Here is a 58,376-nt window from a genome sequence, read left to right as displayed (position 1 = left end):
ACCAAGATAGATGGCAGATGTGCTACCACCAGCCAGTAAAATTGGTGAAGTAGTCCACGGCTTAATGTTTTATTCAATTTAGGGTGATTTAGGGCAAATAATATAAGCTTGAATAGCCGAAAGAGATGCACCAGTGTCTAAGATGGCTTCTAACACTTGGCCATTAAGATGAATCACTCTTAATGGAGTGTTCCAAAAACAAGGAGACGCAGTATCTTCAACATGACTCAGAACATGTAAAAGGGAATCGTCTTCATCAGAAAAAAGAGGCAAAGTCATTTCTTGGAGAGAGGATTGCCTCTGCGAATCGTCCTCCCTCCTCTGGACTTTACTGAGTGCCTGCCAGAGGAGTTTCCATCACTTGTTCTGCCATGTTCCGGTAAGGCGTCACCTGAGCATCCGTAGGTTCAACATGTCGTGAGTCTGTCTCAAAAAATGAATTACATTTCGGACAAGTGCGTGAAGTGAAGCCAGGAAGTAAGCATTTGAAGCAGTGAATTTCCCTGTTCCCTGTTCATCTTTGTTTTGTCTCTCACTGTGGCAGGAAGACATGCACCTCAGCCCAAAACAACATGAAGCTCATGAGCTCTAAGAAGGAGAACTCACTCACTTAACATGTCATGAGGTGGCAGTACCAGCCGCCTGTCAGGAGGGGCGCTGTGTCCTTCCCCGGTCTCGTTTCTCCTCCTCGTGTGTTTTCATTCCCTCTACTTCCGTGTCTGTCTGTCTGTCTGTCAATTGTCCAGAGGTGCAGCAGGAGTAAGGGGGCGTTCCAGAGATCAACCGCCCCATAAGGCTCCCGGCTTCTCTCAGCCAGTTGCTAGATCGTCTAGTCTACTTACCTGGTAGTGTCTAGTCCCTAGCTCTTTTCAAACTTAAATCATCAGTGTAACGAACCAGTGTCTCTTCGCAGGTGGTGCATGTCTGGTCTTCTTCCGACCCGCTCCTACTTCACCTGCGATCCCCGAGTTTGTATTGGTTCAGCGCTTCTTGGAGACAACCCGAGTCACTCCAAGGATTCCGCTCCGTCGACGGCCCATTTTCCTTGAAGCATCCAGGACGGGTCCAGCAGTGAGGCTGGCCCCGGACTCCTCCCTGCACCTGTTGTTGACTGTTATTAACAATAAAAGACTAACTGACTCTGATCTGCGTTTGGGCCTTTCAGTCCCCAACACATAACATAACATATGAGCCACAAAAGTAGGGAAAGGCTCACCAGGGGTTTGAAAACGGTCCAAGATACCTCTCATGATCTGTTCTTGGTTATCAGACGGAAGAAAAACCATTTTCCGTGTCCATGAAGTAACATGCAAACTGAGAACAGAAAACCACTGTTGGCCAGATAGCCAAGGGAAAAAAAGAGCTCAAGACTAAAATGGCGTTCAGCACAAAACCTTTATGATTGGCCTCTTTCAGCATCAAAAAAATATAATACAAAACATAAAGTAATAGTATAAGAAAAAGGGGGTAAAAGAATAGAGCGTTCCGGGAGGGGGGGCAGCACATCTGAGCTCCTACCCTGTTCTCTCCTCCTCACACACACCCCCGCAGCGCACACACTGGGGAATTGGCAGCAGCTCTTAAAGGGCAACATACAGTATCTCACAGAAGTGAGTACACCCCTCACATTTTTGTAAATAATTTATTATATCTTTTCATGTGACAACACTGAAGAAGAGCTTCACAGGTTGCCACTGGAATCCTCTTCCACTCCTCCGTGATGACATCACAGAGCTGGTGGATGTTAGAGACCTTGCCCTCCTCCACCTTCCGTTTGAGGATGCCCCACAGATGCTCAATAGGGTTTAGGTCTGGAGACATGCTTGGCCAGTCCATCACCTTCTTCTACATGACACCAGTAAATGGCTGGCTAACAACTGTCTCAGATTGAATCTGCACCTCACTCCTTCAGCTTCAACTTCAGGTTATTCAGAATTATTATCTACACACATTATTATCATATGTTTCTATCCATGTCTTACTGATTGTGTATTATCTGTGATTCATTTATTGTGTTTTGAATGGCGATCTACATAAAATGTAGTATTATTAGATATGTTTTAGGCCCCACCTTCACTTAGCATTCACCTGTAGGCTCTGAATCTATGTTCCTGTTAGCATCACTCCCTGCCATGGTGGGCTTTTCCTGTGGAGGGTGATGAACCAAGATGCCAAATATTATCACTACACATATTCTAGATTCCATGCTGCCCTTTCACAAACCATATGAATCAAATGTCTCGGGTAGATTAAAATCAGCAACAACAAAATTTCTCTGGATGAATTTTTATTTATTCTCTTATAAACCACACTTGTGAATTGAAATGGAATGGTTACATACAGTATGTTAAAATTACATCAATTTCTCCATTCTTACATAATTAAGGCACTATTGGGATTTAAACTCCTTCATATGTAATAATCCACCCACTTCTCTATTTATACCAAATGTTGGTGCAGACTTATGAATTGGCACTTGGCAGTTGGCAAAAAATATAAATTCAAAGATCATTTGGTCTATTTTAAGTTATTTTATTCCTGAAATATTATATATATTTATACTGATCTGACATTTTGTTGTAAAAAAAAAAAAAACGGGACAAAAAACGGAACAAAAAACGTTGTTCATGTGCTCAACTCACTGTAATCGTCTTATTAACTTGCTGATGTATTTGCTTTCAGACCTCCAACTTGATTGTATAATCACAAGTTTCTATAAAATTTCAAATACTGCAATAAGGAGAACTAAATTATATCTTTCCTTGTGCACAGTTTTAAACAACATCATCTTATCTATACTTGTAAATTTTACAGCTTGCGTTCTCCAGCAAGGATGCTCTGGTAGATAATGTCTGTTAGAGGAATATAGCCATTTTGCTGGTAGTCCAACACATAGAGAGGAGCAGTGATTGTTGAGGGGTTGAAGCCACTCTGTACTAGTTGGAACTTCTGCTGCTTGAAGGTGCTTGTCATTTTCATCACCTCCTAAGGGGGGAAAAAATCAACAATCAGTGTAAGTTCATGGCATCAATAACATGGCATCATTTTTGAAAGACTGAATCTAGAAAGATGCGTTGATACATCATTATTTACACACAAGAACAACTGTTATCTTTTCAGGGCACAGGTCTGCTACCTGGCAAGAGACTAGAAATTCCCTAGAAGGTGGCACTCCTCACAACTCTCTTGTGTCTTAGAAATGTTTCCCGCTGTTAAAGGAGGGAAAGATAAGCAAAAGAGTGTAGCAAGAAGAAAGAATGGGTCTTGAATGTTAAGTGGTATAAGCCTTGGCACATCACAAATAAATTACCGCTCTGCATAAAGGATATTGAACCCAACCAGGTCTTGAACAGGTTTGACAGTGTAGCAAATGTACTTTCTGTCTCAACCTGTCCATCCATACTGTCTCCTCAATGTCTCCTCCTTGTAGTCCTGAAACCTGGCTGCATCTCCATCACTGCAGCTACGGCCCCTCTCTCACCTGAGCACATTCTATTATCTGTCACAATAACAAGGGTGAGGTTAAAGAAGTTGTGGATTGGGAAGGCAGCTGACCCAGATGGTGTTTGTCCAAGGCTGCTTAAGGACTGTGCTGCCCAGTTATGTGAACCCCTACAGAGGATCTTTAACCCACATTCTATGTCACTACAGTCCAGAAGATGATTCCCTATGTGTACTTAAACTCAAGGTCAAACACGCGATAGATCCCCTTCAGTTTGCTTACATAGAACATGTTGATGTGAATGATGCTATCCTCCATGGCGAACCATGGAGGATAGCATCTTGTTGTTTGTATTTAATACCATCCACCCAATCATCCTTAGAGACATGCTCAAATATATAGGGGTGGACCCAAACTTCCTGTAATTAGTATAAATTTAGATAAGATAGAATTTTGATAACTTTATTTTAAATTGAAATTGTGAGTTAAAATAGTCTGGTGTTCTTCATTAGTTTGACATGATGCAGCAAGTTCTCTCATAAGGATAACGCACTATAGTAAGTTGTTTTAACTCACAGCATCAAGTTTAAAGAAACAATGATCATTGTTTACCAACATGTACAATTTTCTGTTCTGAGTTGAAACCAAGCTTATCTCAACGCTGAGTTTACTCACATATTTAGGGCAGCTTTTGAACTTTCATTTCTAAGTTTAACACACTTAAAATTTATTAGTGACTTAATCTATGTTATCTGACAACAGAACACTGTGAACAACCCCCAGTGCAATATCTGTCCAAATGCTATTGTAATTGTGAATAACAACTGTAAATACTGTTACTACAACAACTGGAAATATAAATAAATATAAATATACAGCAATCTTCTACTCTTTGGACTTGACCTAGTCCTAATTCTATTCTATTTGTATTCCTTTTCTATTTCCCCCACTTGTATATAAATAATCTATATACATATTCTGTGAACTGTCCCTGTGACCCTGCTTAAGGAATAAGCGGGTATAAAAAATTGATAGATGGATGGATGGATGGATTCTGTGAACCGTTGTGACAAGCATACTGAGAGTCACTGTACCAGAGTTAAATTTCTTGTGTGTCTAACATCTTTGGCAAATAAATTCTGAATACAGAATCAGCAGGTGGGGTCAGGGCAAGTTTCAGGACTGACCAATCATGAATATCACATAAGTACAGAGGCTGCTTGTCAAAACAGCCTAAATATTAATATATTTAGGGTGTACTGTGCAAAAACTTTTGGGGGCACTTTCAAACCTTTTAGGTACCCTGCCCCTTTTTCGGCACACGGCCGAACAACACATACCCAAATTAAACTAGCTGTTACTGGCCTGGCCCTTTAAGAAGGTGAAATTGTGGGTAGTTTTTTGTTGTTGTTAGCGGGCGCAGGGGAAGCTATCTCTCTCTTTCTCTCTCTCCCGCAGCCGCCGAAATGAGCCACGCCACCGGGGCCGCTCTGAGTTACTTAAAGCCGCGGCCATTACATCCAGGTTAAATCACAACTGTTGTGTTTGTGGTGTATGTCGTTGCCAGGGAAGAGGCAAATAAAGCTGAATGTAGCTGGACCTCGCATCGCCTTCCGTGTCCACTTCATCTCCGGCCGATAGCCCGGCCTTAGAATTAATATTAGTAGCGTGTTACCAGCTACCACGAGCTGCAACAGTTAGAAGACAACTGAGAGGGGAAGACAGGTAACATAGCTGTTGTCTTTACATTTTAAGAGTTATATTGATGACCTTGGTGTCGTTTGAAGGAAAAGCTTCCCAGTTTACTATCAGCGCGCTGTAAAATGTGAACTATGACTCCTCCCCCCTCTAGCGTCGAGCGCTGCGTGCCCAGCGTTGTCAAGGCAACATTTACAGTAGCGGTGGGGGCCGTTTTAAAGCCCACTGTTGCGTCATCAAACATAGTTATTCCGTAAAACGTAACAAACCAGTTTGATTGAGGCCTCATGTGATTCACAGAAGCTTGCTATGTCAAACTATTGAATAAACGGCGAAATCAACCGTAAAAAGAACCGGATTACAGCTTTTCATGAGGAGGACGATGGTTTGTGGATTTACTGTATAATAATACGTCTTTTGGACTAAAACATGGGTGCACTTTGTTCTATGGATTCTAAGAACAGAACGATATGCGACATTCCATGTTTGAGTACACGTATGAAGTAACACGACAGAGAGGTAAGAGCCAGCGTACTGTACTGTATTTGTACTGTTGTTAAATATTAAGAAACTGTAGTCGCTGTGATTATTCAATTGCTTTATACCATTCGAATCGCGAGACTTTAAGCTTTTATTAGATATAAAATTTGTTAGACTGTATCCAAATTAGTTTGAGGATCTTTGGTGAACTATCTGGACATACAACTTTGGGAGCAGATCCGCTGCGGGGTCGATCTAATGGGCTAAAAATTACTTCACAATTAATGTTACAGTCTAAATTTAGTAATTATGTTCATGAATCAATTATCTATATCTATCTTCCTAACTAGGGTCACAGGGATCTGTTGGATAGTAATTATGTGTGCAGTAAAAAAAATTTTTTTTTCTTCTGGCTGCTCCCATTAGGGGTCAGCGCAGCCGATCAACTGATCCGCATGATTTGTTTGGCACAATTTTACACTGGACGCACTTGCTGATGCAACCTAGTCCTGTTGGTAATTTGGACTCTGTTGCGGTAAATAAGTTACACTATAATCAATATTTGGTGTGACTTTTAAAAAAATCAGTTTCTTCATGTACACCTGCTCACAGATAATAGATTGGTATTATTCTGGCTGTATATTTCTGGGCCAAACATTGGCCATGTTTTTTTTTGTTTTTGATAATCACCTTGCTATTATTGTTTCTTACATTTATTCTGTGTGATTCGTGATCACTTTTAGGACACCAAGGCACCAGTACTATATGGACATTAGATGGTATATTATACATACTGAGCAAGCATATAAATTGTTGCTGCAGTTGTATTGTTGCTACGGTATAAAGTAACAAGTACTGTCTCATCTGGAATGTGCTTTTATACATGCAGGTGATATCAGTTAATCAATATATACATATATATATATATATATATATAGATATATACACAGTATCTCACAGAAGTGAGTCCACCCCTCACATTTTTTTAAATAGTTTATCATATCTTTTCATGTGACAACACTGAAAAAAAATGACACTTTGCTACAATGTAAAGTAGTGAGTGTACAGCTTCTATAACAGTATAAATTTGCTGTCCCCTCAAAATAACTCAACACACAGCCATTAATGTCTAAACCACTGGCAACAAAAGTGAGTACACCCCTAAGTGAAAATGTCCAAATTGGGCCCAATTAGCCATTTTCCCTCCCCGGTGTCATGTGACTCATTAGTGTTACAAGGTCTCAGGTGTGAATGGGGAGCAGGTGTGTTAAATTTGGTGTTATTGCTCTCAGTCTCTCATACTGGTCACTGGAAGTTCAACATGGCACCTCATGGCAGAGAACTCTCAGAGGAAACAAACTGAGCTGCAGCACAGTGGCCAAGATCATATAGCGGTTTAACAGGACAGGTTCCACTCAGAACAGGCCTCGCCATGGTCGACTAAAGAAGTTGAGTGCACTTGCTCAGCGTCATATCCAGAGGTTGTCTTTGGGAAATAGACATATGAGTGCTGCCAGCATTGCTGCAGAGGTTCAAGGGGTGGGGGGGTCAGCCTGTCAGTGCTCAGACTATACGCCGCACACTGCATCAAATTGGTCTGCATGGCTGTCGTCCCAGAAGGAAGCCTCTTCTAAAGATGATGCACAAGAAAGCCCGCAAACAGTTTGCTGAAGACAAGCAGACTAAGGACATGGATTACTGGAACCATGTCCTGTGGTCTGATGAGACCAAGATAAATTTATATGGTTCAGATGGTGTCAAGCATTTTTGGCTCCGTTATTGCCAATAATATTAATGAATTTTCTCAGTACAATCTGTGGTCCAGCTGCTGCTGTGAAGGCTATTAGGTGACAGCAGCAGTGCTTCACAACTTAATAGTAGGGTCAGGAACAATTAGTGACACAAATAGGCTGTCTCATTTCAGTTCAACCCATAGTTCGGCTTCCGCGGTCTACAATGGCTATGAATGCTGCAGCTTTGTAGAACTTGTCCTTCAAAGGATGTGTCCCCAGAACTGGGACACAGCTACAGACTAACATTAGCACAATCCTCAGCTTATTTTATGCCTAAACTCTACCCCAGACTCAGCATTTACAATTTCATTGTACTGGAATGCAACACAACGCCCCATAAAGTAATTTTAATATTTACAAGAACAAAGAATCATGTTTTCTTTCATTACCACTAGCCACAGTTTTATTGTAAGATAGGCTGATCTTGTTTGTATGGTAATTAGCTGTTGGAACTGGTTAATTTTTACTGTAACAACTAGTCTCAAAAGAAAAAAAAATATGACTGATAAGTTCTACATGCAACTTCTAGTCTTTAAGTTTCTTGAACTTTTGGCGTATTTCCTCACTCTTTCCCCATGCACTAGGTATCTCTCTCACACATACATACATCTTTGTTTTTGTCCTTGCGGGCCTTTACAATGACTTCCATTAATTTCCTGGAGATCTACTCCAAATTTAACCATAACTGCAGGGTCAGTGCAATTACTTTTTTTGTATGTACATTTGGTGAATATGGTCTGTGACCCCACTTCTTTTAAAGAAAATGTTCGCCCAAGTTTTAGAATTTATGTTAGCTACTCAGCCTAATGTACATTCATGCATTAAGCTCTATTTTCACTGTTCTGTCATCTTAATAAAAAACATTCATCAGAACAAAACTGAGCTGCAGTATGTCAGCATCTCTCTTCTCATTACCTGAAGCCTTATGAACAGTGGACGAGCATAAGGCGGTAGATCCCTCATCACATGCTCGAACAGTTTCTTCCCATCAAATTTAAGGCCTGGTCTTACAATTATGGCAGCCATTCCTGCTCGGCCCTCATGCCCTGTGGACAACATGGAGCAATGTAACTAATGTCATCACTTTACAGCTGATAGGTTGTTCATTATCAAGAACAATACTGGAAATAACAATAGTAAGTGTGTATGTACACCATGGTGACTTAGTGGTTAGCACTATTACTTCACAGCAAGAAGATCCTGGGTTGGTAGCCCAGCAAGGGCCTTTCTGTGTGGGGTCTGCATGTTCTCCCTGTGCTCCGGTTTCCTCCCACATGTATGTCAGGTTGATTGGTGACTCTAAATTGCCCATAGGAGTGAGTGTGAGTGTGTGAGGTTGTTTGTTTCTATGTGGCCCTGTGATGGACTGGTGACCTGTCAAGGGTGTACCCCTGCCTTTCACCCAAAGAGAGCTGGGTTAGGCTCCAGCAGATTCCTGTGACCCTGGTTAGGAATAAGCTGGTATAGATAATGAATAAAAAAAAAATATATATATAGATAGATAGATACTTTATTCATCCACCATGAGGGAAATTCAGGCTGTCCTGCAGCTCTTATATTAACTTTAACATAGATATTTCATTATAAAATATAATAAACACATAAAGGCACCCAGTCAATAACATAAAACATAAATAGCACAAATAACATATCAACAATTACTATTAAAAAAAGTCTAATGTCTGTGGGGACGAAGGATCTCCTCAACCTCTCAGTTCTGCAGCGCAATGAGATGAGCCTCCTACTGCAGCTGCTACTCTGTTTAATCAGTATGTGGTGGAGGGGGTGTTTATTATTGTCCATTATAGAAAGCAGCTTCCTCCATATCTGCTGCTCCACCACAATTCTGAGAGAGTCCAGCCCCCTGCCTAGCACAGAACTGGCCTTTTTCACCAGTTTGTCCAAGTGCTTATAGTTCCTGTCCATAATGCCACTCCCCCAACAGACAGGAGCATAGAACAGTGTACTTGCCACGAACATTTATAGTATATCAATGCAGATGTATGAATTCAAGGAAAGGCGACTCCTGTACACTGCATCCACAGTGGCAGACCACTCCATTGTTTTGTCCAGTACCATACCCAGGTACTTGAAGGTCTGTACAGTCTCTTATATATATGATGATGTGACACATACAGTGGGTACGGAAAGTATTCAGACCCCTTTAAATTTTTCACTCTTTGTGTCATTGCTGCCATTTGCCAAAATCCAAAAAGTTCATTTTATTTCTCATTAATGTACACTCAGCACCCCATCTTGACAGAAAAAACCAGAAATGTAGAAATTTTTGCGAAGAGCCTTGGTGAGAGAGGTAAAGAAGAACCCAAAGATCACTGTGGCTGAGCTCCAGAGATGCTGTAGGGAGATGGGAGAAAGTTCCACAAAGTCAACTATCACTTCAGCCCTCCACCAGTCGGGGCATTATGGCAGAGTGGCCCGACGGAAGCCTCTCCTCAGTGCAAGACATATGAAAACCTGAATAGAGTTTGCCAAAAAACACATGAAGGACTCCCAGACTATGAGAAATAAGATTCTCTGGTCTGATGAGACCAAGATTGAACTTCTTGGCGTTAATTCTAAGCAGTATGTGTGGAGAAAACCAGGCACTGCTCATCACCTGCCCAATACAATCCCTACAGTGAAACATGGTGGTGGGAGCATCGTGTTGTGGGGGTGTTTTTCAGCTGCAGGGACAGGACGACTGGTTGCAATTGAAGGAAAGATGAATGCGGCCAAGTACAGAGATATCCTGGAAGAAAACCTCTTCCAGAGTGCTCAGGACCTCAGACTGGGCCGAAGGTTCACCTTTCAACAGGACAATGACCCTAAGAACACAGCTAAAATAACAAAGGAGTGGCTTCGGAACAACTCTGTGACCGTTCTTGACTGGCCCAGCCAGAGCCCTGACCTAAACCCAATTGAGCATCTCTGGAGAGACCTGAAAATGGCTGTCCACCAACGTTCACCATCCAACCTGACAGAACTGGAGAGGATCTGCAAGGAAGAATGGCAGAGGACCCCCAAATCCAGGTGTGAAAAACTTGTTGCATCATTCCCAAGAAGACTCATGGCTGTACTAGCTCAAAAGGGTGCTTCTACTCAATACTGAGCACAGGGTCTGAATACTTATGACCATGTGATATTTCAGTTTTTCTTTTTTAATAACTTTGCAAAAATTTCTACATTTCTGTTTTTTTCTGTCAAGATGGGGTGCTGAGTGTACATTAATGAGAAATAAAATGAACTTTTTGGATTTTGGCAAATGGCTGCAATGACACAAAGAGTGAAAAATTTAAAGGGGTCTGAATACTTTCCGTACCCACTGTGATATATATATAACTTCTTCTAACTGAGCTGACGTGATCAATTGCACTCCCCTCCAAAAGTATTAGAACAGTGAAGCCAATTTCTTTATTCTTGCTGTACACTGAAAACATTTGTGTTTGAAATAAAAAGATTAATAATGGCCTTAAAATAATGGCCTAAGTCATATTTTCAAGTTTTTCAAAAAACTGAATCAGATATACAGTATATTATATTTATTAATCATTTCGCACAAAAAGGTTATGGCAACACATGACTATTGACATGCAAATAATGCTGTCATTCACTTAAGTAACATAAGAGGATTTGATGACTTAGGCCAATTTATGAACCTGCCTTTGCAACTTACTCAATTTTGAACCTGACTTTGGCCAACTTATTTCTGGAATAAATGACTTTGGTAAAACAGTGCACTTCTTTTTTTCCCACTACTGTGACAGACCATGGGGAAGTGTAACACAAACATTTGAAAATACTAGTGGAGCACATAGAAACTCCTCTCGATGTGGCGGAGCAGCGGCTCTACTCCGAGCTCCTCCTGGGTGACTGAGCTCCTCACCCTATCTCTAAGGGAGTGCCCAGCCACCCTGCGGAGGAAGCTCATTTCAGCCGCTTGTATCTGCGATCTTGTCCTTTCGGGCATGACCCAAAGCTCAGGACCATAGGTGAGGGTAGGAACGTAAGATTGACCAGTAAATCGAGAGCTTCGCCTTCCGGCTTAGCTCCTTCTTCACCACAACGGACCGGTACACCGACTGCTGCTGCCGATGCTCCAATCCGTCTGTCAATCTCGCGCTCCGTCCTTCCCTCACTTGTGAACAAGACCCCGAGATACTTAAACTCCATAGGCCGAAACAACAGTGAGAGACCTATCCCGGACCCGGAGGCGCAGGGAAACGACCCTTTCACTCTGGGGGGAAAACTCCAGCACGTGGCGGCTAAGTTGGGGAGCTATGAGCAAGCCCACACTAGCTCGCCGCCTCTCACCGTGAGCAACGCCAGAGTAGAAGAGAGTCCAGCCCCTCTCAAGGAGCTGGGTTCCAGAGCCCAGGCTGTGCGTGAGCCCGACTATCTCTAGTCAGTACCACTCGACTTCCCGCACAAGCTCAGGCTCCTTTCCCCCCAGTGAGGTGACATTCCATGTCCCTAGAGCCAGTTTCAGCATCCAGGGATCGGGTCGCCAAGGTCCCCGTCCTCAACCACTGCCCGATCCACTAAGCACCGGCCCCTTATGTATCCTCCTGCGGGTGGTGGGTCCACAGAAGGGCGGCCCCACGTTGCTCTTTCGGGCTTTGCCCGGCTGGGCCCCATGAGGGGAGACCCAGCCACCAGGCACTCGCCAACGGGCCCCAACCCCAGGCCTGGCTCCAGGGTGGGGCTCCGGCTTTGCCATGCCGGGCGACGTCACGGTCCTCGGTTTTCGCTTCATAAGAGGTCAGTGAACCGCTCTTAGTCTGGTTCGTCACCTAGGACCTGTTTGCCTTGGGAGACCCTACCAGGGGCATATAGCCCCGGACAACATAGCTCCTAGGATCATACGGGCACTCAAACCCCTCCACCACGATAAGGTGGCGGTTCAAGGAGGGGCACAATAAAAAATAATATATAGTTTAATCAAGACTTTGTCATAATATAGTCACACAATTTTAGTTGGGCTGTCTTTTTCTATCCATGAGTAAAAATTTGGGGTGACATGGTTGTGAACATACCTGGTATTTCCACTCCATACACATTGACTTCTTGGATAAAATCCACCAGCCCAAGTGTCTCCATTACCTCTGTTGTAGCTGCATTTTCACCCTTCCACCTGAAATTGAAGGAAATACAAAGATGTAATACACAGTCAAAATGATTAACAGTACAGGTCTAGTAAGCTTTGCATAACATTCAGGACATAGTTTCAAACCACTAATCTTGTAATTTATTGTAACAGAGTTTGCATTAATACTTAGTTCTATTCCATTTTCATCAACTGTACAAATCACCATAAATGATCAGTTGCAACATGATTATTAGCCACTTTGAATTACACTAAACTGTACACATTTAGCCTAGACATATAGCATTGCATAATCTGTGTAACAGGTGTCTCAAACCCCAATCTGAAACATGTCTTTGGAAATGCGACTAGACATTCCAAATCCTGTATAAATCCCTTTAGGGAGCAGAACTATTCCCATAGTGCAAGGCATTTGGAACAAGCACATACAAGCTGTTAAGATTAAGATTGTGTGTCTTTGCCACAAAATTCTTGCCTGGTTTAGATTTGGAAACGGTTCAAAACTGCCTTGGCTCTGTCAAAGTAACTGCAGAGTGTAAGGAAGTGGATGAGATGTATGAGCCTTAGCTTTTACTAGAAGGGGCTTTCATACAGCATACAGTCTTATGCAAAAGTTTAGTCACCCCTTGATAAATAACAGATTTTGGTGATTTTTTAATTGAAAAGATGTTAACACAGTCTCTCTTGGAAATGGAAAAAATGCACAATATTTTCAGCAAACATTGATGCATAGTTACTTCTTATGCCATAAATTGAACAAAAATGAAAAATAAAAACATTATTATGGCACTGTGCAAAAGTTTGGGCACCCTACATAATCAGTATTTAGTAACACCTCCTCTGGCAGATATCACAGCTTGCAAACGCTTTTTATAGCCAGCTAAAAGTCTTTCAATTCTTGTACTTGGGATTTTCTCCCATTCTTCCTTGCAAAAGGCTTCTAGTTCTGTAATATTCTTTGGTCGTCTTGCATGCACAGCTCTTTTAAGATCTACCCACAAATTTGAGAGAGAGGGGGGGTGAAGAAGAGCAGCTCTGTGAAACAGGTAGTAAGCAGAGATGGAGGTTGGATAGAAAAAAAAAATCTGAAATATTGATTAAAAACATGAAAAAGTGAGGTTAATTATTAAAAAGCTAATCTGAATCAGTAAGAAGAGGAAATGATTGCATCTGTAACTATATCGCGATATTGTGACTATATATGTTGTAGTTGATTGTATAACATATAGTGATGAAAATGTGATTAAATACAATAATCTCTGTATGAAATAAGTTTATTAATGAAATAAAATAAAGTTGTGTGTCCCTACAGATTAGTAGGGACGTGAAGGCTGTTGGAAAATACCAAAAAGACTGAGTGAACAGATGGCTGAGAGAAAAAGGAAAGTATCTAAATTTAAATAGATTTGAAATTGGGAAATTAAAGTGATGGCCAGAGCACAGTGAGCACACCCAAAATGGTCACGTAGCTCCTTAACTTGCTGGCCATGCACTGATCTTGCCGTATGCCTTAGTATGTGCCATGTACTGATCACACCATCTGACTTCACAAAGTCTGCTTGGTAACTGACCAATAGGATAATAATGGGTAAATCAAGCATTACCTAATGAACGAAAAAGAGTATATAAACCCTAGAATTATGCTGGCTGGGATGACCTTTTCAGTTGCTGTGGGAAACTGTCAGTTTGCATCAAGATTTTTGCCACTATCCGGAGTGACCAGAAATCAACAGAAGACATCCAGGATCCTTGCCTTCAGCCTAACACAGAGGAGAAGAAAAGCTGATGATGGAATTAAGTTCCATCGAGAGACTTTCAACAATTACATTTTTTTTCATTTTTGATTTTTCTATTCTTCATCAGCCTTATTCTTTAAAGACCAAGGAGGTTGTGAGTAGAATAATAATTAAGATAGGGAAATAACAGAAATAACTTTATCATGTATTGTTGATTTTCATTGATTTTTAATACATTTACTGATTTAAACACATTTATTGATTGCTGTTAGCTTTTGCATCTGCTAAATAAAGTACATCTGCAGTTAAAGTAAAAGCTTCCTTGCTTTAACTGTAAGGAGGTAGCAGCCATGTCTGCCTCCCACCCCAAAGAGATGCTAGTGCTACCTTGGTTCAGCTTGTGGGCTGACCTACAACCAGAGGCTCGAGAGGTCCTGGAAAGATTACACATAACTCAGCAACAGTATGATGAAGAGATACCAGATGAGGAAACAGAAATTCGGGGGGGAGATCCAGATGGCAACTAGGAAGCCATCCTACTTCCAGGCCCAGAGGTGAACCTAAAGGGCTCAGCAGCAGAGAAGACCTATGTGTGGCCGAATTGGTGGCATGTAGTCCTGCAGAGAGAAGGGACAATGGGAAAGCTGGTGCTTGTTAGCCCAGGAACAGCCCATGATGCTAATATAAAATTAGCCACCAATCTGCACACCACAGAATTTTGAAAAATGGCTCGACCAGAAGCAGTAATGTACCCAGGGGACATGAGCTAGTCAAACAACTCAGGAGCTATGCTCCCCGGAGATCGGCAATCGAAATCTTCAGGCGTGGTAACTGTGTGTCATAGTGGGGCTGCAGCCCATAACCCTGAGCATGGAAACACAGAAACTGAATACCAAGATGATGAGACAGATGACAGGGACATCTGGGTCAGAAGGAGATGGGGATCATGATGAATCTCGTCCAGACGAAGTAAACAAACCAGAGCCCAGATTCAGAAAGCCATAGACAAGCCCTGGCCTGTCCAAGACTCGGCTGAAAGTCAGAGCCACAGAAAAGGAAAGACTATTGGGTCATGACCGGCAAAATAAGAAACAGCCAGAAGGCTCTGATAATCAGGATGAGGAGCTCAGCGAAAACGAATTATATGCTGAGGCAACTTATACTCCAATATCCTGGAAAAGACATCAACAACAGAAAGATCAGACCCGAATGACTAACAGCACCATCCTACAATGAGCCTACGGAGACCTGGGACAGACCAGAACAGACGTGGATATTGTCACCACAGACGCCATTGTGCACATGAGAGAATCACTGAGAAGTACATGGGCAAAGGTGGCGGGCAGTGCATATCAGAAGAAAGTCGCATCAGTCAGACATGAGCGAGCCCCGATCACACAATATGAGGCTGTGCTGGTCTCGATGAAACAGCAATGGGCAAGCAGTGTTATCCATGTGGCTGACCCAGGATATTAAGGGGGTCCCCAAGCATACGAGGCAAATGTAGCAGCGGCAGTAATAGTGGCACCGAACCTGGCCCATGAGAAAGAGGTGGAATCAGCACTCATCGCCTTGATCTCCTTTGAAAAGGACCTGTATGACCTGCAGATGTGCCCAGGGGGCCCAGATGATGCAGACCAAGGGAGAGAAGAGGTGGTGTTACCTATGCCATTTCAGCAGTTCAATGGGTTGAATGATGAACATGAAGCAGAGGGGTATTCACCAGTACAGAGATGAGGCTGAACCGGTCATGAGAGAAAGTGCAGAGCGAAACATGCAGAGAGGTCCTCGATCACAGAGTGGGCCAAGGGGCTCATTATTTACCTCACCTACGAGGCAAATGTCGAATTCGTCTAGACTAAGCCCCAGCACTAGGATGTCTGGGGGGATGCCCTTGGCAGCACGGCATTTTATAATGTGGGATGTGAGATCCACTGGCTTGTAATCGTTTAAGTTCAGCTGGACACTTTACTTTAGGTACTGTAACAATACAAGATAATTTCCACAGAGCCATGACCCTCCCCAACTGTAAACTCAGGTTGAAGATCCTCTGTAGAGGTTCACACAATTGGGCAGCACAGTCCTTAACCATCTGGGTCAGCTTCCTTCCTGTAGCACAGTCTTTGTAATTGCAGCCTCACCCCTGATACTGATGGTGGAGCATGCCTTGGAGAGGGAGAGCACATAGCTGCAGTGGTGGACATGCACACGGGTTGAGGACAAGGAGGAAGAGACACTGAGGAAGAGTGAGGGGGTATGGCTGGACAGGCTGGGGCATTTGTGGCATTGTCAAACTTGTTGAAGAACTTGTTCATTGACTCTGTCTACATCATCCACTGGTGCCGGGTAGTTCTTTATTTTTTTTTGTTGGAGCCGGTGAAGATGTTAACTCCCCTCCATAGCTGTCTGATGTTGCTGTGCTATAGATTTTTCTCTATAGCCTCCTTTACATTTGCATACAGCAGATCAAGTGTTTTACCTTTCTGGTAGGACAGTTGACAAACAAAGGAAATCCAGTCAGGTGTGAGGTGAGAGCCGCATGGTTAAAATCTCCAGTTATTATAATGAGGCCTCAGAAAGTTGAGTTTGTGTCCTGGCAACAGTCTCATGGATGACTTCACATGGCAGGCATTAGCACCACTGCAAAATGTATCTCTGTTTTACCCCAAAATAAAGGACATTAACAACAAACTAAAGGTGCAAGACCTAAAAAAATGTCATAAAACTAACATGAAGGGGGCAGGGTCGAGGGGGAATAAGTTCACCTCTGGGCCTCAGGTTAATTACAGTCAATCACAACACAAATTGCTCGCAAATAAAGAATGTCATAATTTTATATAATATTGTAAATAGCCTACATTATACTGTACTGTAATACTATATTTAAAACAAAATTAATCTGAAAACCAAGGTGAATTGGTGAAGTCTTGACCACTGGTTGACAGTGTTGTGGTATGAGTAGGCTAGAAGCAAAGAAACACAAATGAATAGGAAAAGGTCAAAGCCATCAGGTGTTGAATTTAGATAAAAAAGAAAAGAAGAAGAGGAGAAAAAAGCAATGGACCTATGTTATCTCCTTATGAATATAATATGGATGTAATGAATTATGCTAACATTAATTGATAACGGCTAACTTAGCTCTTGTTATGCTTGCAATGATTATAGGCTACATACAGTTGTGGTCAAAAGTTTACATACACTTGTAAAGAACATAATATCATGGCTCTCTTGAGTTTCCCGTTATTTCTACAACTGATTTTTCTCTGATAGAGTGATTGGAACAGATACTTCTTTCTCACAAAAAACATTCATGAAGTTTGGTTCTTTTATGACTTTATTATGGGTTAACAGAAAAAAGTAATCACATCTGCTGGGTCAAAAATATACATACAGCAACATGAATTAGCAATTTTGGTGACTTAGAAAGTTGTGTCAGTGAAATGAGTTTCATAGCATGGCCTCTTAACTTCTTGTGAGTGATTATGAGTGACTACAGCTGGTGACTTCTCTGAGGCCAGTTAAATAGGGCTCATTGGATACAAACGCCCACAAACTCTACAGTGGGAAAGTCAAAGGAGCTCAGCATGGATCTGAAAAAGCAAATTATTGACTTGAACAAGTCAGGAAAGTCACTTGGGGCCATTTCAAAGCAGCTGCAGGTCCCAAGAGCAACAGTGCAAACAATTGTTTGTAAGTGTAAAGTGCATGGCACTGTTTTGTCACTGCCACGATCAGGAAGAAAATGCAAGCTATCACCTGCTGCTGAGAGAAAATTGGTCAGGAGGGTGAAGAGTCAACCGAGAACCACCAAAAGCATATCTGCCAAGAATTAGAAGCTGCTGGAACACAGGTGTCATTGTCCACAGTCAAACGTGTTTTGCATCTCCATGGACTGAGAGGCTGCTGTGCAAGAAGGAGAGGCAGATGCCCGCCCAAACTGAGCCCGGTTCTGCTGGAGGTTTTTTCTTCCGTTAAAGGGAGTTTTTCCTCTCCATTGTCGCCAAGTGCTTGCTCATAAGGGAATTGTTGGGTTTTTAGTTTTAGTTTTTGTAAAGTGCCTTGAGATGATTTGTATTGTGATTTGGCACTATACAAAAAAAAAAAAAAAAAAAAAAAGCCCTTGCTCCAAAAGCGGCACCTTAAGGCTCTACTGAACTGAAGTTTGCTGCTGATCACATGGACAAAGATAAGACCTTCTGGAGGAAAGTTCTGTGGTCAGACGAAACAAAAATCGAGCTTTTTGGCCACAATGCCCAGCAATATGTTTGGTGGAGAAAAGGTGAGGCCTTTAACCCCAAGAATACCATGCCTACCATCAAGCATGGTGGTGGTAGTATTATGCTGTGGGGCTGTTTTGCTGCCAATGGAACTGGTGCTTTACAGAGAGTAAATGGGATAATGAAGAAGGAGGATTACCTTCAAATTCTTCAACATAACCTAAAATCATCAGCCCGAAGGTTGGGTCTTGGACGCAGTTGGGTCTTCCAACAGGACAATGACCCCAAACACACATCAAAAGTGGTAAGGGAATGGCTAAATCAGGCTAGAATAAGGGTTTTTGAATGGCCTTCCCAAAGTCCTGACTTAAACCCCATTGAAAACATGTGGACAATGCTGAAGAAACAAGTCCATGTCAGAAAGCCATCAAATTTAACTGAACTGCACCAATTCTGTCAAGAGGAGTGGTCAAAGAGTCAACCAGAAGCTTGTGGATGGCTACCAAAAGCGCCTATTGAAGTGAAAATGGCTAAGGGACATGTAACCAAATATTAGCACTGCTGTAGGTATATTTTTGACCCAGCAGATGTGATCACTTTTTTCTGTTAACCCATAATAAAGTCATAAAAGAACCAAACTTCATGAATGTTTTTTTGTGACAAAGAAGTATCTGTTCCAATTACTCTATCAGAGAAAAATCAGAGTGGTAGAAATAACGGGAAACTCAAGAGAGCCATGATATTCTGTTCTTTACAAGTGTATGTAAACTTTTGACCACAACTGTACATACGGCTTTTTTAGTGTTTTAGTGTGAATAAAGCCAATTATGTTCTTGGTTTGGACCGATTCTGTTCACCCTGTACATGCTTCCTTTAGGCAATGTTATTAGGAAGCACTCTATTAATTACCACTACTACGCAGATGACACTCAGCTGTATCTATTGATGAAACCTGATAACACAAACCAGTTAACCAGACTTCAAGCATGTCTAACTGACATAAAGGCCTGGATGACCAGTAACTTTCTACTTTAAATTCAGAGAAAACAGAAGTTATTTTATTTGGGCCTAAAAACCTCAGAAATAACTTTTCTAAAACTAAAGCTACTCTAGATGGCATAGCCCTGGCCTCCAGCACTACTGTGAAAAACCTTGGAGTTATTTTTGACCAGGACATGTCCTTTAACTCACACATAAAACAAATCTCTAGAACTGCCTTCTATCACCTACGCAACATTGCTAAAAATTAGGAACATCCTGTCTCAAAATGATGCAGAAAAACTAGTCCATGCATTTGTTACCTCAAGGCTAGATTACTGTAACTTATTACTATCTGGATGTCCCAGTAGCTCTAAAAAAAAGCCTCCAGTTAATCCAGAATGCTGCAGCCAGAGTCCTGACAGGAACTAGCAAGAGAGATCATATTTCTCATATATTAGCTTCTCTTCATTGGCTCCCTGTAAAATACAGAATAGAATTTAAAATCCTTCTTCTCACATACAAATCCCTTCATGATCAAGCTCCTTCATACCTTAAAGACCTCATAGTACCATATTATCCCAATCGAGCACTTCACTCTCAGAGTGCAGGCCTACTTGTGGTTCCCAGAGTTTCCAAAAGCAGAATGGGAGGCAGAGCCTTTAGCTATCAAGCTCCTCTCCTGTGGAACCAGCTCCCAGCCTGGGTTCAGGAGGCAGACACTCTGTACTTTTAAGGCTAGTTATGCTGCTATAGGTATAGACTGCCTGAGGACTCTCATATCAGTGCACTAAGGTCATTTATGACCTATATAAAGATTTTATTGTTTTCCAAGGATCATTTAGATTACTGGTGATTTTAGATAAATAAAAGACAGATTTAAGACCAAAGACTTTCTTAAGAGAAGTAAAATGATTTCAAAGCTGTCTAAAAGTAAGCCAATCCACTTGAGACTTAGATTTTCTAGACTTAGTCCAGGCAGCATCCCTGTCTTTCTGCAGACTGGATAGCTGCGGGGAAAACCAGGGATTGTTCCATCTTTTCACTCTAAACTTACAAAAAGGAGCATGCTTATTTATAATAATTATAAAAGCACCATGAAAATATTTCCAAGCTAATACCACATCATCTATGAGAGAAATCTATTTCCAGTCACAGATCATGAAGAAAAGTTTGCTCACAAAATGTTATGTGGTGGGGAAGAATTGGAGCTGGACCCAAGTGCAGGACACAGTTTTCTTTATTTAACCTGGACTCTCTCAGCTCTAACTCCACGACTTGGCGTAGACACAAAAATACAAGGCTCCATGACTCGGTGTCCAAACAAACACATTGACTCCGCCACTCGGCATAAAGACAAAAATATATTAACTCCGCCACTCGGCATACAAGCAACCAAGGAAACATGAAAAAACATTAATTCTCCACCGAGGAACAAAGGAAACCGGGACGTATTTATACACTGGCAACCAAGGCTAATCAAACTTAGGTCAAACTAATCCAGATAATAAAACATAAAGCTACTCATACCAAAACCAGGTGATATAGGAAAGATATAGGAGAGTTTAATCTCTTTCTGCTCAAGGGATATAAGTGAGAGGAAAACCATTCATATGGACAAAAAAGATGAATTAAATCTGATAAAATCATGGGATAAATTGTGAAAACAAACAATCCTATTTGTGGAGCTCTTTGAAGCACTAAATAAGTTAAAATCCCAGTTTGTGCCTTTAAAAGGAAATAAAAAATGAGGCACATTTTGTAACTCACAACGGTGTGAACACAATACAGTCAGTAACAGCAAGAGAGGTGTTAAAAAGAACATGCTGACCCTCCAATCAGGTGATAAAGTTCTGAGATGGAAATTTAAAAAAACCAGCCCAGCTTTAATTGAACAACATATCATTAAACTCAAATTCCGGAGGCAACCAAGAATTCACAGTTCAGATCATCCAGCCCTATGACAAATCTGAGCCAATGCGGTTGGCGTCAGATCAGACCGTAAAATGAACCAATCTTAGACTGGAAAGTCCACCCTCATGTCTAATGTAAAAGTACAACACATTAGTTGACACTCTAAGCAAATTGCAATCTCAGGATATAAAAGATGGCATCTCACAATCTGGCATGTTTGGACCCAGCAGACCGTAAAGCAGGACAATGAGCGCTAACAAGCCATGGGTCTTCCCCACAAGAGGTTCCAGTTTCCATTGGCTGCAAGTCAATGACCTCCATGACCGCAGACATTTGGGCCTACATAACTCCTTCTACCAGTACAGAATCAGTCTCTTCACTAGTTGTCACTTCAGTAATTATAAATAAATGTGTACCATTTTGAGTCTTCCAATGTGGGTCCTGCCTATACTTATTTTTCTAAAACATAACACCATGATGAAAATTAGTAACAGGACTGATTCAGGTAACCCTGAACCATACTTTGGTTATGGTGCTATAGACCTAGCAGGAACCTCTCATTATGCATCAAGCATTGCCCCTTTCTCTTCTCATACCCCTTGTTTTGTCTCTCCTCTCTTCCTTTCTCCTCTTTCTTCTTATCCCTGGTAATGGAGCTGTATATTGCTGATGTGCAGTTTCTGGCTGCACCAACTTTTCTACTCCCTTGAGCTCCCCTCTTGAGAAAAATAATGCATTCTGGTTTACCAGAACGGAAACCGTTGTTCTCCAATATTATGATATTGTGTATGTATGTATATAGTGGCAGCTATGCACTTGATAGTCATAGCAACTAGCAATCCAGTTGCCATGACTCAACCTCTAGACTAGTCTCTTATACATGTTGCCAGAAGTAAACCAGTGAAATTGTAAGCAACCCAAGAGCAGAGGTGGCAAAAGTACTCACATTCTGTATTTAAGTAGAAGTGCAGATACTTGTGTGAAAAAAGTAGAAGTACTGACTCAACTCCTTTACTTAATTAAGTAAAAGTAAGAAAGTACAGGGTCTGAAATGTACTTAAGTAAAAAAGTAAAAATGTATTTTTGCCATCAGTGATACAAAATAGATCTTTTGATAACTCAACAGAACTAAAAACGTTTGACACAAAAAAGGAAATTATTCTTCTTTTATTAACAACCTGCACAGGGAACAAAAGACAACACATTCACAGTGAATCATCCTTGAAACTGACATCAAACAGTTCTTTTAAATACGGCCATGGACGTCTGACTCGGCAATACTCCCTGGATCCCTTTCTACCTCCATGTCGCACTGCAGGTTTTCTCTATCATAACCTGTGCACTCACTCGATTTCACTCTCTAGCTAGTTATGTCTTTTACGTTGTGTCATGATTCATGTAGGTTGAAAAAGTAACAAGCCTGTTTTGATAATGTAAGGAGTAGAAAGTACAGAAAGTACTTTGTGTTTAAATGTAGGGTGTAAAAGTAAAAAGTCATCAGAAAAATAAATACTCAAGTAAAGTAGAGATACCTGAAAAATCTACTTAAATACAGTAACAAAATATTTGTACTTCGTTACTTCCCACCTCTGCCCAAGACTGATTTTTTGATCTGACAAACACATTCTGCAACACTGAGTGTTGCTCAGTCCAGGTAAACTTCGAATAGGGAGAAAAATTCTGACAAGTCATACTAAATCTCCTACCCAAATGCCTCAGCCAACAGGCTTTCTTTTAGAAATGTGAAATCTGTAAAAATCTGAGGACTTCAGCAGGTTGTGCATCAAGATTAGGATGGATACTTTAAAGTTTCTGGTGTATGCTTTGTGCCTGCAGCAAAGACATCTCAAAATTCTTATCCAACTTTACCTGAAGGTGTCTCCCACTCTGTCTTTGAAATAGATAAAGCCCTCTGGGTCTTCGGCCATGAGATCACCTGTGTTAAAGTAAGCATCTCCTTCCGAGAACACGTTTCTCATCAGCTTTTTCTCTGTCAGCTGCTTGCTTCCAGCATAGCCGAAGAAGGGGCTAATAGTGCTCACCTTGGACAGTAAAAGCCCTGTCTCACCTGCAAAGGAAAACAGGCTACAAATCAGTACAAATCATTGTAGATAGAAAATTAAACCTATTCTAAAAGTGTCCATGTTGTCTTACCCATTTTAACTCGCTGACAGAAACCATACTGATCTTTCACTGGCTCATCATTCTCCATGTTGTACTTTACCAGCTCATACTTGAACAGAAGCTACACCAAAAGGTAAAACAATATTTCATTTAAGGGGCAGAAGCATGAAAATCTTTGAAAAAATGTGATTGCATTTTGTTGTTGCAGTTGTAGCTGGCTCAAAATCAAACTATTGTCTACAACTCATGGTTTTCAGTGAATAGAATTAGAATGTGTGGTGTAGTTAAAAGCAGAGATGCTCACAAATCAGTTTTTGGAAGTCCAAGTCAAGTCTCAACTCTCATGGTTGCAATGAACACTGCTTGCTGCAGACTGCATTATTAGATATTAGCATTATTAGCGTTATTATTATTAGATAGCCGATGTTTAGCTAAACCAAGTGTTGTCTGACTAACCTGTCGGGGTACGTTTTGAGGTGGCTGATAAAATTAGATGTGGTTGAATCGAGCTTCTTTTATTTTTATACAGCATATCGTGCATGTTGCTTTGTATGAAATCATAATAACCCAAAATGACAACAGATGAGACCACACTTGCCGAGATGTTTGCCATGTTCATGACACTAATTCAATTTACTGCAATTTACAGTCACTAGTGGCAAGGCATGCCATGAATGGGTTGTACTGACTACCAACAGAGGGCAGCAATACGCTTTTGCTGCGTCTATTCTGCCACTCATTTACCAGAAGAAGAAAGAGTTCCATGCAAGAAAAAAACACTGCTTGTCAGAAATGTCCATCAGCTGTATCCAATGGACATTTCCTCCCTTGGCTGAGGTGAACAGCGCTGCCCTTTCATGCAGGACACCGCAGTGCAATCCCTCTTGTAGCTGCATTCTGAGATTAAAATAGTCATTACTTTTAATTTTGGCTGTAAGACTCCGCACATAGTGACATCCTACTGCCGAGATATAGGTTGATGTTGGAAAATAAAGTAAGAATGTAGGACAAACACAGAACCACTGAACACAATACTGTACTGCGCAATAGCTCACGTCACTATTCTCTGCTCTCTTACAATGTTTTAGGTTTTGTGTTTTTGTTTTGTTGCTCAATCATCTAGCATCTGTCAGTAAAAATAGATTGTCTTACTAGTAGGCTATTAATTCTGAATTCATCAATAATCAGTTTGCTATGTTCAAGGAAGCACAGCTTTAAATAGCCTATGTTATCACAATAAAATATTTTTCTTATAGATTTACCACAAGAGCTTTGTTTTATCATTATCAGCACAGTTATTTTATTGTTTAGTATGCATGGCTAAGAATTTACTTTGTGAACAATATTGATTGTTGTTTTTTTTCTTCAGGGACTTCTGCCAGTGCATCTACATCTGCTACCATGGAACTACTTAAAGACTTTTTGTGCCTACATGTGCGGCACCATACAAACCCCCTCTCCCCTCCCTCCATAATGCAAAGTTCTGCTTTCAAGTCTTATGATGTCAGTCAGGGTCATTTTTGCTTGACTTCAAACAACACTTGAGAGCATTGTCTCAGTTTGATATGATGGATTTTACTGCATTAGCAGTGTGTCATCGTCCAACTTTATAAAACACTGCTCTGCCAGTTGAAAAGCAATAAGTCATCAAAACAAAATAGAGGTCCAGCACCATTACTAGCAATGCTGATGGGTTTTAAAATGAATTAATTTGTCTCTTCGTGTACATTTTTCAGTGTTTTATACAACCAGTCTGGTAAAGAAGAGGGAGATGAAAGGGTCCAGTTTGGGTTACATAAACCCCCAGCTGCGGGGTTTAAAAAAATCAGAATCAGTTTTCGTCTGCTCTTATTGCATGTTCTATTTTCATAATGTGCAACTCTTTAGTCATCAGGGACAGTTCTGGAATAACAATTACTACTTTAAATCTTTTCACGGCACATTGAGTTACCAAGCACTTACCTTGTATAAGAAGTTGGAGCGGCCCACAGATCCAATCTTGCCAATATGGTTCATAAAACACAGGTTTCCCTCAGTGGAGCCATAGACCTCGTACATTTTAATGTTTCCGAAGCGACTCTGGAACTTCTGCCAGACATCCTGTCGCAGCCCATTCCCAACTCCCATCCGCACCTTGTGAACTTTATCTCTCTTTGTCTGATGGAGGAAGAAAGATATACAATAATGAAAACAAAACTATGGACAAGTGCCAACTGATAGTTTCTTAATGATGTGTTAATATTTGCCATTCAAGAGCATGTTCATTAAGCTGACACACTGTAATACACAGGAAAAGACAGTTATGCAATGAGCTCTCAAAAACTTTTGTCACTGTGTGCATGTTTGTGTCACAAAGAAATTCCATGAGGACAAATTGGTGTAAACACGCCAACAGAGTGAATCAGTTCTAACAAAAGCAGCCTTTTACCAACCACCCACTCTCTCTCTCTGTCTCTCACACACACACACACACACACACACACACACTTGTATTTCTGTAGTTGTGAGGACATAATACATTTCCTAGACCCTAACCCCAACCATCACAACTAAATGCCTAACCCTAACCTAATTCTCACCTTAACCCAATAAACCAATTGACAATTTGATAGCATAGACTTGCTCGTCTCTACCTCACTTGTGACTTCAGTAGGTGGCAATTTATGTTGATTATTTTAGACCTGTTTTGTGGTCTAATTTGTGGATAACAAGTTGAATGTGAATACATTCATATTTGACTCATCTCTCATTTCATCTCATGAATATGCAAATTGTTTCCATCTACAATCTACAATTCTTGCCAGGATCAAAACAAACTTCAAGCAGCCCAGTGAAAATTTTCATCCAGTAGATTTCTGCTGCTAATCATCCTGGTAAATCTGCAGAGTTAGACATGATATTATTATCAAGAGCTTATTAACTGCTATCCTGGCCAACCAGACTAACTCCTTTTCTATTCTATACAAAGAATTAGTCAGGAATCTCTTCAGTTGAGATTGAATTCCAGTGGGTGAGCCAATGGATGCAGAATAAACCAATCAGAAAAATGAAGGATATGACGCATGCAGTAGGCTAGTGAATGACTGTTTTTTTTTTGTTTTAAAAACATGAGAATACACGGTATCACCAGTTCTGTCCATATTTTTGAACAGAGTAAACAGCAATAGCCAGCTGTAAAAAGATTTGCAGACTTTTGGGGCAAGCATTGAGCAACTTTATGAACAAGTTAGTGTTTTTGTTGACTGGAGCATAAAGCCCATCCCATTGCAGATAAATGGCTGTGACTGGCCCAGCTGAGGCTGCACAAAAGACTTTATATGGCATGGGAGTGGGTCTGACTGGCTGGGCTTATTAACAGCTGAATGACAAACCTTAGGCTGATTGCAGAGGTATCTGCAGAGTTCACCAATGTATTGGAAAACAGTCACATCATGTTTTCTACAGTCATCCCAAAACTGAGAGGCAGAAAACTTCTTCTTCAAGACACAGGTTGCACCTGTAATATACAACAACATAATTCACTTTATTTATAAGAAAAACAATCTTATATCTTATCTTCCCCTGTTTGAAATACTAGATAAATCAGTTTCATGCATCTATTTATATAAATATGGATGGTAAATTATACATGCATATTGAAAATAATTTCTATTTACAAAGTACTGTATATTGTAGTTAATGAAAAGTACCTAATGTACTTTTAAATCTCTCTCTCTCTGAGAAGATCACTACACTCACAACACAGTGGAAGGCTAAAAATACCAAGTCACAGTTGAAGTTTTAAACAAACTTGCTTGTATGAAGTGTTGCCTAAATGGAGACAGCAGAAAGGGTAGACACAGGCCAGAGTTTTACTTGACAGCACAAGGTGTGTTCATTTAATGTGAAACAATTATTGGTGTAAACTGATATATTTAGACTTTTGAAGGCAACGTGTTACTACCTGACAACTTAGTTTGAGTTTTGCTCAGAGTTAGGATACTAGTTCTGTGTTTTTCACAATTTGTCATGCACTCATAAAAATCTGATTAAAAACTTGGTTACCTGCATGCATTGGATAAAAAAAAATGGAGGAATGAGAAATAGAACTCATTCACTGACCTGCTTGGTCAGGGGGACTCCACAAACAGAGGTGGAAACATACATTTAGCACAAACAGAACACTTTTGTCTTGCAGGCGTGTCGTGTTGTGTGTGTTGTGTGGTTCGTCTGCAGACTGGCGGCAGACTAGCTGTGGTTTGGCACACCTGGGAACCGGCTAGACTTTGAACGGTTCACTGGCTGCTGCATTCCGGTGCTGGTCGGGTACCTTTCTGTTTTGACCGGTGTTTGTTGCTATTTCCTGACTTAGCGCTCGTTGGCCTACCGGTTAGCTTAGCTAGCTAGTTAGCTTGCTAACATGGCCTCTCCCTCTCTCTCTCTTTCTTGCTCGGTGTGCCACATGTTTAGTTATTCCTCTGCCTCCTTTAGCGATAATGATACCTGTATTAAGTGTAAGGTTCTGTTAGCCTTGGAGGCGAGGATCACTGATTTGGAAGCGCGGCTCCGCACCTTCGAACAAAAGCCAGCTAGCCTAGCCCCGTTAGCTGGTGTGGAGCCACCGAGCTCAGGGTCTGTTAGCGGTCCAAGGGCAGCTCCGGAGCAGCCCGGAGAATTAGCCTGGGCGACGGTCCGACGGAAACGTACTCCTAAGCAGAAGCCCACGGCTCATCACCTGCCTGTTCACGTTTCTAATAGATTTTCCCCGCTCAGCGACACACCCGCTGAGAAACCTACTCTGATAATTGGCGATTCCATAGTCAGGAACGTGAAAATAGAGACACCAGCGACCATAGTCAAATGTTTCCTGGGGCCAGAGCGGGCGACATCGAGTCAAATCTGAAGCTGCTGGCTAAGGCTAATCGTAAATATGGGAAAATTGTTATTCACGTCGGCAGCAATGACACCCGATTACGCCAATCGGAGGTCACTAAAATTAATGTTGAGTCGGTGTGTAACTTTGCTAAATTAATGTCGGACTCCGTAGTTTTCTCTGGACCCCTCCCCAATCTGACCAGCGATGACATGTTTAGCCGCATGTCGTCGTTCCGTCGCTGGCTGTCTAGGTGGTGTCCAGCAAACGATGTGGGCTTCATAGACAATTGGGCCACTTTCTGGGGAAAACCCGGTCTGGTAGCGAGAGACGGCATCCATCCCACTTTGAATGGTGCAGCTCTCATCTCTAGGAATTTGGCCGAGTTTCTTAGCCGACCTAAAGCCTGACAATCCAGGGTGGGGACCGGGATGCAGAGACTCAGTCTAAAACGCTTCTCTGCAGTTTCCTTAGAGCCGCCGCCCCCTTCAAACCACATAGAGACTGTGTCTGCCCCTCGAACATATAAATCAAACAAATCAGAAGTTAACAGAAGAGGAGTTATTCATAAAAACTTAATAAAAATTAAGACCACTCCTCTTATTGAACAGAAAAACAGAACTGTCAAATGTGGATTATTAAATATTAGGTCTCTTTCTTCTAAATCTCTGTTAGTAAATGATTTGATAACTGATCACCAAATTGACCTACTTTATCTTACTGAAACCTGGTTACAGCAGGATGAATATGTCAGTCTGAATGAATCAACCCCCCTCAGTCATAAAAATTATCATGTTCCTCGAAGCACAGGTCGAGGTGGAGGAGTAGCTGCAATCTTCCACTCAAACTTATTATTAAACTTTCATCCTCAGAACAGTTATAACTCATTTGAGAGCCTCACTCTTAGTCTCTCACATCCAAACTGGAAAACACAAAAACCAGTTCTACTTGTCATTTTGTACCGTCCACCTGTTCCTTACTCAGAGTTTTTAACTGAATTCCCTGACTTCCTGTCTGATTTAGTGCTTAGATCAGATAAAGTCATTATAGTGGGAGATTTTAACATTCATGTAGATGTTGAAAATAACAGCCTCAGCATTGCATTTAATTCTATATTAGATTCAATTGGTTTCATTCAAAACGTTAATAAACCCACCCACTGTTTTAATCACACCCTTGATCTTGTTCTGACCCATGGCATCGAAATTGAACATCTAATAATTTTCCCCCCAAATCCTGTTTTGTCAGATCATTCTTTAATAACTTTCGAATTTAAAATGATGGATCATGCAGCGTCTGGAAGAAAATTCCACTACAGCAGATGTTTATCCGACAACGCTGTTAATAAATTTAAGAAAATGATTCCATCTTTATTTACATCTATGCCAAGTATAAACATAATGGAGGGCAGCTGCCTTAATCCCACTCCCTACCAAATTGATCATGTTGTTGACAGCGCTGTAACCTCACTGCGTGAAACGCTTGATTCTGTAGCCCCTCTGAAAAAGAAGTTAGTGAATCAGAGAAGACTAGCCCCATGGTATAATTTACATATTCGTACCTTAAAGCAGGCATCACGAAGGCTGGAAAGGAAGTGGCGTTCCACAAACTTAGAGGAAATTTTTCTAGCCTGGAAAAACAGTCTACTAACATATAAAAAAGCTCTCCGTAAAGCCAGAACTGCATACTATTCATCACTAATAGAGGAAAATAAGAACAATCCCAGGTTTCTTTTCAGCACTGTAGCCAGGCTGACAAAAAGTCACAGCTCCGTTGAGCCCAGTGTTCCCTTAGCTCTCAGCAGTGATGAATTTATGAGTTTCTTTACAAATAAAATCACAACTATTAGAGATCAAATTCAGCAGATGCTTCCTATACCTGCAATAAATGAATCTTTTACTACAGTAGCTCTTGAATCATCTGTAGGACCTCAGTTATGTTTAGACTGCTTCTCTCCTATAGATCTCTCTGAATTTACATCAGTAGTTGCTTCATCGAAATCATCAACGTGTCTCTTGGACCCCATCCCGACTAGACTGCTTAAAGGCACCCTGCCATTAATGAACTCATCTTTATTGGACTTGGTAAATTTATCTCTAGTATCAGGCTACGTACCACAGGCCTTTAAGACTGCAGTAATCAAACCTTTACTCAAAAAGCCTAGTCTTGATCCAGGTGTCTTGGCTAATTATAGACCAATATCCAACCTGCCATTTATTTCTAAAATCCTAGAAAAAGCTGTTGCTAAGCAGCTATCAGACCACTTACACAGGAATGAACTATTTGAAGATTTCCAATCAGGATTTAGAGCACATCATAGTACAGAAACAGCACTGTTGAAAGTTACCAACGATCTTCTCTTAGCCTCAGATAATGGACTTGTTTCGATACTTGTCCTCCTAGACCTTAGTGCAGCATTTGACACCATTGACCACAACATCTTATTACAGAGACTGGAGCATGTGATTGGTATCAGAGGAACAGCGTTAAAGTGGTTCCAATCCTATTTATCGGACAGATTCCAGTTTGTTCATGTCCATGATGAACCTTCCACACGAACAAAAGTTAGTTATGGAGTTCCACAAGGTTCTGTGCTAGGACCGATTCTGTTCACCCTGTACATGCTTCCTTTAGGATATATCATTAGGAAGCACTCTATTAATTACCACTGCTATGCGGATGACACTCAGTTATATCTATCTATTAAACCTGTTAACACAAACCAGTTAACCAGACTTCAAGCCTGTCTAACTGACATAAAGGCTTGGATGACCAGTAACTTTTTACTTTTAAACTCGGAGAAAACAGAAGTTATTTTATTTGGGCCTAAAAATCTCAGAAATAACTTTTCTAAAATTATAGCTACTCTAGATGGCATAGCCCTGGCCTCCAGCACTACTGTGAAAAACCTTGGAGTTATTTTTGACCAGGACATGTCCTTTAACTCACACATAAAACAAATTTCTAGAACTGCATTCTTTCACCTGCGCAACATTTCCAAAATTAGGAACATCCTGTCTCAAAATGATGCAGAAAAACTAGTCCATGCGTTTGTTTCCTCAAGGCTAGATTACTGTAACTCATTACTATCTGGATGTCCTAATATCTTAATAAAAAGCCTCCAATTAATCCAGAATGCCGCAGCCAGAGTCCTGACAGGAACTAGCAAGAGAGATCATATTTCTCCTATATTGGCTTCTCTTCATTGGCTCCCTGTAAAATATAGAATAGAATTTAAAATCCTTCTTCTCACATACAAATCCCTTCATAATCAAGCTCCTTCATACCTTAAAGACCTCATAGTACCATATTATCCCAATAGACCACTTCGCTCTCAGAGTGCAGGCCTACTTGTGGTTCCCAGAGTTCTCAAAAGCAGAATGGGAGGCAGAGCCTTTAGCTATCAAGCTCCTCTCCTGTGGAACCAGCTCCCAGCCTGGGTTCAGGAGGCAGACACTCTGTACTTTTAAGGCTAGTTATGCTGCTATAGGTATAGACTGCCTGAGGACTCTCATATCAGTGCACTAAGGTCATTTATGACCTATATAAAGATTTTATTGTTTTCCAAGGATCATTTAGATTACTGGTGATTTTAGATAAATAAAAGACAGATTTAAGACCAAAGACTTTCTTAAGAGAAGTAAAATGATTTCAAAGCTGTCTAAAAGTAAGCCAATCCACTTGAGACTTAGATTTTCTAGACTTAGTCCAGGCAGCATCCCTGTCTTTCTGCAGACTGGATAGCTGCGGGGAAAACCAGGGATTGTTCCATCTTTTCACTCTAAACTTACAAAAAGGAGCATGCTTATTTATAATAATTATAAAAGCACCATGAAAATATTTCCAAGCTAATTCCACATCATCTATGAGAGAAATCTATTTCCAGTCACAGATCATGAAGAAAAGTTTGCTCACAAAATGTTATGTGGTGGGGAAGAATTGGAGCTGGACCCAAGTGCAGGACACAGTTTTCTTTATTTAACCTGGACTCTCTCAGCTCTAACTCCACGACTTGGCGTAGACACAAAAATACAAGGCTTCATGACTCGGTGTCCAAACAAACACATTGACTCCGCCACTCGGCATAAAGACAAAAATATATTAACTCCGCCACTCGGCATACAAGCAACCTAGGAAACATGAAAAAACATTAATTCTCCACCGAGGAACAAAGGAAACCGGGACGTATTTATACACTGGCAACCAAGGCTAATCAAACTTAGGTCAAACTAATCCAGATAATAAAACATAAAGCTACTCATACCAAAACCAGGTGATATAGGAAAGATATAGGAGAGTTTAATCTCTTTCTGCTCAAGGGATATAAGTGAGAGGAAAACCATTCATATGGACAAAAAAGATGAATTAAATCTGATAAAATCATGGGATAAATTGTGAAAACAAACAATCCTATTTGTGGAGCTCTTTGAAGCACTAAATAAGTTAAAATCCCAGTTTGTGCCTTTAAAAGGAAATAAAAAATGAGGCACATTTTGTAACTCACAACGGTGTGAACACAATACAGTCAGTAACAGCAAGAGAGGTGTTAAAAAGAACATGCTGACCCTCCAATCAGGTGATAAAGTTCTGAGATGGAAATTTTAAAAAACCAGCCCAGCTTTAATTGAACAACATATCATTAAACTCAAATTCCGGAGGCAACCAAGAATTCACAGTTCAGATCATCCAGCCCTATGACAAATCTGAGCCAATGCGGTTGGCGTCAGATCAGACCGTAAAATGAACCAATCTTAGACCACGTGACATTGTATGTCAATAGTATGAAATTCTCTTTATTCTACTGCAAATAACCAGAACACAATGTTTGCCAATGTTATCTTGTTGTATAGGTTCATAGACTTTTAGATCAGTCACCTTTAAGCCCCTTTGAAAGAACTCTTCAACTCCAACATTAAAAAAATAATGTTCACCGTGAGCTGACTTAACCTTTGTTAAATCAACAGTTATAATCCAGGCTAACCAGCTACAGTTTAATAGACATAATGTACAAAACGTAGGTGAAAATAATGTGTTATTATTAATAATAATAATAATAAGTGTATTTAGAGACTGCATATATTTGTAGTACCAAATGTGCAACTACCAGGATGAATCCCTGGTCATCATTCAAAAAAAATTTGCAATAGTTTGAGAATGTGTGCACTTAAATGAGAGCCTCACATTCCACTCAAACCACTCCTACTTTGAATGAATATTGATAAACATATTATTCCTGTGGAGAAAGGCTGTAATGTTACAAATTAAAACAAAATTTGGGAACTTGATGTGCTTCCAGACTCTGCTTTCTCTAGAAGAGCTAGCACTATGTGAACAGGCTAAATGTGACAAATGTGTACAAAGTTTCAGCATACAGGTGACTAACCTCACCGTATGACAGCCTATCAGGATATTAGTCTTTACCCATGAACGTTGACAGTAGTTGAAACAAATGCAAAAACCAAGAGCTCCTCATCAGGATAGCCGATTACAAATTGTTGCTTTTCCAAAACCATTTAGTAACAAGAACATTACATTTTAGCTCATTCTAAATCAGCCCAGTGTGATTGTGAGGTGTGGGTGAGGGATGAGGAGAGGTGTAGGACCTAGGCGCTGGACACACACACAGTTCTTTATTTCACCTGGCGTCACCAGGGCTTAGGCACATGCAGGTTAACTTGGCGGGCAGGTAACAAACATAACTCAACTAAATGAAAGTAATTCAATCCTCCAGTGAGGGACAAAAGAAGTTAGGAGGTATAAATACATGAAACACAAAAGACTAATTAAACACAGGTGAAAACTATCTAACTGATGAACATAAAGCTACCTCCAACTAAATCAGACATCCAGGAAATACAAACACCAAAATAAATGTCCAAACCGGAAACAGAACATCCACTTCAGTTTTAGTTATTTTTATGGCCATCTTCAAATTTAGAATAAACTGAAAAAGGCAAAAGTCACAGAGGATGATTTGTGATTTTAAAGAGGTCTTTGTGTGTGCACCTCCATCAAATACTAACACAGTTTTTATGTTTTCTTTAGTATCAAAGTAGTCTGGTGACAGTTATACACTTGTGGGTACATTGCAAAAGGACCTGTTCATATCTCATTTGGCATACTTTTAATGTGTCAATTTGCCAAAATATAAATACATCTAGACTAAAAAAATAGGGCCCACGTTATCAAAATTTTTATTTGAGGAGGTGCCTTCAGTGTCGGACCTCAAAAGACCCTGTCCTTAATAGTTGTTTATAACAGGTTTAGATTTTATCTGACACAACTAAAGAAATTCAGTCAATACAAACGCATGAAGATTAAGATTGAGATTAGGATTATCAAGAAATATTTTGCAACCTACCCAGCTGTATGGTTCCTCCTATACCGATGAGGGAAGCAGCACTGTGATAAAGAGGCAGAGGAATGTACACTACATCATCTTCATTCGCCCCAAATGCCCAAAAACCTGCAGCTGCCTTTAAACTCTGAAGGTGAGTGATCACTGCAGCCTTGGGGAGCCCTGTGAAAATTAAGACATTACATGGCATAACATGAAATTGTAAAAAATACATTTGATTTGCTTGCATTAAATTTACATTGGGATTACATAGTATAGGCTCCAGCAGATCCCCGTGACCCTGGCTTTCAGGAAAAAGCGGGTATAGAAGATGGATGGATGGGTGGATGGAGTACATAGTAAATCCTACTGCCATGACAGTGCAGTTGCAATTGTGTTATTGTAAATGTAACCAATTCCACTGAAACATCAATGTTCACTCTCTCAGTTTTCTGTCACTTGCCCTTTATGTTGCCTCAACTTTAAATACATTCTTTTTGTTTTAAAGCCATTTTTCCTGTCACCATGATGTGTGTGTGAGGTAGACAGTAAACACAGCATTAGCTGAAGTCATACATTTTCTGTTCTGACACACAATTACATCCACTTACCTAAACAGATACAAATCTTAAGTGTGTCTAACCAGTTTTCACATTAAAGGCATACGTCTTGCTTCTGAAGGGTGCAGACGCTTTTCTGCTTGCTCCTGCTTCTGCCAGCTTTATTTTGCTTTTAATCCTTTTTATTTCATTTATTTTTACCCAATGATTTTATGATACACTTTTTTACCCCTTTTTTAACTGCATTTGGAATTTTAGTGAGGATTTTATTTTTCTTTTTAACACTTAATCTGACCTATTGAGGGACTACAGCCATGGATTGTTTTCAACACGAATATTTCAACACGTCTGGAAAAGAAAACACATTGTGCCAAAACTGCAGGATATATCTTCAGGAAATCAACGTGTTACAAATGAAGATTCTTGCTCTGGAATCTGAAAGAGGACTTCACGACACGCTTCTGTTCAGACCCAGTGGTAAGAAGCCAAAACCTGCTATCAATAATAAGTGCTATGGTGACCAAAACGCTACTCTGAACCTGGACGATACAGTGTCTTTCTCAAAACTTTCAAAAGTGGGAATTGATCAAAATCAAGCCACCTGGCATAAACTCGGTACCAAGCCAAAGCGTCACAGAATTAGAAAGAAGAATCATACAAAGAATCTGTGACAAATGTGAAGGACAGAGATATCCTTCTGCTTGGAGATGGTGCTATCAGTGACATAAACAACAGCAGAATTATTACATGCAGCTACCCAAGTGCCATGTTCACTGATATAATAGCAGTCCTCCCCCAGGTCATATCAAAACACCAAGGTGTCAAACAGCTGATCCTGCATGTGGGTGAATGGACACCAGAAAGGGAGAATCAGAGGTTTTAAAAGAGGACTTCTCTGAATTATTAGAGAAACTTGACAAACTGAAAATCCAGTCATTTGTCAGTGGACCTCTACCAAACATCGACAGGAGGATTAATAAATTCAGTCGTGTGCTTGTATTGAACACATGGCTGTCCAAGGCCTGTGAGATAAGACGAGTGCACTTCATTGATAACTTCAACCTGTTTTGGGAATGCGACGACCTATTCAAGAGAAAGGGCCCATATCTGAGCAGGAGTGGAGTGAGACAGCTAACGCATAACCTCCTCCACTCTCTGAGGCACCACACTGGGTCTGGATGGCCGTCTGAACAGCCAAAGGCTCCTCTGAGAGAAGAGAGTAGTGAAGTAAACACTCACACCAGACCAGCAACGGACCCCTCATCAGCCAAGGATCCCCCCTCAACAGCACCTTCAATTGTGCCCCCTCCACTGCCCTGGGCCCCTCCCCAGGTGCATCCACATCCTTTGCAGACTCATCATTGACCATCCCATCTCCGGCTTCACCAATGGGATTTCCAAATCATTTAGAAACCTTGGTGAAATCAGGAATTAAAATGGTGCCTCTTACCCCTAACCTGGCAAGGTCACGGGTATTATCATCAACGCCAGTGAATTCATCCCCCCAGCAAACACCACCTTCCCTGCCACCCAGGAGCATGACCTCTGTCCCTCAATCAATTAAAACTCCACCATCTTGACCACCTCGGCCAACACCTACACCTGTCCTTCCTCAGACTCCCCCCACCTGCTCCCGGACCAAAGATCCTGACTAGCATCAATCCTGCTATCAGCAACTAGGACACCCAGGGCCTCTGCTGTTCTAGGACTTATAGCCATAATAAACCACTTATCAACCTGAGGCCCAGGGGGAGAACACTCTCCCCTAGTGCTATAGCTCCAGTCAAAAGACGTAGAGTGGCTAAAAGAGTGACAGACTGTCCAATCAGAGAAATCTGATTCAAATCCCTTGCAGACAGATAGTTTCAGATCCTACTCAAACTAATTTGAAACTTGCAGTGCTCAGTGTCAGATCTTTATGTAACAAATCATTTTTAATCAATAATTTTATCTCCTCTTACAATCTTGATTTTATGTTTTTAACAGAAACATGGTTAGATAGCAGGACAGCAAATGCAGTTCTTATTGAATCCACCCCACCTAATTTTACATTTCTATCAGAAACACGAGAAAACAAAAAGGGTGGTGGCGTCTGTGCCTTTTTTAGGGATAATGTGGTTACCTACAGGCTGTCATTTGGAGAGTTCTTATCATTTCAGTATGTATCTTTTAAAATGGAGTAAAATTATCTCCCTTTGTACTTTTTATTATTATTTACAAACCTCCCCAATGCTGTCAAAATTTTATTGATGAATTTACTGAGATGCTTTCAGTTGTCTTCACAGAGTTTGACTGTTTGGTTATTACAGGTGATTTTAATGTTCACATGGATAAGGCCTGTGACAGATATGCTAAAGAACTTTCTGCCGTCCTTGAAACGTATGGCCTTAGGCAGCACGTTAGGGAGCTGACCCATACCAGAGGTCACACTCTGGACCTTGTCATTACTAAGGGTGTTAATGCTTCTAATATCACTGTGATTGATGTTGCTTTGTCTGATCATTTTTGTGTCTTTTTTGATTTGCCCATAATTCCCAAAGATGCAACTGGACCTACACTTGTTCAGAAAAGACACATAAATGATAACACCAGGAAACTGTTTATGGAGATGATTAGGTTTGAAAATATCACTTTCTCTCATGTTGAAGATTTGTTGAATTCATATACTTCAAGTGTTCTAAATGTCATAGATGTGATTGCTCCTGTTAAGGATAAATTAATCAGGAACAGGCAAAAGCCACCGTGGAGAAATGATGACTCGGTCAGGGCACAGAAAAGGGAGTGCCGGAAGGCCGAACGAAGATGGTGTAAATCAAAGCTCCAGGTTCATTATGACATTTATAAGCAGAAGTTGTGTGTGTTCAATGAAACTCTAAGTAGAAAAAGAGAAATGTATTCTTCTGAAATCATCAACAACAGTAGTAACAACTCACGTGTCCTGTTTGCACAACTCACTAAATTAGTTAGTAACTCATTACAGTCTGGAACATTTCCAAGGGCCTTGAAAATTGCTGTCATCAAGCCTCTCCTGAAGAAGAGCAGTCTTGATGCCATGGTACTGAACAACTACTGGCCCATATCAAACCTGCCGTTTTTAGGCAAAATCTTTGAAAAAGTTGTTTACCAACAACTTACTAACTTTCTCATGCTAAACAACTGCTTTGATGATTTTCAGTCAGGTTTTAGGCCCCATCACAGCACTGACACTGCCCTCATCAAGGTGAGCGTCTGAACACCGACGCTGGCAGAGTCTCTGTCTTAGTACTGCTGGATCTAAGTGCTGCTTTTGACACAGTGGACCATATGATCCTGTTACAAAGGTTAGAGGACTGGCTAGGCATCTCTGGTACTGCCCTTAAATGGTTTAAGTCCTATCTTGAAGACAGGAAGTATTTCATTGAAGTTAGTAACTGTGTCTCAGACGAAATGGTGTTGACATGTGGGGTCCCCCAAGGGTCCATCTTGGGACCCCTTTTGTTCAATCTTTAGATGTTTCCTTTAGGCCAGTTAATACGCAGCAATAATGTGCCCTAGCATAACTATGCAGATGACACTCAGATTTACATTTCACTCACAGCTGGTGAATATGGACCAGTCGATTCACTGTGCCACTGTATTGAACAGATCACTCTATGGATGCAAAACATGTCTCTCCAAATAAACAGTGACAAGACTGAAATAATCATCTTTGGTCCTCAGAAACAAAGAGAAAGTGTCAGCAGTCACCTCGGGTCTCTTTCTCTAAAATTTAAAAATCAAGTTAGAAATCTAGGGGTAATCATGGACTCAGACTTGAATTTTAACAGCCACATTAAATCGATAACATCGATACAGTACATTCAGAACGCTGCTGCTCGGGTCCTGACTAGAGCCAGGAAGTACAACCACATTACTCCTGTTCTCAGATCTCTGCACTGGCTTCCTGTCTCTCAGAGAATAGACTTCAAAACAGGACTGCTTGTGTATAGGTCTCTTCATGGCTCAGCACCACATTACATCTCTGACACGCTGATGCCATATGAACCATCTCGAACTCTGAGAACATCAGGGACAGGCCTTCTGGCCTCAGGACTAAACAGGGAGAAGCAGCGTTTCAGTTCTATGCAGCTAAAACCTGGAATAGTCTTCCTAATGATGTTAGACAAGCCTCATCTCTGGCAATGTTTAAGTCCAAGCTAAAAACATTTCTTTTTAGTGTGGCATATGACATATGACCTGACTAGACCTGACAGTGTTTTATCCAAACCGATCTATCTGCACTCAGTTTCCTCTAATATTAATTTTTAATTAATGTTAACTTTTTATTATTATTATTATTATCATTCCTGCTTATGTATTTTTAACCTGTCTTTTACTTCTGTAAAGCACTTTGAATTACTCTGTATATGAATTGTGCTATATAAATAAACTTGCCTTGCCTTGCCTTAAAGTCAGACATCAACCAAAACTGTGACCTAACTTATTTAAACTAAACATTAACCCTAAAATGGACCCTTTAATTGTGACTAATGCGGTTTTTGATAAAGGTATGGATACTCACACTGAGTTTAGCTATAAGTAATTGTGCCAAAGTTTTACACAGCACAAAATGTCATAGGGCATTGGGGAATGGTGAAAACACTCAACTAAATGGCGTGTTGTGGGTGTGCAGAAATATGTTAACTGTAAAAGAGCAATTATGGCAAGGAAGCATGAGAAATTAGCTAGCAGGTGGCAATAGATATGGGAACACTAGGGATGCATGGTCAGTCCTTTGTCAGCATGCCATTCAGAATGGAACCAATGGGGATTTAAGAGAGATTTAGGAAAGTATGTAATATTTATTTAACAGAGTAAATGTGGCTTTTACTTTTGGCTTTCAGCATGTTTGCAGACTGGACATTTCAGGGTTTTTTTATAAGTTTTTATATTTTGATGGTATTTGACTATTTTATATCATTTTTTTATAAGTAGCTTCAGAAAGCATTCATACTGCTTACATTTTCTTGACTTCACTGTTTTCTATATTTAATTTTAAATGAATATAATTTTACATTTTCCCACCAATTGACACTTAATAGGTTATAATGACATTGTGTACATGTTTTAAATATGCTTTAAAATGTCCTAAAAATCAAAAATTAATATCTCTAATTGGTTACCCAGCTATTAGTTAAAATGAACAAATCAGCTAATAATATGACACATTATACATTGCAAGTATAATATACATGAGGAGGATTTTTGTTTAAAGACACACTACATCTCTATTATTAGTATGAACTAATGGAACCGTAACATGAGCACTATGATTTATAACTGTGCGCCACAGTAGAAAACAACAAACTCACCAGTTGTCCCAGAGGTGAAGATGTAGAGAGTGGGGGACTTAAGGGATGTGGTGGCATGTAATGCTGGTGGTACAGGTTGGTCACAGGCAGCATCAATCTTGTCCAATAGAGTGTGCACCTGTACATTCTCACTCTGGCTCTTCATGGTCCACACTTGAATGTTGTTCTCCAGCAGGGTAGGTAGGATGATGTCCAGGCTTTCCACTAAATCTTGAAAATTGGGACAACAAAACTGTATTTCATGAAAACAATGTTATATTATAATAATAATATTTAGCTAGTTCCTTCCTACTAAAGTCTACATCCTTAAGAGTTAGGGTTACACAGTCAATGTAAGTCAATGTAATGAGCTTTGAAGTGATGGAAGCCTCACTGTGTATAAAATATTTTTGGATTGTGTCTTGTGTCTTTATGCAAATACATTACGCAACACATAGTAATGTTTTATTCAACACATAATTAACAAACCATAGTCAGTACAAAACAGCTGTGTAACACTACTTTGTTGGTCAGTATCGTGAATCATGTTGCAGTAGCACTGTGAGGCAATCTTTCAGGGTTAATTATTACCCACGTAAACTGGTATGTGTACATCTATAAATTTTACTGTATCAACAGCTAAAAAAAACAAAAAACAGACTGTTCCTGCTATTCCATGAATCCTGTTGCACTGGGGTTTTAGTGATGGCAGTCTCTCTAAGCCAGAAAGTTGTGTTTGTCTTGCTGAGCAGTGATCTGTCATGTGTTCACATGGCTGCAGCATGGTGAATCCTATTAACTGTAGAAACAGGACTCTTGAAGTAAATCATGGAAGCTAAGGAGCAGGAGTTATTGAGCATGAGATTGTGGCATTATAACAAGTCAAGGAGTGTACTGCATCTTTAGACTACAGCGTTTGCTAAATCATGGATGAACTGTGATTAACCACATCTTTTAGAAAGCTGAGTTACATTTCACTTGCCTACAGACAGGCCAGACCTGTTGAATCATGAAATTATTTAAATAGAACCTGTCTGACAAAGTGAAGCACGCTATGACGCCTAAAAAAGCAACACATTATGCCATGATATGAAGAAATTCAAGAAAAGATGAGAAACAAAGTAAATGACATGTATCAGCCTGGAAGGTTGTTACAAAGCCATTTCTAAGGCATTGGGACTCCAGTGAACCATGGCGAGAGCCATTGTCCACAAATGGAGAAAACTTGGAACAACGGTGAACCTTCCCAGGAATCGCTGGCCAACCAAAATTCCCTCAAAGGCACAATGACAACTCACCCAGGAGCTCATAAAAGAACCCAGAACAACATCTAAAGAACTGCAGGTCTCACTTGCCTCAGTTGAGGCCAGTGAGCAGAGCCTGTGCAGAAATGGCATCCATTGGAGAATTCCAAGGAGAAAGCCACTGCTGACCAAAAAGAACACAAAGGCTCATCCCATGTTTGCCAAGAAACATCTTCATTATCTCCAAGACTTATGGATATTTGAAACACCATGTTTATAACAATTCAAAGTTTTTTATACTATTCTTCCTCTTGACTAAATTTCTGACTATGACTATGTGTCCTATGCAATTACACAATATAATGAAATGATCAATCCTCTCAGCGATGCCAGTGAATATGTGCCATCCCATAAACCAATAATATGGTATATTATTACATATTATTACACACATTTAATGAGAACTGAAATGCACATATGTTTTATTTTCATTTAAGTAAATTTTAAAATGCTGAAAATTGAATTATGAGAAAGTACCTAAATATTATTACTAGTTTAAAGTTTAAGATCTGAGTAGGCCTACTTATTCCACCACTGGAAAAGGAAATAACGCTTGTGAATAACCAGAGAAAAGCTTTACCTGCACCAACAATTAGAGTTTTGGCACCACAGCAACTGAAGCAGTGTAACAGAGACTTGGACTTGATGCTTGTGTTGAGGAAAGCAACTGAGCAGCCGATCTTCGCCAACCCGAACCACACGCACAAGAAGTCGGGCTCGTTACTCATGAGCAGGGCAACGCATTCTCCTTTCCTCAAGTTCACACTCTCGAGGAACACAGCTGCGAGTCTGTTGCTGCGCCGCTCCACATCACTGTAGGTGTGGACGCTCCCGTCGCAAATCACAAAAGGTTTGTTGGGGATACGTTGCGCCTGCTGGATGAACCTGTCCAGGACCGTACACACGTTGGATGTCAGCTTGAACAGCTCTAGTTTCAGGCCGTATCTGATCACTTTCAGCAGAAAGACGAGGTCTTTCCAAAAGTATGGAAAACAGTGTTTCATCAAAAGGTAAACGGAGATCATACCCGCAGTCAGAGCGGAGAGCCACCCCACAGTTAGAGCCATGTCTGCGAGTGTGAGACTGTGAGAGGTCACGGTGCTAGAGTCAGCTGGTAGGAGGGGAAAGGATCGCTCTGTACATATATATACTGCTACATGATTCAAGTGAGAAACACGAAACGTCTGTGTGATGTAAGCCTCGGCTACTTCAGAAACTTATGATACACTATATAAGAATGAAACATCAGAAAGCCGCCTTCAAAATAAAAGAGGACAACATGATATTTGAAGAGATCAGTAACTGGAGCACTGGCCTGAATTACCCTAGTGAAGTCTTTTAGTATTAACCGTGAAGCATAGGTCTCTCCCCGGACACGTGTAAGATGTCAGTACATTATTCACTAATAAGGCTCTGGACACAATTGCAAGGATTATGGGACAACCCTATCTTTGACTGACACTTATGACTTTCCAACAAGAAATTTTGAACCAGACCTGATCACTTTGGCCCCTTTTAATTTCAGGCAAATGCAGGTAGGAAAATTGTAACTGCTGTGTGTTATATCATGTTATAATAGCCAGACTAATTTCAAACTTTACATTGTGAAGATACTGACACAAACAGCCAGGAGCAGCTCCGGTTCCACACGACACTGATTTGAGGTACCACAAAGTATTGTCCTCCAGCAGTAAGTCACTATTTTTTTATTTAGCCTAATCTTGCCTCACAGTGAGAAAAACAATACAAACGCATACCCACATGCACACTGCTTTAAACATTCTATAAAAAATATTTTATTTTATGAAGGCTAAACTCACTACACTTCCTGTAGGACTGATATCTTGAGGTAACTTGACAAACATGAACACGTGACAACTGTTGTGAAAATGAGCGGGAGGGCGTGCCTAGTCGGGGCTATGGAGCCAAGACAGTGACAGTTTAACTTTGGCCTTGAAAAATAACACTTGGCACTAAAAACAAAATTGGAACCGAAAAATACAACATTGTCATTGAAGTATTGATATAGTGAAAAAAAACTTGGGCACTGAAAAAAAGTACAATTTAAGTTTTTATTGGTGTAATTGTTTTCAAAGCCAAATGGCTGCAATACCTAAAATAATGGTTTTCAACCTGAATACCTTTTGAAAACTGCATTTACATTTAAATGTAAAGCTCCAGCCTTGTCTGGAACTACACTGACAGTGTCTTTAAGTCCCTATACAGCAAAATTGGCACTGTTAAACTCTGAGTGTTAATTTAACACTAAAAAGTAGGGGTGGGATTATGTATACACGTACACATGTACATGCTATACAGTAATTGTTGCTGGACTGGGCCTGAACTGTTGCCCAATATGTTGTTATAAGAAGATATATGCCTTATTTTATATATGTTCATGTTAAAATATGGTTTTCCCATTATTAACACTCATGTACTGTTCAGGATGTTTTCATCCACCAAGGGTCATTTTTCACTCTTAATTTGGCCATAACTTTCACTGTATTTCAGCGAATGGAATGATTTTTCGTGACAAACCTTAATTTGAAATAACTTTTGGATATATGATTTAGAAATTTTCCATAGATCAATAATACACTGTGGGCAAATTCATTCGCCTTTTATGTTCGGGATGAAAACATCCACTAAAATAAACTGCTGTAAAAATATATCAGATAAATATTTTTTTTTACTTTTTTTGCTTTATGCTCTGTAAATCTTAACTTCAGTTCTGATCAGAACTACTAAACTACTCAGGAAGCTGAGAGTGGTTGATCTGTTCAGTGAACATCACAGTGAAGGAGCAACTATTGGATGAAGAAGGTCTCTGTGAAGCCGACGCAATCATAAAACAGCAGGCCCATTAGAAAGGCATCATCAGACCTCAGTGATTTAGAAGACTTAACACCCAACCATCTATTGTTACTCAAGGTCAAACCTGAGTCACCACCTGGATTATTTCATAAGTATGATCAATTTGTCAATCACAGATGGAGACAAGTGCAGCACCTTGCAGATGTCTTTTGGAAACGCTGGTGCAATACCTCACGTAGCTTCAAGAATGACAGCGATGGTCTATGCCTGGAAGAAACTTCCATGTCGGTGATGTAGTGCTGATCATGGATGGCACGTCACCCAGAAATTCCTGGCTTCGAGACTTTTCCTGACAAAACCGGTTTTGTTCGTCAGGTGAAAGTAAAGACCAAGACCAATGAGTTTTGTCGCTCTATAACAAAGACATGTCTTTGTTAGGTAAATTCTTTTAACAAATAGACTCAGAGGACGAACTTCGGTAAGATGATATAGAGGTTTTACTTGCAAGGAGTAACAGTCACACAGCACCTTGGTACAGCATGAGAGTCACTGGCTGCTTGCAGCCCAACACATCAACTTTCGTGGTAACACAAAAGGCAGGTGATTTCTCACAGAAAGACATGTGGGCCCTTATCAAATAGTCAAGGTTAGAGCAAACTGTTCTCACTGAGAGCAACAATTATATTTCCACAATACACAATAGGCCCTATTCAGAAGTGTTTCAGTTATACTAAAGTAAGGTGGATCAGGTCACAGGAGGGTAAACATTTTAATTTCTCTAACACATCCCTCCTGTTTATGCTTAGCATAACTACTATATGAAAATGTTTAGCAAATCATTAATGATTATTATTCTGGTAAAACACACAGAAAGATGAGAATTATTACTATTATAGGAAAAACAGTAAAATCATAACTATGATCAAACAAACAAACAAGATCACAATCACAAATCTAAAATGATTAGCATGCTAAAATATAACTTGTAGAAGTGAGAAATAAATGTCATAACTTCCTGTCTTTATGGGCAAACAGTCATCACAACATCACTTCCTGTAGGAATTTTCAATGTTGGAGTCATTTGGGCCTTACAGTTCAGAAGTTAAGACAAATTTATCATAGTCGGTAAAAGACACAGTCAGGTCTTCCTTCACTGGCTCTGGAGGAGTTTCAGGGTCCTGGTCATCCTGTGAAATGGACTGATACATTTGTTTGTTATTGCTGTATCAATAAGGCCTCTAATACATGGAATGCAACAGCAACCACAAGTAGCTAAAATAACAATCATCACAGCCATTGAGATGAGTATGGACTGGATCAGACCACTCCATTTACCAAACATTCCCTCCAGCCAAGAAGTGAAGGGGGTTGTCAATACCAGCATTGTCAGCGAGCTCCTCAGATAAGGCTTGGAGTCCTTGTAAAGCTCGAGTGACAGATCCATCTGGGGAAGTGTTGTTAGGAATAAAGGTACAACAGGCAGATCCAAACATTTTACAAACACCTCCCTCCTTAGCCAGTAACATGTTTATTGCCATCTGGTTCTGCCAGGTCATAAGACTAGTTTTACCTAACTGCTCTGCTAAGTCTCTGACAGCATCTCTAGTGTAGTTAATGAATCTCTGCTGGTTGTAATACAAATAATTTATCCAATCAACATTTTTGTAAATGGTTGACCACCAAAACAGGAAAGATTCAAACCCTGCTGCAACTTGGTTTCTAAAGGCAAAGGCAAATTTATTTGTATAGCACCATTCATACACTACGCAATTCAAAGTGCTTTACAAGGCATACAATTACATTAAAAGCATTGAAAAGAGCATTTAAAAATAAAGACATTTAACATAAAATAAATTTAAATCAAGTAAAGTAAATTAAAATAAGATGTAAAAGCACATTAAGAAAACAAGGATGAACAATTATTCGAAGGCAGCAGTAAACAACAGTTTTCAGTCCTGATTTGAATGAGCTGACAGTTTGAGCAGACCTCAGGTGTTCAGGAAGTTTGTTCCACAAGTGAGGAGCATAGTGACTGAATGCTGCTTCACCTTGTTTGGTTCTGGTTCTGGGAACACACAGTAGACCTGTCCCAGATGACCTGAGGGGTCTGGAAATCTCACAGGGAACTAATACATCTTGGACCACAACCATTTAGTGCTTTATAAACTAGCAATAAGATTTTAAAATCTATCCTTTGACTAACGGGAAGCCAGTGTAGTGATCTAAGAACTGGTGTGATATGGTCCAGTTTCCTGGTGTTTGTAAGGACTCCGGCAGCAGTGTTACGCCCCAGCCTAGGGGTTGCCGGAGCGTAACACGATTGTGGAGTTTTCCTCCAAACCTCTTCCACTCTCAACAAACACGAACTAGACGAACTACAATTAACCAGAATATTTATTCTGTCACAATACAGAATACAATACAGAATGTACAAAACAAACAAAACGCTAATTTAGCCCTACTCAAACAAAAACGCTCCGTGAGCCCTACGATATCAAACAAACGAAAATCAATAACAGAAACGCTACAATAGCCCTACGATCTCAAACAAAAGAAACAACACTAAATCACAGGTCGCTAGCCTGGAAACTCCTAAAACAAACAGGAGAAAACAAAACACAAACGTAACCTAATTGTCTAAATATTTCTAATCTAAATAACGAAAAATACTATCAATACTAAATCTACAAACTCGAAACAAAAATCTAATTTCTAACTAACTCTAAATCGAAATCTCTATCAAAATAGCTGGGAATGGCAGAGGTGGGAGAATAGCTCTCTCGAACAGCAGTCCGTGGGCTTCTTATAGTCCTTCCGGGAAGTGTTGGACCAATCCCGGAAGTCCAATCCACGGTCCTCGAGTCCACGCCCACTCCAGCATCCGATACACACACACACATATACACACACGAAATGGGGAGGGGAGGGCCAACAACACACCAACACACATAATGACCCCTAGGGTCATAACAGCAGCATTCTGGATTAGCTGCAGCTGCTAGCTGCTGGAATTTCTCAAAAACAGGTATAATTAGTACTATAAGGTGTAAAGAAAGGTGGAGTAAGAGCAGGAATATGTGGCATCAAATAATACAAAGATATTGTTTACTGGCTGGAGGGCAGGTGGAAGCAAACAGCTGCCTGTTGGATCATTGTGTGGATCAAGTCTTATCAGTGTAACCTACATATGTTAGTGACACAAATATACTTGTCTGCTCATGTTAGCTGTTCCTGTCACACATCACCACAGTTAACTACTTTACAAAAATCAAACTGGGCAGTTTGAGTCTCATTGGCCCAAAAGATAAAAGTGGGCACATCATTAGGTCTCTTTGTCCTAGGTTCTGTTTTGGTGTTGTTCATGGCATTACCTGGCTGTAGCAATTCCTTCTCAAGGGAGGAAAAGATACCAGGTCTTATCTCAGTGGAGTTAGTAGCATTCTCTGGCTGTTGCAAACCCTTCTCAAAGAGAAACAAAATCGGCAAATCAACATAACCGTGGTCAGCGATATGACAGTCAATAGGCTTATTGTCAGTGTCACCTCACAGAATAGTCTAAAGGGGTGCCAGGGTCGATATATTGGACCCTCCATGGCAAAATGTACTTCTGAGCAGTCTCCCCTGGTCACTCTACTCCTCACTCACCTAATTCCCCTGGGTGTGGTTGGTTTCTTCACTGGTTTGAGACGAGTGGTCCCTATTGGTCCCACCCCCCTTTGTAGCCAGACTTCACCACAGGTTAGTTGGAGTTTAGAGTTAGTCCCTGCTGGTTTGACAGGATTACTCAGACACCTTTACCTTTTTGCAGTGTGTTAGATGAATCCAGGAAGGTATTTCAGCAATTCTGGGTGTGGGTGTGGACAGCAGTACTTGGTAAGGTCCTTCCCAGCACAGAGAATGCCAATACTTTCTCTTGATGATTTTTACAAAGACCCAGTCTCCTGGATTCATTCTAGAGTCAGGTTCAGGCTCAGGACCCTCCTGTTGTGCATTAATACAACATTTACAACATTTTTATTATTCAACATTTTTGCCATGTAATCAGCAATGGTCTCAGTCATGTGACCATCCTCCTTAATGGATGGTTTTAGCACAGGAAGATGGTAACACTGCAGTAAGATGTTTAATTACCTGGTTTTCAAAATATGCACCATTATCCCAATAGATTTTCTCTGGAATTCCAAATCTGGGAATAATAGTAGTTGTCAGTGTTTTAGCTACTGTTAGTGCATCAGGATGCTTTGCTGGAAACACTTCAGTCCATTTGGTTAATGCATCAATGATCACTAAACAGTATTTCTTTCCCTCACAGTTATTTAGTTCAATAAAATCCATGCAAATATGTTGAAAAGGATATTCAGGTAGTGGAAACTTTCCACTATTTCTTGTCACAATCTGTCCCTGTGGATTATTTTTTCAACAAATTTCACATTCACAATTTTTTTTTCTTTAGAATAGTTTGTAAAACCATAAATTGTAAACACTATGTTTACTAATCTACCATCCCTCCTGCTGACGTATGCATATTAGCATGTGTCAGTACAGCTGCATATCTAAATAAACCTTTAGGTAACACTGCTTTGTTATTTTTACATCTCCAAATATTGATGTCATCTAATTTACTCTAATTTTCTCTCTTTTTTTTATCCATGAGTCTTTTCATTTCTAAGGTTCACTGTTCTGCATGTCTTTAAGTATCTGCTCATCAGGATGTTCAACTGTATCTGTAGCTTGTAAAGGCAGTGGTTTCTGTGCTACTGATTTAGCAACTTCGTCAGCTTTACAATTACCAAAAGAAATCATATCTAGTCCTCACATTTGTGTCGCACTTACAATTAGCAACCTCTTTAGGCAGCTACACAGCATCTAACAGCTGGAAAAGAAAGTCTTAGTGTGTGATGGTCTTACCAGATGATGTGATCATTCCTCTGTTCTTCCACTGCTGAGCAAACACATGTACAGTTGAAAATCCATAATTGCTATCAGTGTAGATATTAACTACTTTTACTTCTACTAATATAGAAGTTTCTGTTAAGGTAATAAGTCTCACTGCCTGCAATGATAAATGAGATGGTAGTATTTCAGCTTTAAAACATCTTTAAGGGTTACAACAGTATATCCTGTAGAATTAGATCAGTCTGAGTTTTTTTTTTTTTTTTTACAAGATCCATCTACAAACATTGTCATTTCAGCATCTTTATAAGGTGTGTCAGTTTGGTCAACCCTGGGCAACACTCTATTCTCAGTTTCAGCAACACAGTCATGTGGCCGACCATCCTCAGCTATAGGCATTAATGTAGCAGGATTAAAGGTTGTACATCGTTCAATAGTGAGATGTGGCTGTGAAAGCAACGTAATCATGCAGGACAGATGTTTAGCTGGTGACATGTATGTTATCTTGTTTTGCAACAACAGGACAGAGACTGCATGTGGAGCCTTTAAGTGTCAGAGGATGGAGCAACTTGATGTTTGCTGAAGCTTGGACTGTCATGGAGGCTGCAATAACAGCTTGAATACACACAGGCATTGCTATTGGGATCCAATTGGGCAGAATAATAAGCAATAGGCCTGTTTTGTCAGCACTGAAGTCATGTGACCATTTTTACAATCAACAGTTTACATAAAACAGTTTTCATAGTTAGGCAGTCCTAAAATAGAGGTGCTGGTCAGGGTCTTTTTAAGACCATCAAAGGCTTTTTCTGCAATTTCAGTCATTTTATTTCATCATAAGTTGCCATAGGTGTGTCATAAATCAATTTCAACAATGGACTAGATAACTCTGAATAGTTTGGTATCCCTGCTCTGCAGAAGTTTGTCATACCTAAGAAAGACATCATCTGTCTTTTAGTTTGTGGTTTTGGTGCTTTAAGTATAGCTTCTTTTCTGTCTCAGTCTAGAGCTCTCCCTTGCTGTGAAAGGTCGTGACCTAGGTATCTAACTAACCGTTTTGTTTTTTTTTTTACAACTAGTTTGCTCTTACTCACTCTGTGTCCCTGTTCTGCTAGAAACTTAAGCAGAGCTATGGTGTTTGTTTTGCATTGTTCTAATGTTTCAGAGCATATCAAAATATCATCTACATACAAAAGTATTCGACTTCCTACAGGAGGTGAAAACTTAGCTAAGTTAGCAGACATTACATGGGAAAAGATGGTAGAAGACTCACAATATCCCTGTGGAATCCACGTCCAAGTCCATCTTTTGCCTGAAAACTCAAATGCAAACCAGAATTATCATTGTTTGTCAACTTCAATAGAGAAAAATGCATTTGCCACTTCAATGACAGTGAACCACTTTGAGCTGGGCTTGACGTCATTCAGCAGGGTGTGTAGGTCTGGTACCAGTGGAGCTCTAGGTATCTCTGATAATGCCTGCTTTTAGTAATGAGTCAAATACTGGTTTAATTCTTTCAGCAGCCTCAGGTTTTAGTGGATATTGTCTTTGAAAAGGCCTGAAGGTTCCTTTTGGTGTTATTTTATCTTCTTCCTCTGTTGTTAGAGTGAACACTTCTACTCAGTCTTTACACTTAGATGTTGAAGGTTTAGCAAGTGAAATGTGTGGGCTCACCCACAATTTGAACAGTTTCTCTTCCTCAGGTTGTAGTCTGCATGCTGCTGCTACATCTTTTACTAAAATGTGTTCTTTTGTCTGAGTTTGTCTGGTGGATTATTAAGAACTGACCTACAAGCTCCTGTGTCACACAGGAATTTTATTTTAACTCATTGCACCAACAATGTCACTTTTGGTTTTTCTTCATACAGCATGAGTTCAGTTACTCCTTCATGGCTCAAAATGTTAGCTTCAGTCAGATGTGTGTCTCGTATCTCTTTATTCTGTTCAGTGTGTGTATTTTGCATCTGACCTTTTTTTGCTGTCTAGTCATGCAGAGTAGCCTGCTCCTCCCTCCTGCTGCTCAGGGCGTGTCTTTCTCTGTGGGCAGCTCTTAGCCCAGTGTCCTGCTTTTCCACAGACGTAGCAGTAGTCATGATCAACTATCTGCTGTCTGCCAGGTCTCCGGCCACGACCTCGTCCCCGCCCTCTGCCCCGGCCATCAAGCCATAGCTTGTCCCCCTGAAAATAACACTCAGAAACCATTTCATTATCATAGTCAGTGAAAAACACTTCAGCTGTTTTTCTAATTTTCTTTTGTGCTTTTGCTCTTTGTTGGAGAACAGTGGACGCATGCACAGTATAATTTTTAGTCTGTCAGGACACAAGTTTGCCAGCCAATTTGATGCTTTCAAATAAATCCTGAAATTTCAGGTTTGATGCCATTTGAGAAGGCATTTTTTAACTGCTGCTCATATGGCCCATCCCCATTCTGTGCAGCACCTTCAGGTACTGATATTCCACTATGATATTCCACTATTAACCCTCAGGGGTTGACGAACACATCAGTGCAGTTTGTGGCATCTTCTCCTGATAAGGCCAAAACTAACTTAGATTCGTCAGTTTTGAAGAAACGCTTCGGATGGTTCCTGACAGCAACGAAGAGTTTACTTTGTCCTCAGAGGAAAAACCCAACTCAGATGATGAATGTTTGCATCCGCATTGTACTGCACTAATTCCCTCTCAGCCACATTCCTGACTGAAAGGCTCATTATGTACTTCCTGTTTCTTGCAAGTAAAACTTCTATGTATACGGCTTCTCAGGTAAATCACATGATTATTCATGATCAGACACACCTGAGCCTAAATTATTATTATTACTTATTATTACTGTGGAGAGAAAAAAAAAGGACCAGGGACACCTGCAGAAAGTACAGAGAGAACAGAGAGAGAGGGAGAGAGCAGGGTAGGGGAGCTCAGTGCACCGATGGTCCTCGGGCAGTCTAGGCCTATAGCAGCATAACTAAGGGATGGTTCAGGGTTGCCTGAGGCCAGCCCTAACTATACGCTTTGTCAAAGAGGAAGGTTTTAAGTCTAGCCTTAAAAGTACAGAGAGTGTCTGCCTCCTGAACCCAGGCTGAGAGCTGGTTCCACAGGAGAGGAGCTTGATAGCTAAAGGCTCTGCCTCCCATTCTGCTTTTGGAAACTCTGGGAACCACAAGTAGGCCTGCACTCTGAGAGCGAAGTGGTCTATTGGGATAATATGGTACTATGAGGTCTTTAAGGTATGAAGGAGCTTGATCATGAAGGGATTTGTATGTGAGAAGAAGGATTTTAAATTCTATTCTGGATTTTACAGGGAGCCAATGAAGAGAAGCCAATATAGGAGAAATATGATCTCTCTTGCTAGTTCCTGTCAGGACTCTGGCTGCAGCATTCTGGATTAACTGGAGGCTTTTTATGGAGATATTAGGACATCCAGATAGTAATGAGTTACAGTAATCTAGCCTTGAGGTAACAAATGCATGGACTAGTTTTTCTGCATCATTTTGAGACAGGATGTTCCTAATTTTGGAAATGTTGCGCAGGTGAAAGAATGCAGTTCTAGAGATTTGTTTTATGTGTGAGTTAAAGGACATGTCCTGGTCAAAAATAACTCCAAGGTTTTTTACAGTAGTGCTGGAGGCCAGGGCTATGTCATCTAGAGTAGCTATAATTTTAGAAAAGTTATTTCTAAGGTTTTTTGCAGCACTAAGGTCTAGGAGGACAAGTATAGAAACAAGTCCATTATCTGAGGCTAAGAGAAGATCGTTGGTAAATTTCAACAGTGCTGTTTCTGTACTATGATGTGCTCTAAATCCTGATTGAAAATCTTCAAATAGTTCATTCCTGTGTAAGTGGTCTGATAGCTGCTTAGCAACAGCTTTTTCTAGGATTTTAGAAATAAATGGCAGGTTGGATATTGGTCTATAATTAGCCAAGACACCTGGATCAAGACTAGGCTTTTTGAGTAAAGGTTTGATTACTGCAGTCTTAAAGGCCTGTGGTACGTAGCCTGATACTAGAGATAAATTTACCAAGTCCAATAAAGATGAGTTCATTAATGGCAGGGTGCCTTTAAGCAGTCTAGTCGGGATGGGGTCTAAGAGACACGTTGATGATTTCGATGAAGCAACTACTGATGTAAATTCAATTCAATTCAATTCATTCAATTTTGGTTTGCTTTTGAGTTTTTGGGCAAAAGATGGACTTGGACGCGGATCCTATTGAGCATCTGTGGGGCATCCTCAAACGGAAGGTGGAGGAGGGCAAGGTCTCTAACATCCACCAGCTCTGTGATGTCATCATGGAGGAGTGGAAGAGGATTCCTGTGGCAACCTGTGAAGCTCTGGTGAACTCCATGCCCAAGAGGATTATGGCAGTGCTGGAAAATAATGGTGGTCACACAAAATATTGACACTTTGGGCCCAATTTGGACATTTTCACTTAGGGGTGTACTCACTTTTGTTGCCAGTGGTTTAGACATTAATGGCTGTGTGTTGAGTTATTTTGATGGGACAGCAAATTTATACTGTTATACAAGCTGTACACTCACTACTTTACATTGTAGCAAAGTGTCATTTCTTCAGTGTTGTCACATGAAAAGATATGATAAACTATTTACAAAAATGTGAGGGGTGGACTCACTTCTGTGAGATACTGTACATGTGTTTGCTCAGCTGTGGAAGAGCAGAGGAATCATTATATCATCTGGTAAGTCCATCACACACAAAGATCTTATTTTACAGCTGTTAGATGCTGTGCAGCTGCCTAAGGTAGCAATTTGTAAGTGTGCTGCACACACAGGAGGGACAGACACTATTTCCAATGGAAACTGCAGAGCTGACGAAGCAGCAGAAAATCTATTGTGATAATGGTAAATATTTTGTAAACCAGATAATTAAACATCTCACTACAGTGTTAGGAATCCAGGTGAAGTATCACTGTTCCTTTCACCCACAGTCAGCAGGGCTAGTGGAAAGAGAAAAATATGGAACATTTAAATCAAAGCTGAGGGAAAGTATGGCAGAGACAAGGAAAACCTGGATGCAATGTTTAGCAATAGTGAGTGTGAAGAGACCATCACCATTTGAAATGTATGACAGACCTTATCATCTTGAGCTTAAAAAAAACATCCATTAAGGAGGATGGTCACATGACTGAGACCATCTCTGATTACATGGCAAAAATGTTGAATAATAAAAATCTTGTATCTGTGACTAATGCACAACAGGAGGGTCCTGAGCCTGAACCTGACTCCAGAGTGAGACCACGAGACTGGGTCTTTGTAAAAATCATCAAGAGGAAGTATTGGCATTCTCTATGCTGGGAAGGACCTTACCAAGTACTGCTGTCCACACCCACACCCAGAATTGCTGAAATACCTTCCTGGATTCATCTAACACACTGCAAAAAGGTAAAGGTGTCTGAGTAATCCTGTCAAACCAGCAGGGACTCACTCTAAACTCCAACTAACCTGTGGTGAAGTCTGGCTACAAAGGGGGGTAGGACCAATAGGGACCACTCGTCTCAAACCAGTGAAGAAACCAACCACGCCCATAAGAATTAGGTGAGTGAGGAGTAGAGTGACCAGGGGAGAAGACTGCCCAGAAGTACATTTAAGCATCTTGATTGTCATATTACTGACCACAGTTCTATCAATTTCGTTTCTCTTTGAGAAGGGTTTGCAACAACCAGGGAATGCCACTAACACCACTGAGGTAAAGCCTAGTACTGTATTTCTCGTCTGAGAAGGAATTGCAACAGTCAAGTATTATCTTTACTAAAGCAAAGCCTAGAACAAATTCAATTCAATTCAATTCAATTTTATTTGTATAGCATCAAATCACAATAGAAATCATCTCAAGGCACTTTACAAAAACTAAAACTAAAAACCCAACAAATCCCTTATGAGCAGCACTTGGTGACAGTGGAGAGGAAAAACTCCCTTTAACGGAAGAACAAACCTCCAGCAGAACCAGGCTCAGTTTGGGCGGCCATCTGCCTCGACCGGTTGGGGTGAGTGGATAGAGCAGAGAGAAAAGAACAGCAACAATAAACAACAAATAGACACTGCAGGTTGGTGGGACCAGTAACTGCACATCAGCGATAAACAGCTCCAGGACCAGGGACACCTGCAGAAGGTCCAGAGAGAGAGGACAGAGAGGGAGAGAGCACAAACTAGGGGAGAGAGAGAGCACAAGGTTAGTGACATTCAATACATGTGAGGGGGGGGGGGGGCAGAGCTAATGATGTGCCAACTTTTGTCTTTTGGAGTAATGAGACTCTTTACTCTGTAAGGTAGTTAACTGTGGTAATGTGCAACAGGAACAGCTAACATGGGCAGACAAGTGTATCTGTGTCACTAAAGTATGTAGAAACAGGCGACACTGATAAGACTCAATCCACACAATGATCCAACAGGCTTGAACTGCACACTGCAGCTGTTTGCTTCCACCTGCCCTCCAGCCAGTAAACAATGTCAGTCTTTGCATCACTTAATGCCACCTGCTCCTGTTGTTACTCCACCTTTCTTTACACCTTATAGGACTAATTATACCTGTTTTTGAGAAATTCCACTTTAGGGAGAAAAGTGGGCGACCTCCACTGGTGCAACTCTACCACCAATGTGACCACTCCTGGGGCAGGCTATGAGCCTTCCTGGTTCACTGACCATGTTACTGCATGGTGGTGAACCTGTGGTGGTGTTGTGGGGGAAACAAATTGAGACCAGTGCTCCCACCTGACTGGCAGGGAACCTGTGCTCTTATACAACTGGTGATGCCATTTTATGTGTTGCCTCTGTCTGGTTCTTCCCTAGACAGCCCACACCGTGTGAACAGAGACACTGCAGCAGTTCTGATAACAGAGTGTACACTGATTCCATCGGAGCCCAGGGGAGTCCCTGATAAGTATAAAGTTAGAAATTATGTTGCAGCAGGGTTTGAATCTTTCAACCGTTTAATAAAAATGTTGATTGGATAAATTATTTGTATTACAACTAGCAGAGATTTATAGATTATTAAAGGAAATGAAGTTAAAGAAATTGCTGAAAAGTTCAGTAGGACTGATTTAGTGGCAGGGTAGAACTGGATGAGAACCGGAAGAAGGTGTTTGTAAAATGTTTGGATCTGCCTGTTGTACCTTTATTCCTAACAACACTTCCCCAGATGGATCTGTCACTCGAGCTTTACAAGGACTCCAAGCCTTATCTGAGGAGCTCGCTGACAATGCTGGTATTGACAACCCCCTTCACTTCTTGGCTGGAGGGAATGTTTGGTAAATGGAGCGGTCTGATCCAGTCCATACTCATCTCAATGGCTGTGATGATTGTTATTTTAGCTACTTGTGGTTGCTGTTGCATTCCATGTATTAGAGGCCTTATTGATACAGCAATAACAAACAAATGTATCAGTCCATTTCACAGGATGACCAGGACCCTGAAACTCCTCCAGAGCCAATGAAGGAAGACCTGACTGTGACCTTCACCTTCACAGATTATGATAAATTTGTCTTAACGTCTGAACTGTAAGGTAATGTCTCCAACACTGAAAGTTCTTACAGAAAGTGATGTTGTGATGACTGTTGCCCATAAAGACAGAAGGTGATGACATTTGTTTCTACATGTTATATTTCAGTATGCTAATCATCTTAGATTTGTGGTTTATGATTTTACTGCATTTTCCCATAATAGTAATAATTCTGATCTTACTGTGTTTTACCAGAATAATTATCATTTGTGATCAGCTAAACATTTTCATATAGTAGTTATGCAGTAAACAGGAGGGATGTGTTAGAGAAATTAAGAAAATGTTTTACCCTCAAGTGACCTAATCTAGTATAATCAAAACACTTCTGAATAGGGCCTAATGTGTAGACAACTTTTGCTCTAACCTGTTTGAGTGTTTGATAAAGACTCCTGGTATCAAAACCCAGATGTCTTTCTGTTCACATGACTTTCTTTGTATCCTAGTATTAAAAGTGATGTGCTTGGCTGCTACCAGCCAGTGACTCTCATGCTGTACTAAGGTGCTGTATGACCGTTACTCCTTGCAAGTAAAACTTCTATGTAACTCACCGAAGTTCATCCTCTGAGCCTATTTGTTAAAGAGGGGGAGATATCATTATTGTTAATTAATGTAGACAGGTCTGATTGTTTATAAACCAATTCTTTAAATGGATTCTGAACTGTTCTCTGATGTTCACTGGGACAGTTCCACTCTTGTGCAGCTCTAACAGAAAATAGTGAAAAATCCAATAATAACAACTGAACGCACTTTTCCTGAGTGGAACTATGTAGTCCCCTCTTACTGCACCCCTTGTGTGGTGATATGGAGTTCTTATGTTTACGAACTGTCTGAGTGGAGGAGGGGACAGGCCATGAATAATTTTAAATATTAAACAAAAATGAGCATATTTAATCACGTTTTCCCATCTTAAAAGGTGGTATTTTTGTAATGTGCAGCAGTGATGACATTTTCTCATAACATGAGCCCTGTACAGCTGGGAGGGAGCACTGTTCATATACTCTGTGAGTAGTAGCCTTATTGAGTTCAGCAGCCTCTTTCCCAACACCTCCTATACCATCTTTACACATAGTGTTGTCTTAAGGAGGTGACCTCCAGTGCTTTTCCTGCCTGTGTATCTGCATCTACTGGGAATACTTTGTGTCTTCATGTGAGGCACCAGACTAAGCCTCATCCATCCAATGATGCAAGCAAAGTTCTGCTTTAAAGTCTAGTGACAAAACAAAAGGGGGCTCATTTTTCATTGACTAGCTGTGCAATTGTTAAAATAGGATGACATATTAATCCACAATACTAAAGCAACAAAGAGAAAATAGCAATAC

General features: G+C 40.5%; 1 protein-coding gene and 1 long non-coding RNA gene across 2 annotated transcripts; one reads left to right on the top strand and one right to left on the bottom strand.

The window, feature by feature from the left end:
- Positions 1–2,588: 2,588 nt before the first annotated feature.
- On the bottom strand, positions 2,589–43,009 carry slc27a6 (solute carrier family 27 member 6). The gene is made up of 10 exons (XM_026297387.1): positions 42,429–43,009; positions 40,566–40,775; positions 34,700–34,858; positions 26,858–26,982; positions 25,449–25,643; positions 23,517–23,607; positions 23,232–23,430; positions 12,447–12,544; positions 8,329–8,459; positions 2,589–2,985 (listed from the first exon to the last, which is right to left on the bottom strand). The coding sequence occupies exons 1-10, from the start codon at positions 42,913–42,915 to the stop codon at positions 2,809–2,811; spliced, it is 1,872 nt and encodes a 623-aa protein (XP_026153172.1). The 5' UTR covers positions 42,916–43,009; the 3' UTR covers positions 2,589–2,808.
- LOC113124479 (uncharacterized) lies at positions 5,605–25,455 on the top strand. The gene is made up of 5 exons (XR_003295054.2): positions 5,605–5,659; positions 23,265–23,308; positions 23,590–23,619; positions 24,136–24,323; positions 24,856–25,455. It is a non-coding gene; the product is annotated as an uncharacterized LOC113124479 (long non-coding RNA).
- Positions 43,010–58,376: the final 15,367 nt, after the last annotated feature.

The sequence above is a fragment of the Mastacembelus armatus genome, chromosome 12 (assembly GCF_900324485.2).
Source record: "Mastacembelus armatus chromosome 12, fMasArm1.2, whole genome shotgun sequence".
In the NCBI taxonomy this organism is placed as follows: domain Eukaryota; kingdom Metazoa; phylum Chordata; class Actinopteri; order Synbranchiformes; family Mastacembelidae; genus Mastacembelus; species Mastacembelus armatus.
This window is presented reverse-complemented; position numbering and strand designations above follow the sequence as displayed.

Bases quoted from the DNA above. Each gene is read 5' to 3' on its own strand.
- slc27a6 (XM_026297387.1), bottom strand. From the start codon at position 42,915: ATGGCTCTAACTGTGGGGTGGCTCTCCGCTCTGACTGCGGGTATGATC. The intron at 34,859-40,565 runs GTGAGTTTGTTG...TAATTTTCACAG, and splicing joins CTTCACCTCTGGGACAACTG to GGCTCCCCAAGGCTGCAGTG. The intron at 25,644-26,857 runs GTTTGTCATTCA...TTCCTCCATCAG, and splicing joins ACCTCTGCAATCAGCCTAAG to ACAAAGAGAGATAAAGTTCA.